The sequence below is a fragment of the Lepus europaeus genome, chromosome 17 (assembly GCF_033115175.1).
Source record: "Lepus europaeus isolate LE1 chromosome 17, mLepTim1.pri, whole genome shotgun sequence".
In the NCBI taxonomy this organism is placed as follows: domain Eukaryota; kingdom Metazoa; phylum Chordata; class Mammalia; order Lagomorpha; family Leporidae; genus Lepus; species Lepus europaeus.
Genome location: NC_084843.1, coordinates 15,862,388 through 15,934,476, shown reverse-complemented (window position 1 = coordinate 15,934,476; position 72,089 = coordinate 15,862,388). Strand labels below are relative to the sequence as shown.

Here is a 72,089-nt window from a genome sequence, read left to right as displayed (position 1 = left end):
TTCCCATTTCCAATCCCAGTTTGGAAATAAAGCAAGATTGGAGGCTCAAGACAAAGTTTCTAAGCTGTGAAATAGGCTGGTGGTCCAAGGCAGAAAGTTAGATTCCTGAGAGCTCTCCGCTCCCATTCTTTTCGATTTGCTTTGTTTCACTTCTTCTTGTAGCAAGCTCCCTTTTCTGTTGCTCTTCTTCTCCCCGCCCCTGCCACCCCCGCCTTGGTGCTGAGAGCTGATTTCTCCCTCAATGTATTGCAGTATTTGCTCTGTGGCTGTAAGTTTCTGGTTTCTTCTAGGCACTCCTCTTGCACAATGAGAACTCATACTCAGGTCTTGGCATTAAAAAGAAATCAAGGTGTCACATCTTTGCTGTTTGCTCAAGGAGGATATAGAATATTTCCCACCTTTTCCAGACCTCATCACACTAACTAGAACCCAGCAGAGTTGCGTTCCCAAAACACCTCGTTTAGCTTTGAAATTTCACAGTGCTTGAGAGAGACAGGCAGGGGCTACAGGAGGGTTTATTTTGCCCTCTGTGAACTCCAGACGTTACTCAGCACAGGTTTGAAACCCCTGAGACTAAAATTAGGATGCTGCTTTCTCTACCCAAGGGCAGGTGCAAACGCATCTGGTCTCTCTGTGTGTGTGTGTGTGTGTAAAATTAACCCTTGTTCTTTACAGAACTCGCGTTGATCTCACTGTATCAGATATCCAGACTCTAAGAGTAATAGAAGCTGAATTTTGTCCTGGCCTGAGTTTGGCCCACCTGGCCCCAGTTCCAGACCCATGGTGACCTCCAGGTTTTCTTCTGAACCTCCAGAAACTTCTTTTGAGACTGAGGAAGGAAGAGTCGGCGGAAGTTGTTGAAAGCAAAAGCTATTTCTGGAGGCTTCTGCAAACTCCATGGGAGGACGAACTAGAAGTCCTCTCCCCACCCAGCTTCCTCTTGAGCACGTGCAGCCCCTTGGCTATTTGGTATCACCCAGAGTCAATGACTTGGACGGTGTCCCGCACAGACTAGGTGTGGAGTTAATCATGATGGACAAACCAATGGCCACACCATTATTTGCAATATCACCCTAGGCTCCGATTCCTAAGGCAGCATCCTTGCAAGCTTATTGTCTCACAGGGGATGTGCCCTCCGAACCTCGGTGTATACAGGGTGTGACTCTCACGGAGGCCCACGAGATGCATTGTCCTCAGCTGTCCAGCCCTGCTCTCTGGGGCAACAGCTTGCCTTTGTCTACGCACTTGACCCTCTCTGAAGTCCTGTTGCCTAGTTGATCTTGTTTGAGTCTCAAAGCAAGAAAGGAGGGTGAGTTCTATTCTAGTTTTATCATTATGGAAACTGGGGTTCTAGTACAGGCCTGAGCTGTGTCTCCCCAAAACCCATAAGCTGAAGTCCTAACCCGTGGCACACAGACCTCACAAGCCGGCTGTATTTGGACATGGGGGTCTTTGAAAAAGCAATTAAGTTACAGTGGGGTTGTTAGGGTGGGTGCTAATGAAATGAGATGAGCCACACACACAGGGGAGACCAGGCACCCCGAGGAGAGAGAGAAACGAAACTTGTGGACCCCTCTGTCCCTGACGTCCAGCCTCCAGCACTGTAAGGGAGCGTGGTATTTTGTGCTAGGTCAGCCCATCTGTGGAATTCTGCTGTGGCAGTGCCAGCAACATAACCCAGACTCTAGGAGGTCATGTCACTCGTAGCAGAGGTCTCGCTCCCAGGAAGGGTGAACTTTAGCCCTCATGCCCCAGTGTGAGAACCTTCATCGAATAAAACATCTCGGGCTGGGGGGGTGGCTGATTCCCACCGGCAGAGGCTGCCCACAGCACTCCTCTAATTCCAGGTCTCCTCGCGGCCAGTGTCCCTGGGCTGCATTGGAAAAGGACTCCGGCTTCTTTTTCTCCACTCCACTGTCCCATCCCCCTCCTCCCCTGGAAACCTAAGCCATCCCTCCTCTGCCCAGCATCTGAAGTTGGAGCCCGGCTGTTTTGTTTTGCATTTGGACAGGGAACCGAAACTTGGGTGTGACCAGTGTTTTGCACTCTGAGCCCATTTCTCCTTTTCCTCCTGGGCTCGGAAGTGGAGGCTGATGGCCTCCAAATGGCCTGGCCCTTCGGGGGAATGTCTCAACGCTGAGCGAACCAGAGTGGCTCAGCCTTTAATGTGACTGGGAATGGGTAGCCGCTGGGAGCCATGCTCTAGTCTGGGCACAACACGCCCCCTACCGAAAGGGCTAGAAAACGCATCTGTCGCTGCTGGAAGTCCCGTGGGGTTGGGGGGTTGGGGGGGTGAGGGGGCAGGAGGTCATGCTGACTTTCCCAGCAGGCAGAGATCAAGCACTACCTGGTTAAAATAGAAACTGCCAGAGGTGACAGTGACACAGTCCACAAGTGCAGCCAGAGGGGCGGTCACACACTGGGCTCGAAAACCAGGCTCCGCCTAAAGACCTGTCCTGGACGACGATGCTGCACCCTACCCCATCCCAGGACCAAATCCCCAAGTGTTCTGAGAGTTCAGGCTCCTGCTTATTAATTTAGATGATACACATGAATTTAGATTCATAAAAAAATAAGTCTTGTATCTTCACAATTACCACCCTTGTAGTTTTCAAGGTCATCATTAGATTGTTATCAATAATTGCACAATTGGCAATGGCTCCAATCATGCCAGCAAAGGCCAACCTCAAATCTGTGGTCTTTGTGCCAAGGGGAGGGGTTGGCACCCCTCCCAGACTGTGACACGGCAGCTTGGGGGATGTGTGACTATGAGATATGTCAGCTGCAAGTGACACAGCCCATACCTCTCTTCTAAGTGACCTTGGAGGTCGGACAAATCTAAATCAACTGCTCCCAGAGCAATTATCACAAAATGAAGCAATGGGACCAGCATGGCAGGTGGTGGCCCATCGTAACAGCCCTCTGAAGAGGACTTGGCTCTGGATCCTAACCCTGTACAATAGAGTCTTGAACAGAAAACCGAACAAAATCATGTTTTCTACTCCCCACGGACAGCAAGTCTGCAAAATTCTAGATGCAGCCCAGTACTATCATCAAAGCTCCAGAAATATACCCAGCTACCGATGCAAATGTTCTCCCACAGCAAGCGGAAATGGCTCCGTGAGAACAAGTCCCTGAATGTCAAGCTAGAAACCCATCCAGCACAGGAGAGAACCAGTGAAGGCAGTTTTCCTTCCTGGAGAGAAAAGCGGTGAGAAGGGAGGTGTGTTCTCAGGCAGGAGGGAAGCCTGGCTCAGCAGCCGCGTGGGCTGCAAGGAGCCCTGGGCCTCCGGGTTAGAGGCACCGTGGAGAGAAAGTCCTGAAAGCAAGGCAAAAAGTGCGTTCTAGAAAGTGAAAGAAAGGCAAAGCAGTGGTGCCAGCTGTGGGAAGTTGGAGGGGCTGCAGCTGCAAGCGGGAAGAAGTAGCTGGCTGGGAGTTGCTCCTAGCTCACTCTCCACTTGGTAGCACCTGTCAAAGTCCTGCCTAGACCCTGAGACAAAGAGGTGAGGCCGCCCAGCCATGAGGGTGTGGCTCTTCCCTGGCCTTTGAGCTCTGCAAAGCCCTGGCTCTCCGCTCCCTCCACCCCCCAGGGCACTGCCCTGTACCATGGGCTGGCATCCTTTGATTCGTAGATGGCTCCCATCCCAACAGCCCTTTCTAGGAGGCCAGAGGAGCTCAAAGTGCTCGGAGAAGGGAATGATGTGTTGGCTTAGTTTGGAAGCCCTGGAACCAGGACAAAGCTGGGTTTTCTCTGTCACTTTCTTTACAAAGCCAAGAACCCAATCCTTTGCTGTAAAGGATCAGGCGGGCGTGTGGCCCCTGGGCAGTCACTTGGTGGGGGCTGCGTGGAGAGAGAATGCTTTGCCAGCATCACAGCTGAAACGAAGGGCCAGTGACTCAACAGTGAGAAAATCACCCGTGAGTCAGAGGTGGGGACCCTCAACCGCTCCCTGAGACAGAGGGCTGCTGACTGACAGGGCTCGGCAGCAGGTGGGAAAGAGAATCCCACCCAGGACAGTTCCTGCCCCGCCAGGAACCCAGCTCCCTGTCACCTGGACACAGTGTTCTTCCAGAACAGGGCGGTCCTCCTCCCATCTCTCTAGCTGAATTATTTTCAGGCCCCACGTCCTGCACTTATGTCACCTGGCCCTGGGGCGGTCTGCCGTCAGTACAGCCACGTGGGATGGTTGGGGTGACTTGGCTCTGAAACCCAGAGCTTCTGCATTGTCTCTGGTTGCCCTCTAGAAATCAGAAGCATTCATTGAATGGTTACAAGTGAGGGGCACGGCCAAGTGCTTGGGCCCTGCACCCACATGGGAGACCAAGAGGAAGTGCCTGGCTCCTGACTTCGGATCGGTGCAGCACGCCAGCTGTAGTGGCCACTTGGGGGGTGAACCAACAGAAAAAGGAAGACCTTTCTCTCTGTCTCTCTCTCACTGTCTTACTCTGCCTGTCAAAGAAAAAAAAAAAAAGTGAGGATAGGGAGGGGAGTCTTGTCATACCTCACAAATGACATTAAATATAGTAAAATTCTAAAGCATAGAGCAAAACCTGCTGGATTTCTACTTGAGGCAGCAGTAACATGACATTAAAGCAGTTCCCTTCCTTTCTGTTTCCAAGATCACAGCTTGATCAGCCCCATCCTGAATCTTCTCCAGATACGGACAACGCCAAGCCAAGCCAGAGCTCAGAAATCCAGTGTGCCCTCCAGCCTAGACTCAGAACCTAGCCTTCTCCAACATGAAAAAGACCCTCTGCTGAGGTCGCTCAAGTTGAGTCGCAAATTTTTAGAGTGCGGGCAACTGTGTTGACTATCCAAAGAGATACTCTGAAATGAAGAAGGCAAAGATTTAGATAGCCCGAGACATGGTTGCCCTCCCTGGAGTGGCGAAGCTGAGACGTGGAGCTGCCAGGAAGGTGCAAAAGACTAAAAGCTCCAAACGCAGGAAAGAGCTCGCAATCCTGCAGGCCTGGCAGGATATAAGGAAAACACTTGCCCAGCGGCAGGCTGAGAGCCTCGTCTGCCACCTAGTGGCACAGAGAGCCTCAATCTAACTCCAATGTTTGAGCAGCTCCTAACCTGCCAGACTTGTATGAATTATCTTTATTTTTTCACTCAAATGTGTTTCTTTAAAAAAAAAAAAAAACCTCCTGGGGCTCAGAAGAGAGAAGAGTGCCCATGAGAGCTGGCTTTGAGTCTTCTGGTGCATTCTGGAGACTTCTCTACCATGGGTATCTCACCTGATCTTCGGCAGCAAGTGACAGCAGCTTCCTTCTTACCAAGGTGATCCACAGCACAGAAATAACACACACCTCTCCTGAGCCAGGCGGAAGCCAGGAGCCAGGCGCTTCTTCCGGTCTCCCACGTGGGTACAGGGGCCCATCCTCCACTGCTTTTCCAGGCACGTTAGTAGGAGCTGGATCAGAAATGGAGCAACCAGGACTTGAACTGGCATGGAATGCTGGCGTTGCAAGCTAAGTGTTTTTAACTCTTCCATACGTACTTGTCCTCCAGGGTGCTCCTGAAATCATTTCACTAACAGAAGGTACACTCTACTCAGGGTATGGTGATGGGAATAGTCAATGAATATTAGTGGGCGTGTGTTCGGCCAAGCAGTTAAGTTCCCAGTTAAGATGCCGGAGTCCCCCATTGGAGTTCCTGGCTCTGATATTCCCCAGCCTCCTGTTTGTGCAGCCCTGGGGGGCAGTGGTGATGGCTCCAGGGACTGAGCTCCTGCCACCCCCACGGGAGGCCAGGCTCAAGCTCCCAGCCCCCAGCTTCGGCCTGGCCCAGTCCCAGCATTACCGGCATTTAGGAAGAGGAGCAGAAGATGCGAGCTTGCCTGCTGGCTCTTTCTCCCTCTCTGTCTCTCAAAAAATGAATGCATAATTATAAGGTAAAAAGATTCCAGAAGATTTGTACTCGTGTCATTTGAGGTTGTTCAAAGATATCTTTCCAGTGTCATTGTTAAAGATGAAGCACAAAGCAGTCAGCAATGGCACCCAGCATGATTACTTCTATAGATCCCTGTTTGAACCTCTCTGTACTTTCTATTCATCTACCCAGACATTTGATCCATGTCAATTAAACTGGATTAGAAGAAAAAACGTCAGTAAGTCATCAACTGTACTTGGTCTTAACATCTTGGGCTTCCAAGGGCAATATTTTCATTTAACAACACGTAACAGAATTTTAAAAATGATAGACTCTGATCCTTTCCTACCGAGCAAACACTGTTGCTCAGGGAGCCCTTACACTGGCTCTTAGCAAATTAAACAACCAAAGCAGTTAATGCAAAACATATTTTATTTTAGCAAAATTTTTGCCAAGGGAACATTACAGTACAGGAACCAACATTTCTAAAAATATCAAAATCTATGTATAGGCATAAGACATATCTGAAAACAGAATCTGGAGCAGTCTAAGACACTGTTGCTTTCTACTGCATATTAATTTGTAATGTCAGCCGGTCCTGTGGCGCAGCGGGTTAAAGCCCTGCCTGCCGCGCCAGCATCCCATATGGGAGCAGGTTCGAGTCCCAGGTGCTCCACCTCCGATCCAGCTCCCTGCTAATGCACCAGGGAAAGCAGCGGAGGATGGCCCAAGTTCTTGGCCCCCTATACCCACATGGGAGACCTGGAAGAAGTTCCTGGCTCCTGGATTCTGATAGGCTCAGCTCTGGCCATTGTGGCCATCTCGGGGGTGAACCTGCAGATGGAAGACCTCTCTCTCTCTGTCTCTACCTCTCTCTATAACTCTGTCTTTCAAATAAATAAAATAAATCTTTTTAAATGTTACATCAAAGCTCCACCTCCTTGCAGACAAAATGTGGCCAAGTATCAGCAGGCAGTCCACTGCCACGAGAGCTATCATCTACTCCTATATCTGAAAAACTGGCAAAGATCAAAAACCTTTCCTGGAGACCCTAGCACGCTGGCAAGGAACACAAGCCACCGTTGTGTACTACAGTCAGCCAGGCACGGCACATTCTTTCTCAGTGACCTGCAGAGTAAATTGCATCTTGGGTTGCACAAATTAATCTGAACTACCCAGGGAAAATGTGACCAGTAGAGAGATCTATTGTGATATTGTTTATATGCCTGTATTAATTTTTCTTCAAAACTGTGTAATTTGGTCTCTCAACTGCTTACACAAATAGTGGTTAAGAGAACACTGAGGGGGCAGGCATTTGGCCTAGCGGTTAAGGTAACAGTTAACCTGCCCACCTTCCACATCCGAAATAACCACTCGGGCTCCTGAATGCCAGCTTCCTGCTAATGCAGATTTGGGGCGACAGCAGGGATGGTTCACGTAATTGGGTCCCTGCCACCCATGTAGGAGACCTTGCTCTAAGCCTCTCCCCAGCTCAGTCCAAACCTTTACAGGAATTTGCAGAGTGAATCGGTGGATGAGGAAGAGCAGAGGCGCTCGTTCTCTCTCTCTCTCTCTCTCTCTCTCTCTCTCTCTCTCTCTTCCTCCCTCCCTCCCTCCCTCCCTCCCTCCCTCTCAAAGATATTTAAAAATAAATGTGCCAGTGCACAGTGTCAGTTTGTGTCCTGGCTGTTCCACTTCCAAGCCAGCTCCCTGATAACGGCCTTGGAAAGCAGTAGAATATGACCTAAGTGCTAGGGCCCCTGCCACTTACATGGGAAACCGGGACGAAACTTCTGGCTCCTGGTTTTGGCCTGGCCCAGCCCTGGCTGTTACTGACATTTTGGAAGTGAACCAGCAGATGGAAGATCTCTCTCCCCCTGTCTCTCCCCTTCTCACTGTCAGAGTTCTCTCTTTCAAATAAATAGTAAATAAACCTTAAATAAATATATAAATATATGAGAACATTGAATAATTTAGACCTCATTCACTTTCTCAGTTAAGTAGTAGATTATCTGTACTCTTTGTGTCTGGCACTGTTAGGGCTCAGGACCAGGAATTTGGTGTCCTGGCTGAGAGCATCAACCCTAGAGCAGATTGCCTGGGTTCAGACCGGATTTCCAGCTAATGAGCTAGCTGCTTATTTGCTGGATGACTTAAAGCACATTGCGTACCCTTACGTAGTTCGGTCATCTCTAAAATGAGATGCTTTTTTCCCCCCAAGAACCAAGTAAGCTACCATGAGTCATCTAAAACAGTCCCTGATTTCTCCTAGGCATCATTAATACAGGTGTGGATTATAGGTATGGATTTCATTAATACAAGCATGGATTAACCAGGTGAAGAGGCATCACCCCCACCCTTACATAAATCATCAGAAGAGACAGACAAGTGTGAGACTACACCTAGTCAATTGTCAGGGAGGCATTTGTTTGCTAGTGATGTCAGACTTAATAATTTTTTTTGATCGAGCTGTTCAAGGTCACGATCAATGCCACCCAAGTTCTGACCTCACATGAGTCTCTCAGAGAGGCCCATGGACCCTGCTGTCATGCGCTCAGTAAATTGGCCCATATTTTCTTGGTTAGTAACAATGTCTTCTCAAACAGCCTGAGATGCCTCTGGTTCTGTTTTACATCACTCTATGCCATTTATTTGAAACCTACCAATTGCTCACCACAATAGTGGGTCTCAACAGGTCTCTGGAATTATCTGAAGTTCCAACACTTTAAAAAAATTTTTTATTTATTTGAAAGAGAGAGAGAGAGAAGGAGAGAGAGAGAGAGAGAGAGAGAGAGAGAGAAGGACAGAGAGATCTTCCATTCACTGGTTCACGCCCCAAATAAGTAGACCAATCTGAAGAAAGGGGCCAGGAGCCGGGCACTTCTTCTGGGTCTCCCACACAGGTGCAGCAGCCCAAGCACTTGGGCCATCCTCCACTGCTTTCCCAGGCACATCAACAGGGAGCTGGATCAGAAGGGGAGCAGCTGGGACTCGAACCAGCAGCCATAAGGGATGCCAGCACTGCAGGCAGCAGCTTTACCCACTACGCCACAGCGCCAGCCCCTTCCACCCCTTTTCCTCATAGTCCTTGGGAAAGCTCTGAGGCTGAGGATGCTTGGACATGTTGGCTGAGGAGTCTCTACAGATGATAGGACTATGTCATAGGAGCCTGGTGCCCACAGGCAAAGGCTGTCAGAGCACTTGGGTGCACGGGAACCTGCAGGGGGTGTGCGTACTCTGTGTACACAAGGAACTGTGTGGAAACCAGCCGAGGGTTCTGGCTTCTGATGAGGCTAAGGAGAGGCTGGCACCGAGCAGGTGCTCTGGGCCGTAGCTGAAGGCTCCCCCGGAAGTCTTCACCCGCACACACGGCTGACACCCTGCCCCACCAGAAGCCTCGGGAAGGTTCTCCAGCCTGCGGTGTGCCTCCATTGCCTGCTACCTGGAGAGCTTGCGAGCATGCTCACTTTTGCGGCGAGAGGCTGAAAGGAACTGTGTGCACCCGAGGCTGTGAGGCGGTGAAGTGGTAATCCACACACGTCTCCTGCAGAGCTTCCTCCATCCATCAGCTTCCACCGGCTGCAGGACCCAAGGGTGCTGCTGTGGGTTGGGCACCGTGCCTGCAGGCCAGGAGAAGGCCAGCAGGGTGCGACCTCAGACAGATCACCTCCTCTGAGGAGCCTCTGTCCTCATTGCATAACCAGGGGCTAGACTAGATCCAGGATTTTCAAATAGCAGCCGCAGTGAGCTGAGGAAACACACCGCTTCCCAGAGCCACACGGTCAACTTAAAACTTGAATTTTTCAGGCCCTCCCTTCTTTCCTTCCTCCCTCCCTCCCTCCTTCCTCTTTCTTTCTTTTTTCTTTCTCTCTCTCTCTCTCTCTCTCTCTCTCTCTCTCTCCCCCTTCCTTCCTTCCTTCCTTCCTTCCTTCCTTCCTTCCTTCCTTCCTTCCACTGTTAAAACATCCTGCCCAGAGCAGGTGTTTGGTGCAATGGTAAGACACTGCTAAAGACACACAAGTCCATACCAGAAAGCCTAGGTTTGAGTCTCAGCTCTGCTGCCAATGCCAGCTTCTTGTAGTGCACTCCCTGGGAAGCATCTGACGATGGCTCGGGTAGCTGGGTCCCTGCCACTCACATGGGAGACTTGGATTGAGTTCCTAGCTAATAGCATCTGTCTGGCCGAGCCCTAGCTGTTGTATCTGGGGAGTGAACCAATAGATGCAAGACTTTTCTCTGCCTTTTCTCCCCCACCAGCCTTTCAAATAAATTAAAATTAATTAATGAATTAATTTCAAAACCCCATCCTATGTTATACAAAATTATGTGACAATGGAGGGGCATTCTTCTTATCCTTAGCCAAATAAAAGTCAGCAGGCTCAGAATTTTGTTGTTGAAACTTGGCTAGTCTCCGGCCCCTGAAAGTTGTATCCCTGGCAGCGGCAGCTCTCTGCTGAAGGCTCTCTCACCTCTGAGATGGGCCTGAAGAGTCGATCTTCCTTTCTTGTCTCTGACTCCACATCAGGCAGAAGATCTACAATGTGCTGGTTTCAGCAGCCCATGTAGCGAATCTGGGCCTGGCACAGATTAGCCTGGCCCCTGCCAACAATGACTCATAAACACATGGGGTGTTGCACATTTTTAAGACAGTTGGTGAACTCCAGTGCAACCACTGGAACTTTTTCATTTTTGAAGATGCATTCACCCATTTGAAAGCCAGATGGAAGAGAGAGATTTTCCATCCACTGCTGCACTCCCCAAATGGCCACAATGGCCAGCACTGGGTCAGGCCAAAGCCAGGAGCCAGGAGCTCATCTGCATCTCCCATGCAGGTACAGGGGGCCCAGGCACTTGGGCCATCTTCCATTGCTTTCCCAGGCCATTAGCAGAGAGCTGGATCAGAAGTGGAGCAGCCGGGATTTGAACCAGCACCCATTTGGGATGCTTGCATCACAAGCAAAGGCTTGACCTACTATGCCACAATGTCGGCCCCTGAAACATTTTTTTAAAGGCAGAACTCTTAAGTCATAGCATAAATATAATCAAATTACGCCAAATAATCCAAATGCAGGCAGGAAACCTAGAACAGGATGGAAAAATATTTCACATGTGTTTTGCTTAGCATACCTTCCGAGTTTCTAGTGACAGCAACAAGTCTAAGTCCCATCAAAACACAAATTGCTTGAGTCAAGAGCAGTGCTTGATTATCTACTTGTGCATTGCTTTGAAAATACCACAGAAACTAAGCAAAATATTGACAGCAAATGCGTCATTAAATGTAAGCGAATGGGTGCCAGCCATGTGGTAAGGGTAGCAGGTGTTGAGATGCCAGCGTTTGTCTACCTTACCTTTTATCCGCACTGCTTATGTGCAAAGTACAGGGTGGCTGAAGTTGATCATTGGACCTCCTGACCAAGGGATGTTACTGGATACAATTCATGTGAATGCCTCCTTGCTATGAGAATTAATAAAAATCCCATGGGGGTCGGCACTGTGGCGCAGCAGGTAAAGCCCTAGCCGGCAGCACTGGCATCCCATATGGGCTCTGGTTTGAGTCCCGGCTGCTCCACTTCCGATCCAGCTCTCTGCTATGGCCTGAGAGAGCAGTAGAAGATGGCCCAAGTCCTTGGGCCTCTGCACCCACATGGGAGACCCAGAAGAAGCTCCTGGCTCCTGGCTTCGGATCAGCTCAGCTCTGGCCATTGCGGTCATTTGGGGAGTCAACCAATGGAATGGAAGACCTCTCTCTCTCTTTCTCTGTGGCTCTACCTCTCTCTGTAACTCTGTCTTTCAAATAAATAAAATAATTCTAAAAATAATAAAAAGAAAAATCCCAATCCCTATAGAGCTTTCCCTTCCTCTTTTCCACGCCTGCGAAAGAGTAAATTATCCCCAGGGTATGAGCAGTAGGGCCAGGCCCTGGGGTCAGAAGCAGTGTGAGAATGTCCATTCGTGTTCTGGAACTCCAGCCACAGGGCTGCTTCCGCTGCTGCCCCTGCACGGTTCCGCACAAGAGGACGAGCTGGATCGACAGTGACTGGTGAAGTGCACAAGGCCCTTCTCCGTCTTGTAGGGCACCAGTTCTCATGACACAGCCGCTGCACCCACAGACCTGTGTGCAGAAATGGACTCGGGCCGCAGGAGCCTCTAGGTCGCTGGGGTCAGACACAGGGGTGGGACTGGAATTGCAGGCTGCATCTTCAAGGGGATGCCGCTCCAAGGAGGGTTGCTCTCTTTTGGAAACACCTTGCCTTCTTCCTCTTCCCACTCAGGAAACTGAACCCAAGGATCTTTTCAGACCACAAATACAAATAAGTGAGGGTACTTCCAAAAGTTTGTGGGAAATGGAATTAAGGTAAGTTCATTTGGGGGCAAAAATATTTTGAAATCTACACATGGATCAGTCTTCAAAAATATCATGAAAAATGTGCACTATTTTTTATTTTTTATACCATTTTTATTACCATGGTTTTCAAAAAATTTTGCCTCCAAATAAATTTGATTTTTCATCCCAATTTCTATAAACTTTCTGAAGCCTCAGACATACTCTCCCCTCCTTTCTTTTACTATGCATTCCTGTGGTGCCAGGCACATGCCATAAATCTTGGAATAAAATTTTAAGTTAACTCTAACAAAAGTTATTTTGGGGAGAGTGAACCAGCAGATGGAAGATCTCTCTCCCTTTGCCTCTCAAATAAACAAATACTTAACACATTTTTTAGAACAGAAGAATATAAAGTAAAACATGAAACATACCGCTCAGGAAAAATTGCTGTTGAGTCTCACACAAGTTACGGATTCATTCAGAATTTCGCCTTTGCACAGGCACATGGGTATGTAATTTTCCGTTACGGCATTTTTTCAGTTCATTGTAAAGGAACAATCTTTATAGTACAGGTATATGTGCATCCCTCAATATTGAAGATACTTTTTAAAAAAAGATTTATTTATTTATTTGAAAGGCAGGGAGTTACAGAGAGGCAGAAGGAGAGAGAGAGAGAGAGAGAGAGAGAGAGAGAGGTCTTCCATCTGCTGGTTCACTGTAGCTGGAGCTGCGCCAATCTAAAGCCAAGAGCCAGGAGCTTCTTCCAGGTCTTCCATTCGGGTGCAGGGGGCCAAGGACTTGGGCCATCTTCCACTGCTTTCCCAGGCCATAGCAGAGAGCTGGATCGGAAGTGGAGCAGCCAGGACTTGAACTGGCGCCTATATGGGATGCCAGCACTGCAGGTGCCAGCTTTTACCTGCTATGCCACAGCGCTGGCCCTGTAGATACTTTTTAAAACCAGAAATTATGCCTTCTCTTTGAACATGTAGCTAAATGATGCGCCCATTCCTCAGAGCCCCGCTGTTGCCAGACTTTTTCATCTCCACCCTATGGGTGAGAAAACTAAAGGCAGGAGAGGTAAAGCAACTTGTCTAAGGTTCAAGTCCAAGGCCCTGCCTGTGGTCTGGTTGCCTTCCACAGAGAGGGGCGGGAAGCAGAGCCTTGGGGACGGTCTCCACCAGAGCAGGGGGCAGACAGGCTCACCCACGGGGAGTTCCAAAGAACACTTCTTGCTGCCCAGACTGTGGAGGAAATACAATGTCACCTGCTAGCTCACTGCGATGCCCCCCACCAAACCTATTCTGAGTTTAGGAGGGAATAAAAGGACTGACTTTCTTGCTCTTCCGATTGAGGTTAGAGAACAGCTAAGTCCAAAGACAATCAGAAGAGGAAGAGCACCGTGCTTGCAAGAGCCTTCTAAGGCACACAAACTCAGGTGTGCCTCTGCTTGGAGCTTGGAATCCATATCAATGCACAGGCAAAAGCTGACCCCTTTTGAAGGATGAGAACTTGTGACTTTGGGGGGCCAGTAGAGGACAGCAAAGGGCACCCCTGGCAAATTCCAACTCAACAGATGGATCCCGGGAAAATGATTGGAGTCTCCACTTCCTGCTTCATTGGGGGTCTGGGTCCCACTCAGAACAGTTAACTAGGAGTCTGTTCTCTCTCCCTTTTAATGCTTGTCTGTGTCCCTTATCATTTCAAAGGAAAACCAAACATTCCGAAAATTCATAAGGGATGCAGTCCACAGTACTTGATTTCTGCCCAGAAAAGCTCACTGCTAGTTTGTATTCTGAGCAAATATCACCTTGGGTGAACTTGTGTGGCACACAGCAGCACCTGGCAGGACAAACCACAGCCATGGATGTGCCTACTTAGGCTGAGAACAGGCACCAGGACCAACAGCAGCAGGCAGCTGCTTAGGAAGTGGCACCCAGAGCCTTCCAGACTTCACCTGTGTTCCCAATTCTTATCTAATTTTATTGGAAAGGCAGAGAGAGGAGAGAGATAGAGATAAAGATAGAGATAGAGATAGACATAGAGATAGAGAGAGATAGAGATAGAGAGGGGAGAGAGAGAGAGAGAGAATCTTCCATCCACTAGTCCACTCCTCAAATACCCACAACAGTCAAGGCTGGAACCCAAGTACTTGAGCTACCAGCTGTTCTCCCGTGCTGTGCATTAATGGGAAGCAGTATCTGAAATGGAGGAGCTGGGACTCCAGCCAGAACTCCAGCTATGGGACGTGCAACAGCGACTTCATTGCTGAACCAAATGCCCACCCTGCTCACCTGTACTTGATCTTTACCCCCATTCTACTTCCTTCCCCACGGAAAAAACCTGGAAAGGTCTCTGCTTTTATTTCCGGAGATTTTAATACTCTAGGCCACACATTGTCTGTTAATGAGCACTTGCAAACAGTGGTTGATCTGTAAACACTTCAGTATACTCCAAGTAATTATTTCCTAACATGGACTTAAAAAAATAAATGTCATGCAAGGCAACGTTAGGGCCCTGTGTGTGGCACAGCCGTGGGCTGCTGCTTGGGATGCCCACACCCACAGGTGCCCAGGGCCGCATTCAGCTCCACTCTCCACTCCAGCACCCTGCTAGGATGCACCCTGGGAGGCAGGTGACGAAGGCTTAGCCATTTGGGTCCGTCACCCACACTGACACATCTGGTTTCAAGTCCTGGCTCCTGGTTTCAGCCTGGCCCAGCCCCAGCTACTGCAGGCATTTGGGAAATGAACCAGTGGATGGGAGACTTTTCTGTCTGCTTTCAAAATAAGTAAAAAATAAAATCTTTTTAATGATTGTTTATTTGAGAGGCAGAGTTACAGAGAGAGGGAGAGACAGAGAGAAGGGTGTTCCATCGGCTGGCTCACTCCCCAGGTGGCCTCAACAGCCAGAGCTGGGCCGGTCCAAAGCCAGGAGCCAGGAGCTTCTTCTGGGTCTCCCACGTGGGTGAAGGGCCTATGTACTCGAGCCATCTTCTACTGCTTTTCATGCCACAGAGGATCAGAAGAGGTGCAGCTGGGACTAGAACCGGTGCCCATAAGGGATGCGGCCACTGCAGGTGCAAGATTAACCTACTGTGCCACAGCGCTGGCCCTTTATATATGGTTTTAGCCTCTGTCTCCTTTATACTGTTACCTGCATACATTTGATTGGATAATCTAATGTTACATGGCAGTCACAGGACACAACACTGCCCATGCGAACAGTTACTGCGGATTTTTACACACATACTGAGCTGGCTGCTGTCTGGCATCATTGCCTTGGACTCACAGGCAGAACCTGAAGTGGTGACATATACGCAGACAGGAACTACAGCTGACGCATTCACGGGCAAGCAGAAAACGACCACATTTCATTCTCAGGACAGGTGCCTCCCTTTTTCTTCTTCTAACCTTGGGAACGCCTCTACCACTTTAATCATGTCAGTTAGCAACAGTGTAGTTAAGACAGAGGCCTCTGCCACACACACACCAGTGCCCACACTGGATACCAGCACCACAGGCGGAGGCTTAGCCTACTACACCACAGCACCAGCCCCAGTAAAATAAATTTTAAAAAATGATTCCAAGGCCGACACCGTGGCTCAACAGGCTAATCCTCTGCCTTGCGGCGCTGGCACACCGGGTTCTAGTCCCGGTCGGGGTGCCAGATTCTGTCCCGGTTGCCCCTCTTCCAGGCCAGCTCTCTGCTATGGCCCAGGAGTGCAGTGCAGGATGGCCTAAGTGCTTGGGCCCTGCACCCCATGGGAGACCAGGAGAAGCACCTGGCTCCTGGCTTTGGATCAGTGCAATGTGCCGGCCACAGCAGCCATTGGAGGGTGAACCAACGGCAAAAGGAAGACCTTTCTCTCTGTCTCTCTCTCTCTCTCTCTCACTGTCCACTCTGCCTGTCAAAAAATAAAATAAAAATAAAATAGATTCCAGAATTCTAAATTCAGAGAGGACAGCAGTAATTCCCTTTCCACTCTACTCTTCCAAGCAACCTCTCCCTAAAATCCTCTCTACCCTCACCCTAAATTAGTTTAAAACACAAGATCCAGGAACAAACTAGCCCAGAGCCCAAAGCACACTCTTTTGGCGTGGACGTGTGGGCAGTGGGGGCAAGAGATGGGATCTGTAGGGGTGCCAGTGGGAGCACAACAGACTGTGACAGGGTTTCTCCCATGGAGGTGGCCAGAACAGCAGAGCTGGGAGTTCAGGGGTGTCTTCCCTGGCCAGGGTTCATAGCCAAGGGCCTGATGAGCAGCATTAGGTAGTGTGGCAGGTTGAACTGGTATTTCTTGTAAGAAGTCAAGCAGGAAGGTGCTGAAAGCATAAACACACTCCGCTTCCTGCCTTTGACTCTTTCGTTATAAAAACAAAAACTACACAGTGAAACGAACCATGCGAAAGCAGGTCCAGTACCTAGTGAGCGTATTTGCTGAGCTCCGTATCAGAAGCCTACTATCAACAGGATTTTTCCCCTGTGGATGTTCTAAACTTTCAGCAGAATCCTTTTTGCACTGAATCAAGAGACCAGAGATTCCTTTTTTAAAAATATATTTATTCAAATAAATATTTTATTTATTTGAAAGGTACAATAGAGGAAGAAACACAAAGAAATCTTTTATTGTTTCAAAATCTTGCATCTGCTGGTTTGATATCTCAATGGTTGCAACAGTCAGGTCTGGGCTAGGCTGAAGCCAGGAGCCAGGAACTCCAACCTAGTCTCTCATATGGGTGCAGGGATCCAAGTACTTGGGCATCTTCCACTGCCTTCCCAGGCACATCTGCAGGAAGCTGTATACTCCCATCCAAGTACTAACCAGGCCCGACCCTGCTTAGCTTCCGACATCAGACGAGATCGGGCGCGTTCAGGATGGTATGGCCGTAGACAAGGAAGCTGTATACTCAGACCGGTACTCTGCACAATGCCAGCCCTGAGATCCCACTCTCGAATTAATCCTATCTCCTCTATTGCATTAAAGGCAGGTAATCTGGCAAAAAGTAGTTAAAAAGACTAGAAATTCCTAAGAAATGAAGGAATAATTCTCAAGATATATTTCTTAGGGGTCGGCGCTGTGGCGCAGAGGGTTAACACCTGGCCAGAAGCGCCAGCATCCCTTGTGGGCGCCGGTTCGAGACCCGGCTGCTCCACTTCCTGTCCAGCTCTCTGCTGTGGCCTGGGAAGGCAGTGGAGGATGGCCCAAGTGTTTGGGCCCCTGCATCCATGTGGGAGACCAGGAAGAGGCTCCTGGCTCCTGGCTTCGGATCGGCACAGCTCTGGCTGTTGCGGCCATCTGGGGAGTGAACCAGCGGATGGAAGACTTCTCTCTCCGCCTCTCCTCTAACTCTCAAATAAATAAATAAATCTTTTAAAAAAGATATATTTCTTAAAATATATGCATCCCTACACTTTTTTTGTGTGTGTGCCTTGGCAATTAACAGAGCATCTTTGTGGAGGGGCAAGGGCATCAAGTCTGGGCACACTGTTCTCAATCATTGCTATGGTTTCCGTATTATTCGGCTCACAAGCTTGTAGACATTTATATCCCGAAGTCCCAAGTTATTGGCCCTAGGAGGGTAGAAACTTGATCCAATGGTGGTGTGTAGGAGGGGAGGTGGGGCGTCCTCATGGGCGTGTCCCCGGAGGGTAATTCCAGTAACAGGGCCCAGACTAACTGTGGCCTGGCTCGCCACGACCCTTCCTCTGTACACACTCTGCCACTGCTCTCTGCTTACCCTCTCAGTGGCCAACGACAGCCTTGGACTTGAATCTCCAGAACTGGGAGCTAAATAAAACTTTTCTCTACATAGTTGCCTCAGTTATTTCATTGTAGTGATGAAAAGGTGATGAAGAGTCATTGGAACTTGGCCTGGCCATTGCACAGAGCAGCACTCCTGATGCCTGCTCCAATGGTATTTTTTTTTTTTTTTAAGATTTTTTATTTATTTATTTCAAAGACAGAGTTAGAGAGAGAGGTAGAGACAGAGAGGTCTTCCATCTGCTGGTTCACTCCCCAGATGGCCGCCAACAATCGGAGCTGCCCCAATCTGAAGCCAGGAGCCAGGAGCTTCTTCCAGGGCTCCCACATGGGTGCAGGGGCCCTAGGGCTTGTGCCATCTTCTACTGCTTTCCCAGGCCATAGCAGGGAGCTGGATCAGAAGTGGAGCAGCCGGGTCTCCAGCCCGCACCAGCGCTTTAGGCCAGGGTGTTAACCCGTTGTACCACAGCACAGGCCCCGGTACATTCTTTAATTCAAAGTGACTTTAGAAAATCAGGTTTCTACATCAGTTTGTTGGAATGACCTTTGCGACCTCACAACTTCAGGGCAAACTGATCAACTGAATGCAGGTAGAACAGAAAGACACTGCTAAGTCTCTTCCAGTTCCAACTGCTATGCTCCTGCTATATGGACCTAAATTGAGAGCCATGACCAACTCCTCTTCCCACTTTTTTTAAATAATCTTCCCCCATATATTTTTTTCTACTCCAAACAAACCCACAGCTGACAGCAAGACTAGTAAGGGTATCAGAAGTTTTCTCAACACTTGCTCTATGTTTATTCCATGGATCCTGATTTCAGGGGATTGTTTCCAATAAAGAACTCATTAAGGACTGACACAGCCACCATATACCAGAACTATTAAGGGAAATGGGAAATCACATCACGTTAGGTCAAACATCGGCCAAACACATGAACTTGAGGCAATGCCTGCCATTTTCCCGTGTAATTGGTTATTATTCAAGTCAGACAACATGAGCCAGTTAGTTCCCTGGTTGTGTGGAAAACCTGAGTAATACATCATTGGCTCATCAAGTTCAATGAGGGATTTTCACACACCTGTTGGCCCAGAGTCCTTCCCAAAGGGCCAAGTTTTGCTATCAATAATTTTAGCAAAAGTTTAAAAATATAACTTATTCATCTAAATCTGCTTACTATGGTTCACTGATTTCTAATCATGATTTTAATAAAATTGGTAGAATCAAGACAAATACAGAAAGCAAAAATTCTCAATCTTATTTCAAGAAAATCAATTAACCTAGGGGACAGTGCTGGGACACAGCAGGCAAAGCTGCTGCCTGTGGTGCCCGCGCCCTATATGGGCACCTGTTCGAGTTCCAGCTGCTCTGTCTCTGATCCAGCTCCCTCCTAACGTGCCTGGGAAAGCAAAGGAGGATGGCCCTAGTGCCCAGGCTCCTGCAACCACATGGGAGTCCCTGAAGAACCTCCTGCCAACTGGCCTCGGTCTGGACCAGCTCTGGCCAGTGCAGCCATTTGGGGAGTGAACCAGCAGACAGAAGACGGATCTCTCTCTCTTTCTGTCCTGTCTCTCCCCTTCTCTGTTAACTCTGCCTTTCAAATAAAATAAACAAATCTTTAAAAAAATTCAATTAGCCTTGCCAACAGTCTGGAGAATCAGTCTGCTTAGCAAGTGGTACATGTAAATAAGTAATTAAAGACAACATAAAAATGCAACTTGGTAAACAGGCATTATCTATTTAATAAGTGTAATATATACATAAATCCTCTTGAAAAGCTTCATTTCATACAGAAACATATTTACAAAATGAACAGTGTAATCAAATTAAAGATTATCTATACAATGCACATATATATAGAGACACATATGTGTGTACTCTGGAAGATAAACAAGTTTCATCATCACAGTCAAAATGGACAGCATATGCATTTTTAAAAAGAATTTCATTCCAGAAGAAAAATACATTTTAAATCTGCAATTAATATTTTTCATTTATTTTCCTGAAAACTTCATGTTTGGATTGTTTTTCTATTATTTTCTTGTTCAGCACTGAAAATTTTCAGGTTTCCAGTGCCACCAACTGGCGCTAGTTAAAAACTAACAATCTTAGTGTCAAAAAAGAATTATTCTGTTTTTCTTTTTCTTAAAAAAAAAGTTACAGTAGAATAGGCTACTAGAGTCAACATTCGTAAGGCATGAATGACATGATTTGTGAGATATCCTTACCAGGGTAGCATATATAACATTTACAACGTTCATGGTTTCCAGTGGTTTTTTTCCCCTTCTACTGGTAAATCTCCATCTACATTTGCATGTAAAAATCATTAGGAAAAAAATCAACACACTGCAAAACAAAGTCCAGAAACACACACGGCAGCATGATTAGGTTTGTCCTTTGAGCACTGAGGAGGCCTTAGTAATTTACAAAATCGTAAAAATCTGTCACCTGATGGTCTTTGGATTGTTGTCTTTTTTCTTAAATCAAAATGAAACATCAAGTTGTGACAAGTTAGGAAATGCGCACAACTACCAAGAAAACAGCAGTGTGTTCTCAGCTTAACATGGATTCAGCTTCCAAAAATTCATGCCAGAGTCAGATTTCTGGCCACCTACTTGCCCAAACAAAGTCACCCTCTTCTCAGCCCAGTTTTAAGGGGCTGGCTGTGAGCTAAAAGAACCAAAGGCCTAGCCCTACTTTTACACCATAAACCCCATGAGAAAGGGAACTGACTGCCCTGTCTGGTCCACTCCCCAATGCAGTAACAATGCCCTGTGTGGTGCCTGGCAGTGGGAGGATTTTAATGTGTGTAGTAAATGGGAAAACAGCATGTGGATAGCCTGAACATTTCATTTCAAGCTAACCTGCTTTTTAAATGGTGATGGAACATAGAGGTAACACTGTAGAAAAAGAAAAAAATCACCAAAAAACCCTGATCACAGTTCAAACTTAAGTCTTCCTTCCAAACTCACCATTTATCGATCTTTAAAACTTAACAGGCTACAAATCTTAAGTGATATGGGGAAAAGGGATTCACAGCCAGCATCCAATTTCAAACTAAAACCTAGTGAAGCACACCCACCCACCCACACACACACACAGTCATTTCTTGTTCAAAGACAGCGAAGGGTCACTAACCAGACTAGCCTTTGATGTGTATAAATGAACAGATGAAGCAATTTCCCCCGGACTTCAGGTTTATCCAGACCACGTCCCCTTCCAGACATCCCATTCCTCTGTTCAACACAGTAACAAGTCAAAGGCCGGCTAAATCCTTACAGCGGGAGCTGTTTGTGCATCAGCACAGAAATCAGTGCGTTGGACACAGGCTCACTTTGCTCAGTCCTGCTCCATATACAAAACGATACAGTAGACACTGAAGAAGAAAAGAAAGCCCTTCCTTCATTATGGAGGGGAAGGACAGCAAAACAGTCACATATGCTTTTTAATAATTGCCTTCCAAAACCGTTTAATTATTAAACTTCTCCAAGAAGATGGTGGCACAAATAATAACACTGGAATGTTTCATCTCTGTCTGTAATGTGTGTGCGCACGTGTGTGTGTATTAAAGTGCATAGGCATAGGACACTGGGGATCTGATCCCTATTTGGTCTCCATTATTCATTTTGTGCCTTGGAGAAACAAAAAAATTATGAATCAGTATCACTTTTAATGATGTTGCCTACTCTGAGTAGTCCTGTGGAGTGTCAGCAATGTCTAGAGACAAATGGGAAAATAATTCAGATTTTTATTGCACTTACCCACTTTTTAAATTTTGATAAATTACTACTGGTTAAAAATAGCAACACATTATACTGAGACTAATACTTTTAACAGCTATTTTAAAAATAAAACATCTTTGAATGTGTGAATATACTTTCATTTTGAAGTGAAAGATATTTATGGACATGACTCAATAAACAGAAAAAATAAGAGACTACATTGATTCATCTAATCCTTAATAAATAACCTTTTTAAACAATGTCAAGTTGGTAAAAAAAATGTTAAAACACATTAAAAGGACATTGCCACCATGAGCCCAACTTCTGGAGCCTATACAAATCTTTAAAGGCTTTTATTATATCACACCAAAGCGTACTTCCTTCAAAGAAAAAAAAAAGAACGTAAAAATTCAGAACAAAAGTGAAGCTTCCTGTAACATTTACACATAAGCCAAAGTATCCTATTACAAAATGGATCTGAACATAACGCAAACTGAAAAATTAAACTCAGAAATTAAAATAGGTGAGAAACGACAGGAGGTGAGAAAAACTTCAATGACAGAGACACTGATACTCCGGCAACATGTAAATGTCCATCTAAATAAATATTGTAAAAATCCAAAAGGTACCAAAATTTGGCTCTAAAATTCCTTTGGTGCCAAATAAAGAATTAGAAACGTTTTATTTGGAGGAATGGTATGCTAACTCCCCTCTGTTAATTATATCCTCAATGAAGAATGGTGCCCACGTGAAATGGTTAACAGTGCCATATGCTGGTTTCTCCTGGGGAACTGGTTCTTCATAATGTCTTTAAACCTTATATTTATCTTTTTATGATGTTTCAAAGAATCATTCGCTTTTCTAATGATTGGATTCATTTCACAATTTAAAATATAACTGAACCGTACGGGAATTTTCTAAATGAACATGTTATTTAAAATCTTAATAAACACTTTTAAAATTCAACTATTAAACAATTCAAATCTGATAAAATGTAGCCATGGCAGATAAGGAAACCTGACACGGACATACAACGCCTGACCACTGCCGGTTACCAATGGCTAGCTTTCCTATTTGATTTGGTCTTCATCAAAGTAAAAATGAGAAGACCCAAGGAGTCATACACATCCTTCAAACACAACCCAGCGCTACCATGGAGGGTCAGAACATGAAACTCCGCCTCATCTTCAGGGTTCTCGGTGCTGGTCAAACAGTCCACTGCCGCTGACTGCTATCTGTCTTTTCAGGCTTGTTTTGTAAGTTGAATCACTTTTGACATTATGGATTTTAAAGGGAAGAAACATGGAGAAGGGGTTTTTCAAAGCCCTTGAGGTAATGTTCAGCACTCTGACAACCAGCAGACTAAGCTGTGTGGATCCAAGGCCAGGCCGCTGTTCTGCACCACCCAGATTTCCAGAAAGCCTGCGCTCACACAGGACACAGAGCAATGCATCCAGACTGTAAAGGGACACTTTTTATACAGATGAAGCAAAACAGACTTGTCACGGGCTGACACATAAAGCAGGAAGAAGTTTCCAACAATACTGGTCAATGGCACCTGCTCCTGTGTGGCTTCTGTCTGCTTATTGAGCAAGAGTTTTGTGTTAAATTTTCTTTGTCTTCTGTTCTAGTTCATGCTGGTGCTTAATAAGGCGTTCTATTTCAGTTCCAAGTGTCTGGAGGTTTTCCTTCAATAATTGAGGGGGAAAGGGAAGAGAAAATAGAAACTACTAAGTATAATAAAAAAGATTCAGTTTAAATTATTCTTGCCTAAAAATATTTTGAAAATGAAGCAGTGATTAGTCCTAAATGCTACGTGAAGCAAGCCAGGCACACAGGTATATTCTGTAAAGTACTCCTACTTCAAAGTGATACTGTTCTACAGAAGCCATAGCAATTTTGAGTACCCAAAATGATTATTAACAATAATTTAAATAATTTTAATTTAATTTAAATAATTTTTAAAAATCCATTGCTAGAGCTGGCACTGCAGCACAGTGAGTTAACAGCCACCATTTCCACACCAGCACCTTGTATCACACAGCTGGTTGTAGTCCCAGCTGCTCCACATCTGATCGAGCTTCCTGTTAGTGCACTTAGGAGGGCAACAGATGATGGCCCCAAGTTCCTGGGTCTGTGCCACCCATGTGGGAGGTCAGAGTAGAGTCCCTGGTCCAGCCCGACTGTTACAGACATCTGGGGAGTAACCCAGTAGATAGACCTTTCTTTTTCAAATAAATAAATAAATAAATTTCAAAAAAAAAAAAAAATCCAGTACTATCAGGGTTCAAGCACAACAAAAACAGAATTGCTGCATCAGACAAAAGCTGCAAAAAATAAAGCAGCAAAAAAGTTAGAAATGCCACAATCTTAAAAAAAATGTTTCAGGGGCAGGCATTTGGCATAGCAGTTATGGTGCCACTTGGAACACCCACGCCTCACACTGAAGTGCCTGGGTTCGATGTCCAGCTCCTCCACTTCTGATCTAGTTTCTTGCTAATGAGAATCCTGGGAGGAAGGCAAGTGATGGCTCAGGTAATTGGGTCCCTACTACCCACATGGGAGACTGAAACTGAGTTCCTAGCTTTGGCCTGGTCTAGTCCTGGCTGCTGCAGGCATTTGGTGCGTTAACCAGCAGATGGAAGGACTCTCTTTCTTTCTTTCAAATTAAAATGAAAGAAAATAACAGGGGCCAGGGCCATGGCTCACTTGGTTAATCCTCCGCCTGCGGCGCCGGCACCCAGGGTTCTAGTCCAGGTTGGGGCGCCGGATACTGTTCTGGTTGCTCCTCTTCCAGTCCAGCTCTCTGCTGTGACCTGGGAATGCAGTGAAGGATGGCCCAAGTGCTTGGGCCCTGCACCCGCATAGGAGCCCAGGAGAAGCACCTGGCTCCTGGCTTCGGATTCGTGCAGCACGATGGCCATAGCAGCCATTTGGAGGGTGAACCAATGGAAGGAAGACCTTTCTCTCTGCGTCTCTCTCTAACTCTTCCTAATAAAAAAAAAAACTAATAAAATTTTTTTAAAAAATTTTGTTTTGCAATTAAGTATAATTACATGTCAAAAGCCATCCACTGCAAAGTAAACAATCCATCTAGGTGTCTGTCCAATATCTAGACTGATATCTTTTTGCTATTTCTTCATCTTTCTTCACTTTTGGGGTGGGTGACTGATAAAGTGGCAGCCAACATCCCGTATCTGAGTGCCTGGGTTCAACTCCCAGCTTTGCTCTCAGTTCCGGCTTCCTGCTAATGCACACCATGGGAGGTAACAGATCATATAGCTCAAAGACTAGGGTCCCTGCAATCCACATGGGAGAGTCAGATTGGAGTTCTGAGCTCCTGTGTTCAGGCTGGCTCTGCCTGTTATGGGCACTTGGCAAGCAAATCAGCAGATGGAGGATCTCTGGCTGTCTCTGTCTCAGTATGTCTCTCTGGCTTTCAAACAAATAAAAATTAATTTAAAAAAGAAATAATCACTTAAGTGCCAGAGCAGACTGTTTACTGGTTGGTTAGGGAATGAGAAATACAAATACCTTTAAAGTAATATTTTTCAGTAATGTATCCTCCAAAACAGCCTGTAATTTTCGGTTGATCTCCAAAGAAAGTTCCAGCGTTAATCCAGTATCAGCTGGATGGGATGTATATAAAGATGCCATGATGCCACCCCGTCTACTTAAATGGACTTTGTTAAAATCAGATGCCTCTGAAGAAAGTGTTCCCGATTCTTCCCGTAAAATGTAACTCTGAATTATTCTGCAAAACAAAACAACACTACTAGTTGTGTACATGCAGAATTAACAACATTTAGAATTGTAAGATCAAACTAACTATAAGCATAAAGATGATTAGTAAAAAATAAACTATTAGGTTAGTAATTAAGTATATAAGAAAGGAATTTTGCTTATTAAGTTTATTTCTTAAGCTATCCCCGTTTTTGGGCATTTGACTCAGGAGCTTAAGTCGCTGCTTGGGACAGCCTCATCCCATTATCAGAGTCCCAGCTCTTCCCCTTCCAATCCTGCTAATCGTATTCTGGAGACAGTTGATGCTGAAGTGCTTGGCTTCCTGCCTGCCACCTTTGTGGGAGACCTGAGTGGAGAGCCTGGCTCCTGGATTCAGCCTGGCCTAGCCCTGGTTGTTGCTGTCATTTGGGGAGTGATCAGTAAATGGAAGCTCACTCTCTCCCCACCTTCCCCACCCCCACCCCTTCAAATAAAATGAAAGTAAGTAAAAATTGAAACTACTCCATTTTTGTTCTGTCATGGTACTTAAAGATATATAAAAACTGCTTTTCTATTTTGTTCCTTATTACTCTAATCAAAATGTTCATATCTGAACAATTATTTTATAGTTCTGACTTGATATTTTCCTTTTAAATTTAAAACCCTCTGTATTTTACTCTCTTGAAAGAAACTTTACCGTACATCTAAATTATTTCAAAATAAAAATTTTAAAGCCATGGGGTGATTCTTACTTAAATGAATAAAGGTATTTGTGAGAAGAATTTGGGCACAGCACAGGGTCTCGAGTCAGTCAGAGCTGTAGGGTGAGGAGTAGCCCTAGATGAGGAGTGATCTGATCTGAGTCCCAGTTAACTGTCCTGCAGAGTCAGAGAAATCCCTCTCTGAGTAGTAGTAAACAATCAGTGAGATGTTTCTAAGCCACAGGTACCAGGCCTTGCACTACCAGGTCTCCAATACCTTAGACCACTATGTCCTACCCAATAAGAAAAAATCCACAATCCCATGAACTTCTCAGCACCAGAGTCATGAAGCTAAAATGAAGTAAGCAAAACACTACCTTTAAAATTCAGGTATTTTAGTTTCTTAAAAGATTTACCATCTATTGAACTCTGTAATACCTTAAGGAAAGATCTGTGTCATCTTTCATCTTTATTCCCCAAACCCAAAACATAACTAGGAACCGTAGAAGACGGGGCACTGAATGGCTATAATTAAGAATTCTTGTCTTGAAAGACAGGTTCCTGATAGGATTTATTTTGAAAACAGTAATTTTACCATGATGGTATTTTGGACAGTTTATATTAGCATAATAATACATACTTTGTCTTTTTCCTAATTTCTTCCACCAGCTGTTTGATGTGGTCCTCCATGAATTCTATCTTTTCATTTTTCCGGGCATGTGCTTTCTGCAGCCTAACTATCCTCTCGATCAACATGGCCTTGTCGACTTCTGGGAAGTTATCCACAGCGACCGATGACCCAGTATTTTCTGGAGATCGATCTTCTGCACTGCTTCGAGCATTAAGGGACCCTGGAGACAAAACAAAAATCAAATTTAGATACTGCAATTAGTCTAGAGTCACTGCTCATCTACTTATTCCAATATGGTGTTCAAATATTCACTCTAAGAGAGACGGACACAGGCACGTCACAGATCACATGTGTCTGAGTTTCTGTTTCTGAATACACTGATGATGGGAGTACCAAAAGCGTCTACTATATCTCTGGGGAAGAGGATGAAGAAGTAGTAGTGGAGAAACAAAGATCTCAAGAAAAAAAGTCCAAGATGAGACCCAAATTACACTATAAGAGAATAGGACAAAAAAAAAAAAAAAGAGGGAAAAAGAGCAGAAGAGAAAGAGAAGACAGAATTAAAGTGTGTGCATATGTGCTGTGCTCTAGAGCCAACCTCTAGGTTGAAATCCTTCTCTCCCATGTTATTTTCCTCTCTGTGCCTTGGTTATACATTTTTTTTTTTTTTTAAATTTTTGGACAGGCAGAGTGGACAGTGAGAGAAAGAGACAAAGAGAAAGGTCTTCCTTTGCCGCTGGTTCACCCTCCAATGGCTGCCACAGCCGGCGCACGGCGCTGATCCGAAGGCAGGAGCCAGGTGCTTCCTCCTGGTCTCCCATGCAGGTGCAGGGCCCAAGCACTTGGGCCATCCTTCACTACACTCCTGGGCCACAGCAGAGAGCTGGCCTGGAAGAGGAGCAACCGGGACTAGAACCCAGAGTGCCAGCGCTGCAAGGCGGAGGATTAGCCCATTGAGCCACAGCGCCGGCCCAAAGATAAATATTTTAAAATTCATTTTATTAAGACAGTAATGTATCTAAGACTGTATAATTAATAAATGGCAAACCTGAAATCTAAACACATGCATAATTTCCAATCCATGTTCTATTATATTTTTTAAAATGACAGTGTTCTTTAAAAACGTGTTTAAATTTTGAGAGGAGAAGAGACAGAGTAAGAGAGCTCCCATCTACTGGTTTACTTCCTGAATGCCCACGATGTCTGGGACTTGAGTAGGCCGAAACTGGGTATCAGGAACTCAATCCAGGTCTCCCACATGAGTGGCTGGGACTCAATTACTTAAGCCATCACCTCTGCCCCCAGGGTCTGCAGCAGCAGAAGGCTGCAGTCAGGAACTGCAGAGAGGCATGAAACCCAGGCACCCAGGGACTCTGATACAGGGGAGGCAGGCTTCTCAACTGGCATCTGTTTTAATACTTCAAAATGAAACAAAACATATCAACACTTTTTAAAACAAAAAAGTGTTATCTTTGTCATTAATGACTAAGTAACAACTGAAGCCATCAGGTTTTTTTTTTTTTTAATTTTTACTTGATATCTAGAGTTAGTCAGTGAGAGAGAGAGAGAAAGATCTTCCTTCCGTTGGTTCACCCCCTAAATGGCTGCTACAGCTGGAGCTACGCCGATCCGAAGCCAGGAGCTTCCTCCTGGTCTCCCATGCGGGTGCAGGGGCCCAAGCACTTGGGCCATCCTCCACTGCCTTCCGGGGCCATAGCAAGAGAGCTGGACTGGAAGAGGAGCAACTGGGACTAGAACCTGGAGCCCATATGGGATGCCGGTGCCACAGGCAGAGGCTTAACCAAGTGAGCCACAGCACCGCCCGCTATTGGGTTTTTTACCTGATGAACTAGAACGACTCCCCATGCTGCTGACTTCTTTATCATAGTTTCCAGTCTCAATCTGTTCTAATTTTCTTCGTGCTATAGGAAAAAAGAAATGTATTACTTGGACAATTAGAAATACCATTTGCTCCATCTCATCTCTGATTTTAATTGATAAAATCATTTAGGCAAAAATGGCAGGGATATCAGAAGTGCTTCGATACATTCTTTTTTAGACAGAAGACTACAAGTGCCATTCATGTAAAATGACATTTAGAAATGTTCAGGTCAAATGCAAAACATAAAAACAACATTATGATAATTAATACTGGCATCACTATGTTACACTGAACTACTGAACTAAACTTTTGGAGTCTTGAAAGATTTAAAATATGCTTCCAGGACCAGAAATTTCCCTTCAATTACATCTATAAAAACAAACTGAATTTTTATAGCAAATACTCGGTTATATTCATATTAAGTAAATGCATAAGTCTTGTATTATATTTTTCCTTATTTTCACACGAAGGATTGGGGATAGCAGACTAGGAGGTTGAAATATGTCTTACTCATCCTTGTATCCCGAGCACACAGAATAGATCCACTATAATTGTATGAATTTTTTCATGAAAGAAATCTGGGTTCCAGTTCTACTTGTCAATTGTTGTACCCAGGTAATTTATAATTCTTTTGGGTCTGTGACCCCAGATATGGGGTTAGGTCTCAGGGAATTTGAAGTTAAAGGTCAGTAAGGTAGGATCCAAGTACCCTAGATGCTATACAAATCAATTTACAAGCATGTGTATGGTGAAAATATGAGAACATTTATTTATATGTTTAATTAAAAAATATATTTTATATTTCTATTTTTCATGTTTTTTACATAAGGTTATTTATAAATAAACATATATAAATTGGAGAATGAACTGTTAAATAGCTTTTACTGATAGTAGCATGTTATCAAAGAAGTTTACACCTTGCTCTCAGCCTTTTGGCTAAGATCAAGTGTAAAGAAGTTTACAACCTGCTGTTCTAAGGAACTTTCTCAATTCTCACATTTTGTGTTTTGTGAATAAATACCATTTAGTATAGAAGACAGACTATTCATGGAACTGTAAATTTAGCAATGTGGTCTATGAACATTAATACATTAAAAAGAAACATAAAGCTCTTATCAATGTGTTAGAACCCAAAATGAAATATATTTTCTCTATAAAAATTTTTAATGATTCAGAGAGCAAACAGATTCCAGGTCTAAGTGTGGAAAGCACCTTTTACCTTGCTGAAGTTGTTTGGTTAGGTCCTTGACACTGGAGGCATGCTTACGTCTCTGAGTTACTAAGTCATCCTTCAGCTCTTCCACCTGGGTACTCAACGCTGTAACTTCTGCCTGCCTACCAGTGAGTTCAGCTCGCAGAGTCTGCACCTCTTCTTTATGCAGTTCTTCCTCCTTTAACAATCGACTTTCCTGAACAGTAATAAAATAAAAAGCACCAAACTTAATACTGTTTTCAGTTTAAACCTTCAGACTGCACGGGCTTTGAGACCAAAGGTCCTACTGTCTTCACTCTATTGGGTGGTATTGACTGAGCTCCTCCAAATCCTTTCATGGCAAGGCGAGGGGATACAGGAGCAACTATGACACTCTGCCCACACAAAATACGTGACACAGGTCCTTGAACTTTTGGGCTGAAGACTCAAATTGTTATTTTTTGTTTGTTTGTTTAAGATTTTATTTATTTATTTGAGAGGCAGAGTTACAGACAGAAAGAAGAGACAGAGAGAAAGATCTTCCATCCACTACTTCACTCCCCAAATGGGCACAACAAGCAGAGCTGGGCTGATCCAAAGCCAGAAGCCAGAAGCCAAAAGCTTCTTCTGGGTCTCCCACGCGGGTGCAGGGGCCCAGGCTTGGGCCATCTTCCACTGCTTTCCCAGGCCATAGCAGAGAGCTGATTGGAAGTGGAGCAGCCAGGACATGAACTGGTGCCCATATGGGATGCTGGCACCACAGGCAGAGGCTTACTACTCCACAGCACCAGCCCCTCAAATTGTTTTTGTGAGAAATTGGAAGACTTCTCTAACTTCAAACTACTAAACCATTTTTAAACTAAATAAAAACTTAAAGTATCTTTTAAAAACATAATGATCGTAGTTACAAAACATAGTTTTCTTCTTCTTTTAAAAGTCTCATTTGCTTTTCTGAAAGGCAGAGTTACAGAGACAGACAAAGATCTTCATCTGCTGGTTCACTCCCCAAATGGCCACAATGGCCAGGACTGGGCCAGGATAAACCAGGGAGCCTGAAACTCCATCTGCGTCTGAGCAGGGGCCCAAGCACTTGGGTCATCCTCTGCTGCTTTCCCAGGTGCATCAGCAGGCAGCAGCTTAACCTTGCTATACTACAATGCTGGTCCTGGTTTTCTTATTTTTAAAAGCAAAATAATTACTTCAAGGAGAAATTTTATTAAAAATAACATCATTTAAAAGGAAAAACTGTCATGTCTTATAGCATTTGCAATTACCAAAAAGTAAGTGCCAATAGGAAAGAGTTTAAACCAAACGTCACTACCTTTTTATGTTGCAAGGAAAGTTTAACTTGCACTTTTAGTATGCTGTGTTACGAGCTAAGTGCACACTGATACTCACCAGAGTGCTGTTGGTCTGTTTCATTTGCTCACATTGGCTCTGTAACTGATTCTCGCTACAGGAAAGCTTATCAAATTGCGACTGCAAGGCGCTGGACTCAGACTGAAGCTGTGCATTCTTACTGGTGAGCCTTTCTGTAAACAGCAGTAGCTCAGATTCTCTCTTCCTACTGCCTTCGATGTCTTTTTGCAGGTCATTAACCACAGAATTAAGACTTTCCACTTCTTCCTTCAAATTTTCAATTTCTTGGTTACCTCTAAAAAACAAAGTTTATATTTAAGAAAAAAAATTACAATACATTAATGGTTTGGGAATTTTCATCTAAGGAAATCCTTTATAAAGGTGTTCATTCATTTTATTTTATTTATTCATTCATCCAAATATTTATTTTATTCATTCATCCAAATCGTTATGAATGCCCAACATACACCAGGAACTAACAGCAAGGAATAAAAGAGAGCAAGATCAACAAGGACGGAAACTTCACAAATGTGATAAAACATTTATGATGAAAACACAGAGCAGGTTGCTTAAACTAGTCTAAGTGAGGCTCAAACCAACACTGAAAGTAGGATAGTAAACAACTCAGGTTTCTGGGCCACTGGGTTTCTACCGTGACAGTTCCTCCCTGCCATTGTAAAGCAGTTTCAGTATGTGAAACAGAAAAGAATGAGTGTGGCTGCTTAGAAAAAAAAAAAAAAAAAAAACAATTTACAAAAAGAGGCAACAGGCTGGATTTGGCTCACGGGCCATCATTTGTTGATCCCTGCCTGACCTACAGGAAAAGCAGAAGATAAAGGATGCTCCCCAGAGAGAAACTGGCGTGTGGTAAAGCTGGGAAGAGGCTAAGAGGAGGACTTCTGGTGAGTGACCACAGATGTTCAGTATGGATGTGGATATGGACTGTTCCAGATCCTGAGCACCTGGCACAGGGTTTGACATACAGGAGATAACCCATGGGCATCTGTTAATTAGCTACAGGTGAAATGCAAGAGTGACGAAGAGGAAGGCATTTAAAAAGCAAGGGACAGGTTGTTAATCTTAGTGCTCAAGCAATTTGAAATCACCAGGCAATCTTTGAGGCAATGGGAAATCACTGAAAAGTTCTGACATTTCCTTTTCAAAAAAGAGTATGACAACTGTAGTGTAGCAAATGGATTAGGGAGAAACCAAGAAGAAAAACCAGTTTATAAGCTGTGGCAGTCTTCCAGATGAGAGCCGATAATGGCTGGACTGTGGCAGTAGAATTCAGCATGTAAAAAGTAAATAGACTCTGACATCTATTTAGATAATAAATAGCATCACTAATACTTTGTAACTGGTTCAATGCATAACGGAAAGGAGGGCAGAGCCCAGCATGGTCCTCAAGTTCTTGCTTTAGACAGTCATATATGGATATTACACTCATCACTTACAAACGTGAGAAATATTTGTAAGAGAGGAATCCACTCTGGACATGCTGAGGTCTGAGGTGTCTTTGATATACTTGTGTGCTTAAGGCTCAGTAAAAAAACAGCTGAAGATGATGACTCAAAGGTCCTGCAGCATGCTACAGGAAGCACTGGGCTCACCGAGGGCTGTAATGCGACTAGAACAGAAGGCAGCTTTCTGACGGCAGCAGCCCACTAAGGAGACAGACAGAGGAAGAGTGGCCAGCAAGGTGGGAGGAACACCTCAACGCCACGTCAAAGGAACAAGTCACATCAAGAAAGACCAGTGGTGCTCAAGGACACCAAAAGGTCAAGGAAGGCTGGCTCTTGCCCAAGACGTGTCTACCACGTTTCAGGAAGCATTGGCAGTTTTCAGTGGAATGTGGGTTAGCAGCAAGAATGAAGTACAGAGGAACAGAACACAGGAAGTGGAAAAAGAAGAATGATACAGATGAATCTGTCAAAAGTCTGGCTAGAAAGGGAAGGAGAAAAATAATCTGCTTAGGGAAGGTCATAGGAGTTTTGAGTTTTTAAAACTACAACTATATTTAGGGGCTGATGTTATGATGTAGTGGGTAAAGGTGTTGTCTGAGATGTTGGCATCCCATATAGGTGCCAGTTTGTGTCTGGGCTGCTCCATTTCCCATTAGCTTCCCTGCTAATGGCCTGGGAAAAGCGACAGAAGATGGCCCAAGTATCTGGGTCTCTGCCTTCCATGTGGGAGACTCAGGAGAAGCTCCTGGCTTTGGCCTGGCACAGCACCAGACATTGCAGCCATCAAGAGTGTGAACCAGTGGATGGAAGATCTCTTTCTCTCCCTCTCTCTGTAACTCTAACTTTCAAATAAATAAATAAAAATCTTTTATAAGGTAACTCTATTTAAAGATAAAAAGAAAAAGTAAAAGAGAGGTCAAAGGGTGAAAAAGGAATATCAAGAAAGGCCCTGAGGGGCCGGCACTGTGGCGCAGCAGGTTAAAGCCCTGGCCTGAAGTGCTGGCGTCCTGTATGGGCACTGGTTCTAATCCCAACTGCTCCACTTCTGATCCAGCTCTCTGCTATGGCCTGGAACAGCAGAAGATGGCCCAAGGCCTTGGGCCCCTGTACCCACGTGGGAGATCCAGAAGAAGCTCCTGGCTCCTGGCTTCGGATCGGCACAGCTCCGGCCATTGCGGCCATCTGGGGAGTGAACCAGGAGATGGAAGACCTCTCTCTCTCTGTAACTCTTTCAAATAAATAAAAATAAATCTAAAAAAAAAAGGCCCTGAGAAGGCCAAAGAGCTGGGGAAACATAGCAGCAGTGTAAAGACTGAAGAATCAGAGAGGAGTAGGGACATTCCTCCGATAATAGAAGCAAAGGAAAGAATGGCTCCAGATGTAGGCAGTTTAAAGGACTGACAGCTTCCGTTTTTTCCGTAAAGAAGTCATCACGTGCCAACAGCAAACAGTGATAGAAGGGGAAGGCTGGGGGTGTGAAGAGGCTGAAAGGTTTGAGACAGATGCAAAGAAGATGGAGGCAGCAGCTCTAGGCACACATGGCAACATTACAGGTACACTGATATTGCTGGCAGAGGTTAGTGACTAGCCATTTACAGCAGCATCAAGCTGGAGGATGGTGAGGATTTCTTAGCTACACTCAGAAACTTAGCTATTGGTGGGGTGTGGAAAAGAAGACACCGTATTTGAATTCAACCCAAATTCACGCTCTGCCGAATATTCAGTTCAATGGTTTCATGAGAAGCCAAAGGATATCATCAACTCTTGATCTCCAAGCTACATTCATGCAAAGGTCTTAGATTTACCTATTTTAAAAAAAATTAAGTCCTGTGCATAAGAAATCTGAAAAGCACAGAATCTGAAAGAACAGAATGGACAAAGAAACTAAATCATTCTGTCTTGTAAGTTTCTACTGTCAACGTTTAGGAAATTTAAACCTTGATTTCTAGAAGTTACGATGGAAATTCAAATAAAGAGAAATTTTAAAAATTTTAAGTAGCAAAATTATAAAAGAATTTGGTTCATTAACAGAGGTTGTTCATTTTATACCTTTGAAGTTGTTCCTGTATCTGATCTGCAACTTTCACTTTGTCCAATAAATTCTGAATTTCTGCTTTTTGTCGATTAATAATTTCCTTGTATTTTGATAATTCATCTTCTGTTCTAAATCGTTCATCTTCTAGACATTTTACCTAACAAATGATCACAACAGAGTTAAATCATAAACAGTATTTTCTTATTCCTTACAAACTTTGTCATATAGTGGCTATATATTAATAACCTAAGCTGAATTTTATGGCATTATTAGTTAATATAAAGAAAAATAAGGGGAAGTTAACATCACTGGAGTTTAGTCTTAGATTTCTTATGATTTAGTTTTGCAAGTTTTAGCATGTCACATATTTTTATTCAATCTCTAGTTCCTCATTTAAAAAAAAAGGCTGCTATCTTGCCAGCCTACCCTAAGGAAATGACATGGAGAACAGGAAAGTCTATGAAAGACTGAAAATTACTAAGGGACCCTAAATTCAAGGTACTGATTTTAAAACCTATTTCTAAATAAATGAGTGACACGCAGTGATAATATATCATATTCATATTAAAAGGGATGCTATTCTTATAATAAAGACTATAAGAACAGAAAAGAATTTACTAGCTTGTTAGAAATTAAAACTATCCATCCAAGACAGGGGTGGGGAACCTTTTTTCTGCCAAAGGCCATCTGGATATTTATAACATCATTCATGAGCCATTCAAAATTATCAGCTTAAAAACTAGCCTGCTACAGATTTGTTGAATTTCAAGTGTCACCTGTGGTCACTTTGGCAGGGCCAGACCAAACGATTTTTTAAGCCCAGGGGCCAGACGTTCCTCACCTGATAAGACTATTACATACATCCAGAAGAAACACAAAGAAAGTCTTCCTATTATTTTCTGACACTTATAGCGCTAAGGTCCAATTATTCTTCCAACTGATTTGCTGTAAAGACTGTCTTCAGGTAAGAGGCCCAAGGATGAATTATAGATAGCAAATGTGCACGAAATAGGAACTTTTGGCCCAGGGCCCAGCAAGGAAGACATTTTCACTTCAACAAAAACAACTGATTATGCTTCTAGAGAACTGCTACTCTACTCCTCTGAGTTCTTGTATTTTGGAAATTTTTGTACATAAATATCCTTCCCCATTACTTTAAACATCAGAATGAACACAAAATTAAAGGCATTTACCCCTCCTCTGGAGTCACAACTAAAGATTTAACTACCTTTGTTCTCAGTGTTCGTAGCTCATCCATACCCTCCTTAAATGTCCTCTTCAAATCTTCTAGTTCCTTTATTTTGGCATGATGCATCTTTAAAAAAGTTCAAAACAAACCACATGTCACAATCCACTAAACTTGCCTTAAAATCAGATGGTAATAAATACTCATTATTTCTCTTTATTACACTATCTAGGATATTTGTGTAATAAATACAAAGAGCAAAACTACTTACCTCTAGCTGGTCAGATTTTTCTTGCATTTGTTTTTCAAGTTCTCCTTTTGTGACTCTAAGTTTTGCATCAAGCTCATTTGATTTGATTTCTTCTGATTCCTAATGAAAAAGAAACGAAAAACACGACAATTTCTAAAGTTTTACACTGAGAAAGGTAAAGAAAGCTTTGCAATTAAATTCACTAATGTGAAATATAGAGCTTACGTATGAAAATTAAAAAGACTGGGGGCTGGGTGTTTGGCACAGTAGTTAAGATGCTGCCTGGAATGCCTGCATCCTACATTGCAGTGCCTGGGCTTGAGTCCTGGCTCTACTTCCACTTCCGGCTCCCCTCTACTGCATCCTGGGAGACAGCAGGTGACAGCTAGAGCCCAGATGTTGCAACCATTCGGGGGAAAAAAATCTGTAGATGGAATCTGTCTCTCTCTGTCACTGACTTTCAAATAAACATAAATAAGTAAATATACAAATGCAAAAATAAAATTTAAGATGGTATTTTATCAATTCTCCATGAATAAGAATAGTACACTTAAGATATATAATGTAATACCTACAGAATAGTTTTTAAAATTATACATTTCCCTGCAACTGTCTGGTATTTTTCTAGGTTTTTTGTTTTTGTTTTTTTGCAAACTTTTCTAGTTAGAGCCATTTAGGTTGTAGCTATTTTAATATAGGAAATAGCCTTCATCCTCTATTTCAAATATTGCAGATATACAAATTTAATGAAACAATGGTATTGTTTGAAAATTTAATACCTGATACGTTTTTATCATATCCTGACAGTTCTGTCGTATCTGATCTGCTTCCTCCTTTGCTTGTGTTAACTTTGTTGTTGTTTCTTTGAGTTTATCTTTGGTTTCCTGTATGGAGAAAAAGACAAGACATAAAGTTGGCCACAGTGATGTGAAGAATGTTAAGTTTTTGCCCTAGGACTGCCACTGAGGAGTCCTATATTCTAGCAACATTATTTTATGTCTACAAAAAAATGAAAATGGTCTACATACTTAACTAATCACTAAATAAAGTTAAATTTATAAGAGCTTTCAATAAATTACTAGAAGTTACAAACCTGACAAAAAGCATAAAACAGTTCTTTGAGCACCCACATAAAAGACAATCCTTTGATTTATGGCTGTGGTGTATAATAAAAACTAACTTTTCATAGACTGATGCTGCTGTTTCTGTTCTTCTCTCCTAAATGGGCAATTCTGAAGACTTTGAGGCACTACTTTCATCAAACCCAATTACTTTTGCTCGTTCCTACTCTCCAGCTACCTGCTTCAGTCCTAACCACGCCCAACTCCCTGAATATCCTTCCTCTGAGCCAGTTTTCTCCTCATCCATCCTCCTTCTTTATTGTTCTTTGACTGTCTTTCTACCACTGGGTGATTTTCCAAGACAGAACCCTTGTCCTTCAATTCTTTTTCCATAATTCTTCTTCAGAGAACCAATGCAGTGCTCTGGTTTGGGCTAGCATGTGGATTTCAGAGCAGAGTTCAGGGAGCAGAGTTCAGGGAGCTCCTACTAGCTTCCCTTCAGAAGGGAACAGATGCTGCCTCCTTAACTTTGCAGTTTTAATCTATAGACACCCCAAATTCTAAGAACTGCTATACCACACTTACATGCTATTCTGTAAGTTATCTGACTCCCCAGTTAAACACACAGTTTCTCAGCAACAACTAGCTCTACACTTGTCATGTATTAATCATTTGATTAAGACTTGTTGAATTGGGGCCAGTGCTGTGACTAGTAGATTTAGCCTCTGCCTGCAGTGCCAGCATTCCATACAGTTGCTGGTTTAAGTCCCAGCTGCTCTTCTTCAGATCCAGCTCTCTGCTAAGGGCCTGGGAAAGCAGTGGAAGATGGCTCAAGTGCTTGGGCCCCTGCACCTGTGTGGGAGACCTGGCGGAGGCTCCTGGCTCCTGGCTCTAGATTGGTTCAGTGGTAGCCATTTGGGGAGTAAACCAGCAGATGGAATGGGAGACCTCTCTTCTCTGTCTCTCCCTCCCTCCATCTGTAACTCTGCCTCTTAAATAAATAAATCTTTAAAAAAAAAAAAAAAAGACTTGTTGAATTAATGGAGGAATAACTAATACAAGCCTTCTGCTCTAGGTAGGTTGGTCTCCTCGAACACTACTCATCTCCCACCCTTCCTTCTTGCTGTTCCTCACATGGAGTGCCTTCCTCTGATCTCTTGAACCATTTTATCCATGCTTTGCACACTTTCTTACACTTTTTAAAAATGAATCTGTCGGGGCCGGCGCTATGCCATAGCGGGTAAAGCCATACAGTGCCGGCATCCCATATGGGCACCAGTTCAAGTTCTGGTTGCTCCACTTCCGATCCAGCTCTCTGCTATGGCCTGGGAAAGCAGTGGAAGATGGTCCAAGTCCTTGGGCCCCTGTACTCATGTAGGAGGCCCAGAAGAAGCTCCCAGGCTCCTGGCTTTGGACAGGCGCAGCTGCAGCCATTGCGGCCATCTAGGGAGTGAACCAATGGATAGAAGACCTCGCTCTCTCTGCCTCTGCTCTCTGTAGCTCTGTCTTTCAAATAAATAGAAATAAATCTTTAAAAAAATGAATCTACCATTACTAGTTATATACTTTCAGTTGCTAATCTTTAATAGTAATTGACTTGCACTGAAACCAGTATCACTTTCAAAATATAAGCAATAACTTAGATACTTTTTCAAATACTGATTTTTTTAAACTATACAACTCCGTGAGAAGAGAAAAAGATGAAATTTACTTTTTTTTTCCCCCTCAACTATCATATTATCAATAACTAAAACAGCTTGGCACATAGTAGGTACTCAAAAATAGCAACTGAGGGACTCCTATATCCCAAAGAAATATTTATTAAATAAAAGGAATGTCTGAATAAAGGAAAACTGAGAATCACATTAAATGTTAAGGTGCCAACTGGCTTCATTTATTCCTACACTCAGTATTCACTGAGCACCTACCATGTACCAGGCATTCTCCTTTGCTCTCAGGAAATAGTTGTGCAAGAAAGCAGACAAAATCTTTACCCTCATAAAGCTGATGTTCTAGTGATGGAGATAAATACTTGATAATAATATTCTTAGCACCAGATACTTTTTAGCATTCCCAAGGTCTATTTCAATTTTTATAACTTATATATTCTCCTCCTTCCATTGATGATGTTTAATTCTATATTCCAAAAAATGCCTAAAGGCAGCAGCAAACTCAGGTGTTATAAATAATGAATGAAAAAATTCAATGCTGTCTTTTATATAGAAATCATACAAGGAAATCTCTTTTGAGGAGTCACTAAATATTCAAGTCCAAGCAATTCTGGAAATGTTGCTAAAGTAAGCTCCATTCCTCATTAACCGTCAAATGCACTTGCTCTTAATACGTCTAATTATTGATCCCAAGCACTGCAGTACTTACCTTGTGAGAATCCATTTCAGCTTTTAATTTGTTTTGTGCCCACTTCACTTTAATGATGTGAGAGTTGATTTCTTCCTTTAATTTGTCTACTTCTCTGATGAGTCTAGTCATTTCCCCTTCCTAAAATGGTATCACCAGGTCAGATTTTTTGCTTAACCAATCAACTAATTATTTCTGTATATTTTATACTCCTTCAAAGTAATCACCACAATAATACTGTAATTCAAGGGCTGGTACACTAAGGCCCATAGGCCGTAAAACGGATTTAAAGTTCAAATGATAAGAGAGCAGTAAAACCTAAATCCAACGAGCAGACAGGAAGGATGATTAACATTCGTATTTTAACCACCTGAATGTGCTGTGCACGTAAGCACGCTTTTATGATTCTTTAACTGTGTGGCATTAAGATGAACTAAATTAGTTTTACCCAAAGTTCTGAGAACAAAGATAATCCTCCTGAAATAATAACTGAAAAAATAGCATTCACCACCAAGAAATGACAACTGGAAATACAATCTTGTCATGCAGCTGCTAGGTACAGAGCAACAGTTCTGAACAGGTAGGTCAGCAATTCAATCTCCATAGCCAAAATCAAAAGAGGACATGGTTTTCTGCAAGAAATACACACTGTTCTTTGGTAAGTTCTACATTAAGATTTTGATCAAATAACAGTCTGGCTCTAAAGCTAATCACAATTGAAACTACTATGTGCATACTTCACCAAAATATAATCTTCATTTGAGACTCTGATTATTCTATTATACAGAGTTTTTAAAGAGATATATTAAGGAAAAATAATCCAATAAACATGGGCCCATTACTCATCTTTTCCCCAGCAAACCTTTAATCTGGCAGGCAGGTAAACACTAATGCTCTTAAAAGACAAAACTATAACAATTTCTTGCTCGAGCGTTTTAACAGTGCTACATTATGAGTATTTAATTATACAGGAAAAGCAAAGAGAACAAATATCAAATAAGGCATGAGTTATACCTTTGTTTCATACAGCTGGTGCAACCGGCCTTTCTCCTGAGAAAGCTGTTTAATTTTGTTAGTGTTCTTCTCAAATTCCTTATTTGCATCTCTAAGTTTTCTTTCAAGTATCTCTTTTTCCTTTCGAAGGTCTAAAGATTCCTTCTCACCTCTTACATACTTCATTACCATTGCTTCTTTTTCTTGGCGTGCCTCTTCACATTTCTTGTTGGCCTTTGAAAAAAATATCACCCAGCATTTATACAAATTATTTCTCAAACGAAAATACAAAAAAAATTTTTTCTAAAATATTATGAATGCATTTTTTGATCGTTGCACAACACTCCCAGGATTTGTGCCATGAAATTTTTAAGTGAAAGAAAATACTCAAAATTATAGAAAAATGATACATCACTAGCATTTACTCTTATTCTTTTCCTATTCATTTAACTTCAGCTAATATGTTTGCTATTTTCCATTTACTCCTCCAGATCTGACTTCCCATCTTTTTCTGTCCCATCATGTGCCGTATCTCAGATCACCATGGACCGTAACAACAAATCCCTTTGCACTCAAACTTGCAATTGGGTTCAGCTAACAGAAGGCACAAGGTAGAAACTCAGGAATGTAGGCAGAGAGAGATGTGGCTGACTGCTCGCACCAATGCCCTCTGTTAGACGATTCTGGGGCACACTCCTTACTTTATGAGTGGGGACCCTCTGTTCTGCTAAGGGCTATTTGGATATTTTTAAAATTTATTTATTTGAGAGGCAGAGTTACAGAAAAAGAGGGAGAAACAGAGAAATCTTCCATGCGTTGGTTCACTCCCCAGATGGCCTCAACAACCAGAGCTGTGCTGAAGCCAGGAGCCAGGAGCTTCTTCTGAGTCTCCCATGTGGGTGCAGGGGCCCAAGCACTTGGGCCATCTTCCACTGCTTTCCCAGGCCATAGCAGAGAGCCTGATTGGAAGTGGAGCAGCTGGGACTTGAAACTGGCGCCCACATGGGATGCTAGTGCCACAACCACTATACCACAGTGCCAGCCCCTATTTGGAGATTTATGACATCATTCATGGACCATACAAAAGTATCAACTTAAAAATTAGTCTGCTACAGAAATGACTGACTTTCGAGTCCTGTCTGTGGTTGCCTTGGCTGGACCAGACCAGCTGATTTCATGGGCCTTACATGGCCTGCGGGCTTGATGTTCCCCATCTCTGTGCCTGCTCCCTCTCCTTGTTCCTTTAGGCTGAAGGGTGATGAAGCTCCTCCAGCAGCCCTAAGATCGTGCATCTTCCCTTTTTGGGATCTTGAAAGCTCACCCACATCACTATGAAGGGTCCTTTTATTAAATTCCTCTAGAATCACTAGTAAGTGTATCATTTGTTTTCTGCCAAGAGCTTGATTGTGTGGCAATTTCTAAAATCTAAAACCTTAATTCCCACCCCCAAAGTATCCACATCCTAATTAATGAACATTTGATTTTCTATTATGAAAAGCTTTGTAAAGTATTTTATACTTACTTACTCCTTAATTGAATTGTGAAGTTCACATGCTTATTCAAAATTTTCTGTTAGTATAAGCTGGTATTCCATATTCTGAAATTTCACACAATGAAAAAATTTCTACAGACAGCCTGTGTTAGTAGTCTATCGTAACGAAATATCTAATATTTACTTATAAAGAAATTTGGGGTTGGCCCTGTGGCGTAGTAGGTAAAGCTGCCGCCTGCAGTGCTGGCATCCTATGTGGGCGCCAGTTTCAAGTCCCAGCTGCTCCACTTCCAATCCAGCTCTCTGCTATGGCCTGGGAAAGCAGTGGAAGATGGCCCAAGTGCTTGGGCCCTGCATCCACATGGGAGACTCAGAAGAAGCTCCTGGCTCCTGGCTTCAGCACAGCTCTGGTTGTTGAGGCAATCTGGGGAGTGAACCAGTGGATGGAAGACCTTTCTCTCTCTGCCTCTGCCTTTCTGTAACTCTGCCTTTCAAATAAATAAATAAATCTTAAAAAAAAAAAAAAGAAAGAAAGAAAGAAATTTACTTGGTTCACAATTCTAGTGGCTGGAGGGTCCAAATAGCCTGATACTGGCAGTGTGGCAAAGGTCCCTGTCTCTCTCAAAACATAGTGGAAAGGGAAATGGCCACCAACAGGACCAGGCAGGTGGAGTGGCCTCCCTTCATAACAAAGCCCTGTCACAAGCACTCACTCCTCCAGACCAATATTAATCCCTTCCAAAGATGGCTCCACTTGACCTATTTCCCTTCCACAACACCCTGCCTCTTAGTTTCACCACCTCTCAACATCCTACCAAGAACCAAGCTTTAACCTTTGGGGGATGTGCTCAAAAGCCATATTCAAATGGTTAAATAAATTTATAATTTGCAAGTGTAACAGAACACAAAATACACTTTATAAAAGAGGGAACCCCAGACTTCAGGGATTTTCAAGTATCTAGTGATAAAATATCAACTGATAATCCAACAGAATTGAAGAGAGTAACTATCAGAATAGAGTGATGGGGCGGGCATGCGGCACATCGGGTAAGTTGCCACTTTGGACACCTCCTTTCCATACCAGAGTGCCTGGTTTGAGTTCTGCTAAGCTACTTCAGATACAGCTTCCAGCTAATGGGCACACTGGGGGGCAGCAGATTATGGCTCCAGTACTTGGGTCCCTGCCACCCATGTGGGAGACCCAGAATGAGTTTGGATTGTCCCAGGCCAGGCTAATGTGAGTATCTGGGGAATGTACCAGTGGTTGAAAGATGTCTTTCCATCTCTCTCTCTCTCTCTCCCTCTCTCTGACTTTAAATAAGAAAGGAAAAGAAAGAAGTATAAAAAAATACAGAGGATATAGCAAGAACTCCTGTGCTGTTCTAAAGTGACAATAATATTGCACAAAGTTCTAGTACTGTTGTTAAGTACATTTAGTCGACATTCAGAATGCTACACATAGACATATTTTTTAATCATTTGGGCTTTGTTTCCACTTAAATAGCCCCACACTGGATTAATGATGTCACGGACTCCTGAGGGCTTGAAAATGTGCTTGTGGACAAGGAATGAGAAAATTATACTCAAACTGGCTAATAAAACTAGTTAGATTTTAGATAGATAAAAAACTGGACTGAGAAAAAGTCAATTAATGGTTCAATATCAATTTCAAAAGAAACATGGCTTCATGGTAACTTGATGTTCAGGTAACACATTAGGTTTGAGAACACAAAGAACAAATCACAGCTCTGGAAGAGCTTACCACCTAGTGAGAAAGACATAAACAGACACTGTAATATAATATGATCTATGCGCTTTGAAAAGTCCTTTGAAAACACAAAAATACATTCCCTGGGAGGAACTGACAGGAAGGATAAATGGTGCTAAACTTGAGCCAGATGTTAAAAGTTAAAAAGGATTCATGGGGGCCAGCGCTGTGGCGCAGTGGGTTAAAGTCCAGGCCTGAAATGCCAGCATCCCACATGGGCGCCCGTTCTAGTCTCACCTGCTCCTCTTCCAATCCAGCTCACTGGTATGGCCTGGGAAGGCAGTAGAGGATGGCTTGGGCCATCCTTGGGCCCCTGTACCCATGTGGGAGACCCGGAGGAAGCTCCTGGCTTTGGATTGGCGCAGCTCTGGCTGTTGCGGCCATCTGGGGAGTGAACCAGCAGATGGAAGAACTCTCTGTCTCTACCTCTCTCTGTAACTCTTTCAAATAAATAAAGTAAATAAAAAAATAAAATCTTAAAAAAAATGATTCATGAGAATTCAAGGAGTGAGTCAAAGAAAGGAACTCAAGGTAGAGTGAATACAACGTGCAAATACTTAAAATCATGAAGCAGCACGACATATTTTATGGATATCAGGTCATTTTACAGGGTTTAATTTGGTGTTTAGTTGGATCGGGCAGGAAACAGTCACAAAAACAAAAAGAGGTGGAGACTGATCCCTAAAGGAAAAAAATCCTCCTGTCATACTGATCAGTTTAGATTTCACTCTAGAGACCATGGGAAGTCAAAGATGGACTCACAAATCAGACCTCTTACTACACGCTTCAGTGAGATAACCAGCGGCAACATGAAAGCGTCACTGAAGCTGAGACAGAAAGCAGGAAAATTAGAAGAATGACAACTAGAACAGACAAGAGGAGATACTGTGAAGGCCTGGACTAAAGCCGAGAACATTTACACCAGGTAACAGCCCTGTCATTCAAAGAGACGTTCATGGAGCAGTGGCAAAGAATCACCTAGGGTGTTTGTTAAAAGCTCACATCCAGCCGGCACTACGGCTCAATAGGCTAATTCTCCGCCTTGCGGCACCAGCACATCGAGTTCTAGTCCCAGTCGGGGCACCGGATTCTGTCCCGGTTGCCCCTCTTCCAGGCCAGCTCTCTGCTGTGGCCCAGGAAGGCAGTGGAGGATGGCCCAAGTGCTTGGGCCCTGCACCCGCATAGGAGACCAGGAGAAGCACCTGGCTCCTGGCTTCGGATCAGCGCAGTGCACCGGCCGCAGCGCCACTGGAGGGTGAACCAACGGCAAAGGAAGACCTTTCTCTCTGTATCTCTCTCTCTCACTGTCCATTCTGCCTGTCAAAAAAAATAAAAAAATAAAAGGTCACATCCTTGGGTCCTCCCCCAGCTAATGGCCACACCTATCTCAAAGGCTCATTGGGAGTATTCAACAAATAATCCAGTAACTGTTATTCAAGCTGTTGTACACAGTCCATTTATAGCACAGAAAAAGATGATGAGTCACTTATGGTCTAGACTTATTTTAAGATGTTTATCATTGACTTAAAGATCAAGAAAGCATGAATCAGATAATCAACAGATTCAATAACTTGGTAAAACTAAGATAAAAGATACACTTCTTGAATTACGGCAGTTAAAACCTCCTCATTCAGTACACAAAACTTTAGATGAAATGCAGTAAATGTTTTTTAATATGCGGTTTGTCTTACAAGTATGAGAAATTCCCCAGGGTTAAAAAAATCTAAGACAAAGAAATCCAGAATGGTATGCCAAAGATGAAACTCTCATCACCCTGTAGACATTTTTCAATTCTAGACCATGAAAGGGTACAAATGGGAGGACTTGTCATAAAGTCGCCAAGAATTTATAAAACAGCTTTATTCTCGTGTTTGAGGCTCACACTCAATCCAATTATTCAGTACATGAAACAGGGAAGTCTCAAGCCAGCAAATGAAATTGTGGGTGTTATCAGTGTGTGTGCATGAACATACAAACGTACTGGGAATCTCTTTTGAAATAAAACTTGCTAGGTTTGGTGACTTTAGGTAAAAGGTGTTTTACTCTTTTTTTTTTTTTTTTTTTTTTTTGACAGGCAGAGTGGACAGTGAGATAGAGAGACAGAGAGAAAGGTCTTCCTCTGCCGTTGGTTCACTCTCCAATGTCCGTCGCAGCCGGCGCACCGCGCTGATCCGAAGGCAGGAGCCAGGTGCTTCTCCTGGTCTCCCATGGGGTGCTGGGCCAAAGCACTTGGGCCATCCTCCACTGCACTCCCTGGCCACAGCAGAGAGCTGGCCTGGAAGAGGGGCAACCGGGACAGAATCCGGTGCCCCGACTGGGACTAGAACCCGGTGTGCTGGCGCCGCAAGGCAGAGGATTAGCCTATTGAGCCGCGGCACCGGCCGTTTTACTCTTCTTTCATCTTCTCTACAGATTTAAAATTTTCAAGAAGTTAGAATGAGAAATCACGGGAGGGGAGGAGGAATGAAGATCTACAAATAATTAAATGGAATAGTCTTCAAAATCTACTTCAATAATATTAACCTTTTAGGGTTATTGTTAAGATTAAAGAAGTTAAAATCTATGAAGTAGTCTGAATGTGGCCTGACACACAGCTGAAGCTGAGTACATTAGCTACTATCATATCATCTACACCCTTCATCATTACGGAGGAAATACACACAGTACTGAGTATAGCAGGTGGCAGTTTCTGTTTTTTAAAAAATGGCTGGAGAGAAAAAGGGAATATACACATGCTCTTATATGAAACAAACATTGCAGGAAAGATATATAAGTCACTGGCACCAGAGGTTTACCTCTGAGAAAGAGGGAAATGTTTGAAGGTGACTTTGTTACTGCTTGAATTATGCACAAATAACTACACTTTTGCTTTTGTTTTAAATATATAATAAACTCCAGAGAACTAAAAAAATTAGCTCAGTAGGTTATTCTAATGATCAGCCATGGCTGGGTCCATGAAAGTCAGTAATTTCTTAAGTTCATAGCCTCCATACTTCCCTTCAATTAGTAAAAATGGTTGAGAACTGATCGCATGAGGTTTTTTTTTTTTTGACAGGCAGAGTGGACAGTGAGAGAGAGAGAGACAGAGAGAAAGGTCTTCCTTTTTGCCGTTGGTTCACCCTCCAATGGCCACTGCGGCCGGCGCATCGTGCTGATCCGAAGGCAGGAGCCAGGTGCTTCTCCTGGTCTCCCATGCGGGTGCAGGACCCAAGCACTTGGGCCACCCTCCACTGCACTCCCGGGCCACAGCAGAGAGCTGGCCTGGAAGAGGGGCAACCGGGACAGAATCCGGCGCCCCAACCGGGACTAGACCCGGTGTGCTGGCGCTGCAAGGCAGAGGATTAGCCTGTTGAGCCACGGCACCGGCCTCCGCATGAGTTTTAAATATGACATTTCTCATGAAAAGATCAACAGTTTATAAAGGCTCACAGAAATGAAGTCTGAGAATAGTCTGTTTCTTAAAGTTCTTTTAGCACACCACACCAGTGTGGTAGGAGATTCAGAGCAGAGAGGATGGGATCCACCTTCCGGTGTAATCCCTTCTGAGGACCAACTGCTGGTTAAGCATTGGCTAGGTTTTGTGGATACGGAAATGAATTCAACAAAAGTGTCATTCTTAAGGAGTTCAAGCAAGAAATAATATAGAAGTATTACCTAAAATAGCTTCTTCTGAGATCATATGTACCAACTCAAAAAGATTCCTAAGGTGTATTTTGTTGGAAAAACAAGGTTACAAAAAAAGATGCACACACAGTAAGTTGCAATCGAGCAGGGAGAAAGTCTACACATGCTGCTGTAGCTCGGATATGGTTTAAGTGTTTCCCCAGAAGTTCAAGTGCTGGAAGCAGGGGCTCCAGAGAGGCAGTACTGAGGCTTAGTGCAAGGTAATTAGTTTCCAGGGCGGGGCTGGCACTCGCAGAAGAGATTAAAGCAGGTGTCATGCGACTATATGAGTTTCCAGGAGAATGAGTTGTTAGAAGTGAGCCTGGCACCTCTTCTGAATTCCTCTTCCACCCATGCACCACTGGCCTCTCTCTTGCTTATGTTCCCACCATGATGTCTTCCGCCATGTTGTGATGTAGCAGATGCCAGCACGCATCACCAAAATATCAGTAATAAGCTATGGAACAAAAAAACTGAATATAAAGAGACTGGAGGAAGGGAAAAGGCAGCCAAGAGGGACTTCTCCCCTGCCAATATACTTCCTAAATTTGTTAATTTTAAAATGATTGGCATATCTTACTTTAGCATTTTTTCAAGGCTAATTTTCATAATAAATAGAATTTATTATTCTTAATATATCTCTGGAGTTCAAAATAGTCTAACAGTACTTTCATTCTAATATATGAGAAAGAGCCACCACAGTGTCAAGTTAATGACAATGACATGAAAAATACCTGTTCCATCCGTTGGGCCATCTCTTTGTGTAACTGTTGAATTGCATTTTTAGCTGCAGTATCTTGAGCTATTAGTTTATCTTTGGAAGCTTTAACTTCTTTATTTAGTTCCTCTATTCTTGATTCTAACTGTAAAGAAAAGTATTTCCTGGTTATTTATAGCCATACCAAACAGATCAACAATACCTAAGTAAATAAACACAACATAAATAAGCCTAAGGAACCTAGTGACTATACTTCAACCACTAAAATCAAAACTAACTACCATTCTCTCTCACTGGGTAACTGTTTCTTTTTTCTTTTTTAAGATTTATTTATTTATTTGAGGGACAGAGTTACAGGCAGAGAGATCTTCCATCTGCTGGTTCATTCCTCAAATAGTCACAATGGCTGGAGCTGGGCTGATCCGAAGCCAGAAGCTTCTTCTGGGTTTCCCATGTGGGTGCAGAGACCCAAGCACTTGGGCCATCCTCCACTGCTTTCCCAGGGAGCCAGATCAGAAGTGGAGTAGCCAACTTGAACCAGTGCCTATATGGAATGCCAGCACCACAGGCAAAGGCTTAACCTACTACACGTTGGCACCGGTCCCTGGATAACCATTTCTGTAACTCACTGGAATTCAGTCAGTATACATCTGAAGACATTCTGATAAGTGAAAGTGTATATGATAAGCTCTTAGTGCATCCATTCATTAAGGAATAACTTAAAGAAATAAAGTAAAATATAATAAAAGAAACTTTAATGTAACATTAGAAAATATTCACTTATTACAAAAGTAAGCAGCAGAGAAACAGAATTAGAGATATGAGATACATAAAAAAAAGTAAAATGAGAGACATAAATCCAACCATCAATGTCATTATATGAAAAGAGTAAATAATAATATCAAAAGGTAGAAAATGACAGAATAAACAGAATCCAACTATGTCCTATTTTTAGGAATCACTTCAGGTTCAAAGACACAAATAGGATAGAAAAAGATATAGCACAGCACAGCAATCATAAGAAAATTAGAGTGCCTATACTAGTATCAGACAAAATAGGTTGAGATGAAGAACGTTCCGGCGACAGGGCTGACTTTGTGTAATGGTGAGTTAAGACACTGCTTGCCACACCAGCATATCTTATCTGTTCGAGTCCCAGCTGCTCAATCCACTTACCATTCAGCTTCCTGCTAAGAGGCCTGGGAAGGCAGCAGAGGATGGCCATAGTCCCTGGGCACTTTTCATTCATGTGGGAGAACAGGATGGCCTTTCTGACTCTTGACTAGAGCCTGGCCTGGACCTGGCTGTTGCAACAATTTGGGGAGTGAACCAGCAGATGGAAAAATTTCTTTCTCCATCTCTCTGTCACTCAGCCTTTCAAATAAATAAATAAAGCTTACAACAAAATGTTACTAGAGGGGCCAGCTTTGTGGTGCAGTGCGTGAAGCCATCACTCAGAACACTGACATCCCACATCAGAGTGTCTATTCAAGTTCTGGCTGCTCTGCTTCAAATCCAGCTCCCTGCTAATAAGCCTTGCAATGCACCAGATCACTGCCCAAACACCTGGGTCCATGCTACCCATGTGAGAGACCTGAAAGGTGTTCTGGCCTCCTGGGCTTTGGCTTGGCCCAGCCCCAACTGTTGCAACCATTTGGGAAATAGATGGAAAATACCACTCTCTCTGCCCCTCCCTTTCTCTTTCTGTCACTTTTTCAAATAAATCTTTCAAAAAATGTTACGGAAGATGGACATTTCATCATTACAAAAAGATCAATTCAGCAAAAATAGTTACCAAGTATAAATACACAGATACCTAACAACATAGCAGCAAAATACATGCAACAAAAACTGATAGAAATGAAGGGGGAAATAGACAAACCAGAAGATTTTTATACCCTACTTTCAACAATGGATAGAACTATTCAGGAGATTACAAGGAAATACTCGAACAGCACCATACCATAAGGCAACTGTATCTAATATATCTTGTATAACACTCTGCCCAACAGCATATATTCTCATGAAGTGTACACACGGTATTTTCCAAGACAGAACATATGCTAGGTTATAAACAAACCTAAAAAATTAAAGATGGGACTCCTAGAAAGTAAGTTCTCCAACTACGCTAGAATGAAATTAGAGCTCAGGAACATAAAGAAATTTGGAAAATCTACAAATCTGTGAGAATTAAACAGCACAGTCCTAAATAACCAATGGGAAAAATCACAAGAGAAACTGGAAACTAACAAGTAATGAATGAAAAAGAAGATCTAACATGCCTAACATCTAGCAATCTAGCATATCAAGCACCTAAAGCAATGTTTAGAGAGAGAATTACAACTACAAACTAAAAGAAGAAAGAGCTCACAACAATAACTGCATTTTAATCTGAGGACCTTGGAAAATGAGCAAACTAAACCTAAAGCCAACAGAATGAAGAAATTAAAGAAACAGAATAGAAAAACAAGAGACACTTGACAAAAATAAAGAGCTGATTCTCTGAAAATAACAAAACTAACAAATCTTTACCTACATAGAGAAAGAAAGAAGACTTAAATAACTACAATCAAAATGAGAGAGACACATGACTAGTGAACTTAGAGAAAGCAAAATGATAATGAACACTATGAATGATTTAACTGAGATAAAATGGACAATTTCTAGACAGACACAAAATAGCAAAACAGAATCAAGAAGAAACAGAAGATCTGAATAGACTTATGAAAAGCAAGGAGGTTGAATTAGTAATTAAAACAAAATCTGTTAACAAAAATCTAGTCACAAAGAAAAATTCAAGTCCAGGGGGCTATATAGGTAAATGCTACCAAATATTTAAAGAATTAATTCCAATTCTTCACAAACATCCTGTCTCCGTGAAAAGAAGGAATGCTTCCAACTTCATTCTATTCACTCCTCGGTATATACCAAAGAGAGAAATGAGAGCACAAGTCCACACAAAAATTTGCACATGAATGTTCACAGAAACATTACTCACAAAAGTAAGACAGTAGAAACAACCCAAATGTCCATCATTTGGTGAAAAGATAAACAGAGTTGCTATCTATATGGCAGGATATTATTTAATCGCTAAAAAGAGATACTGACACATACTATAACTTGAATAAAATTAAAACATTATGTTAAGTGTACACATGTGTTTCATTTGCATGAAATGCCCAAAATAGGCAAATATAGACAGAGGGTCTGTCACTTCTTAGGTGTTGGGAGTACAGAGTAACATTTGAAGGGAATGAAGAGTGACTACTAATGGGTGCAGAGTTACCTAAACATTACCTTATAGTACATATGTACTAAATGCACAAACAAAATTATCTAGAGCAAAATCATCCAATAGAAATGCAAACCATGTTTATATTTTGTGGTAGTCACAATTGAAAAAGGTGAAATAGTTTATTAAATCCAATAGACCAGAAATATTTTTAATATGTAATCAACATAAAGAACTGTTGTGTTTTCGTACTAAGTCTTCTAGAATTAGGTATGTATTTTCCATTTGCAGCACCTGTCGATTCAGTCTTGCTACCTTCCAAGTGTTCAATAGTTACATGAGGCTAGTGGTTCCTACACTGGACAGCGTATGTCTAGAGAGAAAATTAAGAGAAAATTCTGCTATCCTAGTGTTCTGTCTAGAAGTCTAAAGTTCTCTCTCTTTGCCTCTCTTCCTTTCTCTATGTATCTCTAAATTTCAAATAAACAAATGTTTAAAAAAAAAAAAAAGGTGAATCCATCTTCTCTTCAATCATCTCAGGAAGGGAAGAGGTCTGCTTCCATCTCTCCTGTTCATGAAATGTCTGGTCATTAGCGTGACCAGCCCATCAAAACACGAATTCAGTATTTCATTAAGGCTCCTTCACACTTCAACCGAAGACTGACTTACACGTGATGGCACTGGAGCACATGAAAAGCAGGATTAAATACTGTACATAAAATCTGACAAGCACAGTCACCTTCCAATTATGGAAAGGTACATTAAATACATGGAGGCATAAGTAAGTGAAAACTTGGTTTAATTTATTATTACCAATTATTTAGTGTTATCTTTATTATGTTACCGTCTGTGAAAGATGAGAATCCTTCTAATTCAGTCCACAAAAGAGTGAAAGCACAGAAAGATGAAGAGCAGCTCAGCTGCCTGTCTCAACGTTCAGTGTGCTGTTCCTTGCATCATTAAAAACGAGAGAAAAGAAAAGGATGGGGTAGGGAAGCCAGGCAGCCGACACATCTCATGTACGAAAGTCACCTTCATGGCAAATTGATCTTAAAAACTGCTCTGGGGCCGGTGCTATGGCGCAGAGGGTTAAAGCCCCAGTCTGCAGTGCCGGCATCCCATAGGGGCGCCGGTTCAAGCCCCAGCTGCTCAATTTCCCATCTAGTTCTCTGCTATGGCCTGGGAAAGCAGTGGAAGATGGCCCAAGTCTATGGGCCCCTGCACCCTTGTGGGAGACCCAGAAGAAGCTCCTGGCTCTTGGCTTCAGATCGGCGCAGCTCCAGCCATTGCGGCCATTTGGGGAGTGAACCAGCAGATGGACGCCCCCCCCCCCCTCCCCGTGCCTCTCTGTAACTCTACCTCTCAAATAAATAAATCTTAAAAAAAAAAAAAAAAAAACTGCTCTAAATTTGTTACAAAAATACTTAGAACCACACTAAACAGTAAACTTAAAGATATTCTAATGCCAGACTTTAAGGTATCTGTTACTTCTTGCCTTCACTGGCAGAAACAGTCTAGCTGACTGTGAAATCAAATAGTGTTTTTGGTATTTTGAACATAATAGATTATGTTATATTATAACATACTAGAAGTTCCACAGATCATAAAAACATAAATTTACAAAATGAAAATAACTCAGGCTATGATTCTCACTTGGTAAAAGAGAAATACTAAGCAATTCTCTGCATTTAAGTATGATTACCTTATAGAATTTCAGTGTATACCAATTTTCATAAATCAAAGCATGGTCTTGTAAAGCTTTCTGGTTTTTGAGTAGTTGTAGGTCAGGAAATCTTTTTTGTTTTCTCCTGTCTTTTCATGGTGTGATAGTTCACTTTTTATTATAGCATTACCCATTGCCTGGATGTACCATAGTTTATTTATCCATTCACCTACAGAAGGAGATCTCGGCAGTTTCCGAGTTTTGACAGTGATGAATAAAACTGCTATAAACACCCATGTGCAGGTTTTGTGTAGATATTCTCTTTTTTTATTTTTTACTCTCTTACTTTCTTATTTTTTTTTTTAATTATCTTTTCTATGTGTACAGATATTTTCAACTCCTCTGGGAAAATACCAAGCAGCACAATTGCTAGGACATGTGCTGGTGGCTGGTACAGAAGAGATGCCATTTCCAGTGATCAAAGATACGATCCACAGATGCATGAATGCTGCATGGTAGCTTCAATGAGCAAACTGAGGGAAATCCGGGGGTCAGTGTCCTTGATGACCTGTTATATGCAGCAGGAGGCCTGATGGAGCCTCTTATCTCAACCGTGTTGAAGGGTATGACCCCAGAGCAAACCAGTGGAGCAGTGATGTGGCCCCTACAAGCACCTGCAGGCTAAGTGTTGCTGTGGCAGTACTTGGAGGCTTTCTTTATGCTACAGGTGGCCAGGATGGTGTGTCTTGCCTCAACATTGTTGAGAGGTGATTTTTTTTAAAGTCATTTTCAATTTTTTTTTTTTGAAGGGCATCTAGGACAGTTTTAAGAAAACTATAGCTAACAGTAAGGGATCCACTATTTGGTGAATTTACCATAGGCTTCAGAAAAAGTTTTCAGTTGCTCTTAAAGTCTAGAAAGACTAAAAATATTTTGAAGATTTCTGGCTTTTACCTGTTTAATTGTGCTCATATGTTGCTTCTCTGTTTCTGTCCTTTTTTTTAATTCTTCTCTGAGATTATCTTTTTCCGAACAAATATCTAAGATGAGCTCCTGGTGCTTCTTATTTTCTTTAATTAACCTAAATATAAAGAGGGCAGTATAAGCAAAACATAATTAATAATGGAGATAAAATGAGATGTGGAATTTAATCTTTTCACAGATTAGGGTGTAGATACCTGGGATTATGAGAAATTCAAATTCCTAGGTAATTGTTTTATTGTGATACATATTTTGCAAAACATTCTCTAGTCAATCAGGCTACTGATTTTTTTCCTAGAAATGTGTGTATTTCAAATCAAGAAATACATAATCAAGTAAAGAAAAACCACATCCCTTCAAGTCTTAGGGGTTTGTAATCTCAATTATGCACTACATTGTTTCGGCATTGGAACCCTTCAGATAAGCGGTTCTGACCAAGGGCTGTTTTGGTTGTTAAGAGGGGTAGGGGTTGCTGCTGGCACCTAGTGGTGAAGGCCAGAGTTGCCACTGAACATCCTGCCACTGAGACAGTCCCAAGAGCCACAAAGAATCATCTGGCTCAAAACAGCAATAGTGCTAAAGCTGAGAAATCTCATTCTAGAGTTTGAGACTATTTTAATGATGCTCGAATCATTATAGAAGTGTAGTCAATGTAAAACAAAAAGTTTAAGCAGCAATTTCATTTTTAGTCTCCTAGAAGAAGTGAAATAAGATGACCTGAAAAGTACTCAGAACTGTAAGATGCCTATGAAAGTTAACAGCTAGTAATTTAGGATTATTAATAGCAACAGCTTTTACCTAATAGTTATTACACACTATTTGCTAACTTTGGCTGAAAAGCATTATTTCACCTAATATTCAAAATAAGTCTATGAAATTATCATTACTTCTATTTACTAATTTTTAGAAACCAAGCATAATTAATGCCTAGAATGTGTTCCAGGTCACACAGCTAGTAAGTGGCTGAAATGAGTTTTGGGTCCAAGCCTAATTCCAAAGCCCAGACCTTTCCACTTGGGAGGCCACTCATTCACTCAACAGATGCTTACTGGTAGCTACTACGTACTTTCTATTCTACATATGGGGCATATGTTAGCCAACAGCTCCTGCTCTCCTGGGGCTTACGTTTCAAGGGAGAAAAAATATGTATGTATAGAATTAGTCCTATTAAGAAAAACAGATCAGTGCAAGCAGACAGAATGACGTAAGCTGAAATCTTAGATGACACTTAGGCCTCTCTGGGGAGGGGAGAGCTGAGCACAGGAACGCAGGGAGGAAGCATCACACACATCCGCCAAAGAGGCAAACATAAAACCAAGCTTATTCGAGCATTTTATAGCACAGTAGTCTCACTTAGACCATTTATATGATTGAAGTGTACATTCAATGTGTTACAGAAAATTACTTGAAATACAAGAATTCTGGCTACAGGGAGGGGAAGTGAAGAGCATTTATTTATTATTTATATGTCAAATGCACACCCTATGCTCTGCCAACTGTTTTAAGAGGGCTGGCTGGGAACTTGGACAATATGGAGCTGTGTTAGAAAACAGAAGAAAAGAAACAGTAGAGTGATGGCTGCCAGGGCTCAGGGTAAATGGGGAAACAGTACTCAAACAGTACAGACTTCAGTATGAGCAAGTTCTGGGGATCAAAGTACATCATGGTGATGACAGTTACGGATGGCATCTCATATACTTGAAATCTGCTGAGAACAGTCCTCACATGTTCATATACCCCCCCCCACACACACACATACACACACACCCCACAAAACTATGGGAGATGATGAAGGTGTTAACCTAACTGTGGTAATCATTTCACAATTTATATCAATCATCACATTGTGCACCTTAAAAATAAATATATACAATTTTGTCAATTTGATCTCAGTAAGCCTGAGGAAAAAATAGGGAAATAGCTGTGTAAACACAAAAACATTTGGAAGCAGATGGATTCATGAAAATTTCAAAGGAGGTGAAAGTTTTCTTCACAGAAAATTAAATAAAGGGAAAACAAAAAAAAAAAATAGTTTTAGAGCTGATCTGAATCAAAAAAGCATTTTATTTGGAATTAAAAATACGTGGGGCCCGGCACTGTGGCGTAGCGAGTTAAGCCGCAGCCTGCAATGCCAGCATCCCTTATGGGCACCGGGTTGAAATCCAGCTACTCCACTTCTGATCCAGCTCTCTGCTATGGCCTGGGAAAGCAGAAGATGGCCCAAGTCCTTGGGCCCCTGCACCCACATGGGAGGCCGGGAGGAAGCTCCTGGCTCCAGATCATCGCAGCTCTGGTCATTGCGGCCATCTGGTGAGTGAACCAGCGGATGAGAGACTTCCCTCCCTCCCTCCCTCTGTCTCTCCTCTCTCCATGTAACTATTTCAAATAAATAATCTTTTAAAAAAATAATATGTGTATAACAAAAGATTAACAGATTTAAAATAAGAATATCTGACATCTATATAATGCCTTAATGTCCAAAACAGCCCATTAGGTAAGTATCATCCTCTTAATATGGATGGAAAAAAATCTCTGACTCAGCTAAACTGATGGGGCCAGTGTAGTATAGCTTCCAAGGACGCAGCAGTAACAATCTTCCAAATCCAGATTCCAGAACTGTGCTTATCAACTCTGCCATGCTAATCACATTCTGACAGAATGGGGCAAAAAAAAAAAAAAAGATCAATCTTTTACTGTTTTGGTTACGTTTTTAAATAAATTTAACAAGTTGTGACTAGTCCATTTCTAGTAACTGCGACTGAGAAATCTCTGAAGCCAAACTAAAGATTATAACTACGCATCACTAGCATCTGACCTTGAACAATCACTTACCCTAATCTCTCTGTGCTTCAGGGACCTCATCTACCAAACTGGGATAATAACAGCACACACTTCATAGAAGTGTTGTAAAGAGCCCATGAGTTAACTTACATAATATGGCAGTCACATAATTAACTGCTATTATTCGTATTAAATAGCATAATTTACAAGATCTAACAAAAGCAGGAAGAGGCATCAGCGATCATTCAAGGGCAAGGTCTACAAGAAAAGGCACACAGGCATCAGGAAAATGAGGAGGGTACCCTAACAAGCAACAGCAGCAGAGCAGCAATGGCTCAATTATACAAAAGCATATGGTTTATTCACACCACAGCAATATTCCAGTAAAGATATGAATAGGAGTAGGCACTAGTTTTGTGGTCGTTTAACAACAAGGGTGCTGGTGTCCTGAAGAGATATCTGTACACACATGTTCATAAGAGCATTATCCACAACAGCCAAAAGGTAGAAGGAGCCCAAGTATCCACTGACAGATGAATAAGCAAATAATATGTGGTCTATACTTATATATACAATGGACTATACTTCCACCTGAAAGAAGTTCAGACAAGTTTCGATATATGGGTAAACCTTGAGGCCACCATGTTAAGTGAAATAAGCCAATCACAAGAGATTAAGTACTATTTGGTTTCATTAGATGAGTTACCGAAAGTGTCAAGCAGAACAGAGTAGTACTTAGATGCCAGCAACTGGAGACAGGAAGAATATGGAGCTGTTGTTTAATGGACAGAGAATTTCAGATGTGCAAAGTCAAAATGTCCTGCAGACTGTTTGCACAACACTGTGAATGAGCTGAACATTATTAACTGTACACTTAAAAGGGGTTAAGGCAGTAAGTTTTATGTTATATGTACTGTATCACAATTTTTAAAAGGGGAGGCTGGATAGTAAACCAATGAAGAGTGAACTGGTCCAGCAAATACAGATTCACTGAGCAGGACAATCTGGAACAGTGAAGACTAGAAGCAAGGAAAAGTCAGTTTCATATTCAGCAGTATTTGGTACATTTTCTTCGGTCAGTCCACTATGTGAACTTCCTCCCTCTTTCCTCTACAAACACATGCCTCTAATTCAAACACTTTTAAAAGTATGATGTTTTAAAAACAGAATCAGCCTGTATTTTAGTGGAGCCTAGTATACTTTATTTTCCTTTCTTAAATGTTAAAAAACAGTACCTTAATCAATCATCATATAACTATATAAATCTAGAATAAAAAGGCAGGACAATATGGTATTAGGAAAAGACTGAATGAAAGCAAACTATTATTAAAACAGAATTCTACAAATCCAAGAGAAGTCTAAAACAACTATGTTCTTGTGTTAGATGAAAGGAGAGAAGGTTAAAATAACTATGTTCTCATTTATTGAGTGATAACCAATTTCTCATCCTCTAAATTTTAATTTTTTGAAACAATGAATTCACAGTAGGGACTTTAAGAAAAAAATTTTAAACATTATTCTCATTTTCTTGTGAACTTTTTCTATTTTTGACAATATTGTACTCATAAATTCTTCAAAAAAATGAGAAATCTGACATTTGTAAAAATTTCTAGCTCACTAATGAATTTAAACTATTTACTATAATATTTATTTCTTTAGATTTAGATTTACAAACAGTCTTAACTAGAAAAACTTGATATTTGCTAAATTATTCAGTAATGCTATTATATGTCCACCTCTGCTGTGGAATTTGAAGTGGCCAAGATGATACTTTCCTTTAAAGAATTCAATCTTTAACCCCGATGGGGGAAACAAGAATCTAAAGGAATAAAAAACTTACTTTTTAATGGTATGTTCTTGCTGCAAATACTTATCTTGCACACACTTTTCAAACAGAACCAATGCATGTTCTCCCTTATTCATTCCATTTGGCACTCGGTGGCGTTCCTCTGCCAAGTCTGTAGATAAGAGTTCAGACTCTATTTCTTCCAACAAATCCTCTGAGGTCGAAACATTCTTTATTTCTGAAATAAGCTTCTTGGTGCAGTCTGTATCATAAGGACTTTCTGAATAAGTCTTTTCTTTAGCAACTTCTGTAAACGTAGATGATCTTAACTCAGCCAGTATTTGTGTAACTGTCTGTTCTGTTTCACTTGTTTTTGAAAGTTGCTCTGCAGAATCTCCACTAGGAAAATTAACCGTTTGTTCAGAATTTTCAGCACATATGTTTCTTTTAGCACAAGAATTCTCACCTCCACCATGATCCAGAATATCATTTTCCTGTGCTTCAATCTGACTATTGTGTTCGTTGGACTGACATAATGTTTCATCACACTTTAATGACAATACTTTGGACTCATTTTCTAACTTACAGCTTTCATCACCAGAAAATGAGATGCATGAGTCTTCCGTTAATTCAGATGCTGTCCCAGGATTTTTATCAGAGGAAATGGAGGCTACGTGCTCTGTCTCTGCCATGCTGATTGGTAACTCACTCTGCATTTCTTCAAATCTGCTCCTGATCTTCGTTTTACATCTGAGAAAGTAAAACATTAAAATCAAACAATTTCTAAGTGAAGACATCATACATTCACGTATTTGCACACAACCTGTGATGTGGAACCAAAACTCCTAATAATTACTCCATAACCTTTCCTTGCAGAAAAAAGAGTGAAAAGGCCAGTCTACCCATGTCGGTTGCAACTGGGAGGGCTACTAAGTCTGTCTTTCCTTCTTCACTTCACATAACTCCACTAATTATTTTCTAGCACAGTCAATCATCCCATGAGATGTTAGCTAAAGATCAATATTATTGATCGCAAGATTAGTGCCGAAGAATGATCAGAATTCCTTTAACTTTCTGAGTGGAAAAAAACTACCCCCAAGAAATCTGTAAGGAAACAGTACAGAAATAAGACAACAATGAAAGCACTAGAAGAGAAATTGCAAAGCAAGAAAAAAATAAATACACAATGGGGCCAGTGTGGCAGCATAATCTGATAAGCAGCTGCTTGCAACACTCCCACCAGCATCCCATTCTTAGAGCGCTGGGATGAGTCTAGCTGCTGTGCTTCCAATAGAGCTTCCTGCTAATGTGCCTAAGAAGGCAGCACAAGACAGCCCAACTACTTGGGCCCCTGACACTTACGTGGGAGATCAGGGTGTAGTTCTTGCCTCCTGTCTTCAGCCTGGCTTAGACCTGGCTATTGCAGCCATTTGGGGAATGAACCAGTAGACAGATCGATTGATCGCTCTCATGCTCTCTCTGTTACTCTGCCTTTCAAATAAATAAATCTTTTTGAAAGAAATGCACATTAATGATAATTAAAAATTTGCTGGGAAGGAAAACTAAACAGTAACACGACATGGCTACTTATAACCCAGAGACTTAGACTTGAGCTGAAAAGAAGTCACAGTGTGATGGATCCCTGCTAGGAGTTATTTTTTTCCTCCAGGCAGTGCCATGGTGATTTTCAAACATTCTCAATACAAATAAGTGTTCAGGGCAAATAAGATGAAGCCCGCCAGGCACTATGCCAATAAAAACAACAATAAAAGGGTCTGGCACTGTGGCATAGTAGGTTAAGCCTCTGCCTGTGGTGCCAGCATCCCATATGGGTGCCAGTTCATGTCCTGGCTGCTCCACTTCTGATCAAGTTCCCTGCTAATGTCCTGAGACAGCAGTGGAGGATGGCCCAAGTGCATGGGCCCTTGTACCCATGTGTGAGACCCAGAAGAAGCTTCAGGCTCTGGGTCAGCCCAGCTCGGGCAGCTGCAACCATTTGGGGAATAAACCAGTGGAAGGAAGATCTCTCAGTCTCTGTCTCTCCCTCTCTGTAATTCTGCTTTAAATAAAATAAATAAATCTTTTTAAAAAAATATTTATTCATTTGGAAGGCAAAGTTATACAGAGGTAGAGGCAGAGAAAGAGGGAGAAAGAGAGAGAAAGAGAGGTCTCCCATGTGCTGGTTCACTCCCCAGATGGACGCACTGGCTGGAGCTGCATCGACCTGAAGCCAGGAGTTAGGAGATTCCTCCAGGTCTCCCACACAGGTACAGGGGCCCAAGGACTTGGGCCATCTTCTACTGCTTTCTCAGGCCATAGCAGAGAGCTGGATCGGAAATGGAGCAGCCAGGACTTGAACTGGTGTCCATATGGGATGTTGGCATCTGCAGGCAGTGGCTTTACCCGCTACACCACAGCACCAGCCCCATAAATAAATCTTTTAAAAAAAAAATTAAAAATTGGTGCCGGCACTGTGGCGTAATGGGTAAAGCCGCCACCTGCAGTGCCGGCATCCCATTTGGGCGCTGGTTTGAGTTCTGATTGCTCCACTTCTGAGCCAGCTCTCTACTATGGCCTGAGAAGACAGTGGAAGATGGCCCAGGTCCTTGGGCCCCTGCATCCATGTGGGAGACCCGGAAGAAGCTCCTGAGCTTCGGATCAGTGCTGCTCGGGTCATTGCAGCCAATTGGGGAGTGAACCAACGGATGGAAGACCCCTCTCTCTCTCTGTGTGTGTAATTCTTTCAAATAAATAAATAAATTTAATTAAATGAAAAATAAAGAATCAATTCCATCAAGTTACTTTTTTATGATGCTTATGAAAGTTAGTCTAAGCTATTTTATGAAAATTACTGAACTTTACAAATTACCCTATAGGCACAGACAGTTAGCCTACTGGTTAGGGTAATGGTGTATCACATCAGAGAGTCTGGGTTCCACATCCACAGTTTCAGCAATCATCAACTTCTGTCAGGTATCAACAAACACAGGCAGGATAGAGGAGTTACCGAAGCCATATGAGATCAGATTAAAAAGTGGGCAAGTGATAGTTTGATAGACGCTAACAGAGAAACAATCCAGATGAGAGGTATACTTATGAAAGCTGAAACATGAAACTCATTTTTTTTTGTTTTGTTTTTTTTTTTTTAATTTTTGACAGGCAGAGTGGAGAGTGAGAGAGAGAGACAGAGAGAAAGGTCTTCCTTTTTGCCGTTGGTTCACCCTCCAATGGCCACTGCGGCTGGCACGGTGCGGCCGGCGCACCGCACTGATCCGATGGCAGGAGCCAGGTGCTTCTCCTGGTCTCCCATGGGGTGCAGGGCCCAAGCACTTGGGCCATCCTCCACTGCACTCCCTGGCCACAGCAGAGAGCTGGCCTGGAAGAGGGGCAACCGGGATAGGATCGGTGCCCCGACCGGGACTAGAACCTGGTGTGCCGGCGCCGCAAGGCGGAGGATTAGCCTAGTGAGCCAGGGCGCCGGCCAAAACTCAAAGTTTTTAATAACAAAGAAAAATATGTTAACATCAGACTGTGATGGAGGTGGTGACCATCATGTAACCTGCCATCCTGTAACCACTTAGCTTGTGAACTGGGTTTTCTGATGCTCAAATGAACACTGACTGGAGGCCAAAGCAAAAACAGAGGAGTTAGCAAAGGTCTACATTATATATGCAACAAACCCATCACCAAAGATTAAACAACTACACAGCAGCGGAGGTGGGGGAGAAGAACAAGATGAGCTTCATTTTGTCCATGATTAACTAAGAGAAAAAACAGTCAGCTGAGTCCTGCCATAGGCCTCCAGCTGGCAGTGTGATGCAGACCAATCTGGATGCTGTCCAGAGTTTTTTCTTTTGGTGGTGGGAAGGGACGGGGCAATCATCAAAGCTACTGAGAAAGGACGAGCCTCATAGTAGCCTCATAGTAGACTAATCGGGGAGGATGTAAAACTAGGCATTTGTTTATAAAAGGGCTTGTACAAATCAAGTGCATACCCAAATATATAAATAAATGTCGCTTTAAAAAAATGATACAGGGTCCGGCACGGTGGCATAGCAGGTAAAGCCACCACCTGTAGGACTGGCATCCCATATGGGCACTGGTTCAAGTTCTGGATGCTCCACTTTTGATCCAGCTCTGTTATGGCCTGAGAAAGCAGTGGAAGATGACCCAAGTCCTTGGGTCCTTGCTCCCATGTGGGAGACCTGGAGGAAGTTCCTGGCTCCTTGCTTCGGCTGCTGTAGCCATTTGTGGGGTGAACTATGGGATGAAAACCTCTCAGTCTCTACCTCTTTCTGTAATTCTGACTTTCAATGGGCTCCTGCCACCCATTCTGGCTCTGGCTATGACCTTGCCCAGTCCCCGCTGTTTCTGGCATTTGGGGAGAGAACCAGTACATGGGAACTCTCAGATTAACAAACATTTTTAAAAATTAAAAAAAAAAAAAAAAAAGATTATTTGAACTTTTTAGCAACCTTTACTAATTAGGAGAAACATCTATTTGAAACAGTACAGTCAGAAAATTCTTTTGAATTCCACCACTTCTATTTTTCAGAGCTGTTTCTCACACAGTACCTCAGGACCAATTCATACTTCAAAGTGGACTCCATGAGTGAGAACTGGTTTCGTTCTTACTGGAGCTCATCAGCTGTAGGCAACTGGTCAAGAAACACTTTGACTTGCCTGGATGCCAGCTACTATCCATCTTGGATTTCTTTTCTTACTGCATGACTTCACATTTCTACAAAATTATTTCCATGTAGGAATCATATAGGTGAAAACAATTTTAAACAGCTTTTTGTTCTTGCTCTTGTTTTTCCACTAATTGACATTATAAACAAAAAAACAAAAAAACTTAGGCTGCAAATACAAATGGATCCAATCCACAGATATTTGGTAACAGGTTATTAAATAAACAAGTACCATACAAAAGTAACAAATCAAAAATACATTTCCAGGGCCGGTGCTGTGGTGTACTGGGTAAAGTCACTGCCTGCAATGCCGGCATCCCCTATGGATGCCAGTTCAAGTCCCAGCTGCTTCACTTCCTATCCAGCTCTCCGCTATGGCCTAGGAAAGCAGTAGAAGATGGCCCAAGTCCTTGGACCCCTGCACCTGCATGGGAAACCTGGAAGAAGTTCCTGGCTCCTGATCTGCTCAGCTCCGGCCATTATGCCCATCTGGGGAGTGAATCAGTGGATGGAAGACCTCTCTCTGTCTCTGCCTCTCTGTAACTCTGCCTTTCAAATAAAATAAATCTTAAAAAAATACATTTCCAAAGTAGGCATTCATTCATTCATTCATTTGCTCACCAAGTAGGTTTTAGCATCTATTATGCAGACACTGTTCTTGGTGTGGAGAACAGTCATGAATAAAAACAGACAACCCTCATGGTGAGACCTGAGGTAGGCAGATCAATATATGCTGCCCATAAACATTAAAGCACCAGAAATTATATTTATTTTAATATTACAGCATCTTAATTTTTAGGTTTGCCAGTGTTCAACAGAAACACCTGGGAAACAAGTGTTTTGTTGCAGTTAGGCTGCAACTTAGGATAGCTGCACCTCCTACTTATGCACACCCTGGGGGGCAGCAGGTGATGGTTCAAGTTCTTCCCTCTCTGACACCCATTTGGGAGACCCAGACTGAGTTCTGAGTTTTGGTCTTCAGCCTGGCTCAGCCCTGACTTCTATGGGCATTTGGGAAATGAACCAGCAGATGGAAGATCTCTCTCCTTGTCTTTCTTTCAAATAAAATGAAATTAATTAAATGTTTTTAAAAAAGAAAAAAAAAAACACCTTAGTTCAGTATAAATACTATCTGTAACAAACTACAAGTTTAAAAATTATAAACTGTGGCCGGCGCCGCGGCTCACTAGGCTAATCCTCCGCCTTGCGGCGCCGGCACACCGCGTTCTAGTCCCGGTCGGGGCACCGATCCTGTCCCGGTTGCCCCTCTTCCAGGCCAGCTCTCTGCTGTGGCCAGGGAGTGCAGTGGAGGATGGCCCAAGTGCTTGGGCCCTGCACCCCATGGGAGACCAGGAGAAGCACCTGGCTCCTGCCACCGGATCAGCGCAGTGCGCCGGCTGCACCGCGCCAGCCGCGGCGGCCATTGGAGGGTGAACCAACGGCAAAAGGAAGACCTTTCTCTCTGTCTCTCTCTCACTGTCCACTCTGCCTGTCAAAAAAAAAAAAACTATAAACTGTACCATTGAAGTCCCAAATAATACCAGTTGTATAATTCTCAAACATGCATCAAGGTAGGCAAGCTGAGACTGGGAGCTCATGCCTGTTCTTCAGCGCAACGGTCTACTATCCACTGTAGAAATGAAGTACATCACGAGTCTGCTGCACTTCGGATCCAGCTCCCTGCTAATGTGCCTGAGAAAGCAACAGGTGATGGCCAGTGGTGCTTGAGTCCCTGGCACTCGTGTGGGAGACTCGAATGGAGTTCCAGGCTCCTGAGCTTCAGTCTGGCCCAGCCCCAACCAGTGAGGCCATTCGGACAGAAACCCAGCAGACGGAAGATCTCTCTGTCTCTCCCTCTCTGTAACTCTGCCTTTCAAATAAATAAATCTTTTAAAAAAGAAAAAGAAGAAACGTAACTATATCAAAAAATTTTCTACTTATTCCCCAAATAAACTTTGAAAGGAGCATAAACAAACAAAAATAAAAACCTAGTCTTTCTGGCCAGTTCTAATAAATGAGAAACAAAAAGCAAAATAAAAAAGCATCTATAACGTCCATTACCATCTGTTCACAACCCCAAAAAACTGTTTTTTTCATAAATTATATCAACTTCAAAAGACACTTTCCTGGGTAAAAGCTTTTTAAAAATGAAATAGAATGAAAAAGAACCTGTTTAAGAAGCATGAATATCTTTTTTCACACAATGAAAATGCTTGACATTGAAATTTCATATAAAGTACATTTATGTAGATCAAAATCTATTTTTTTAACTGAATCACATTTTGGGTAAAATTTAATGCTCACGTGTTGAGTTTTCTTTAAGGGAAACACAGCACTAGAATAAAAAAGCTGCCTCCAGTTTACTAGTTTGAGAAGTTCCTTCTATGAGTCAAGGTCAATTATCCCTGCGGGGTTTCCTTAGCTTTGCACCTGTAATTTCGGACAGGGTGGATTTTATGGTTTGTGCATTATAAAATGCACAAAAATGCTAATTGAATAATAAAAAAAAAGACTCAGGCAATAAATGTAGCAGGACACCAAAACCACACCAAAACAGTACCAAATCCTGTGACAGGATAATAGAAGAGAAACTATGGTCCATCAAGATTCCAGGAAGGGGGCAGCAGGTAAGGCCGCCACCTGCAGTGCAGGCATTCTACATGGGTGCCAGTTTGAGTCCTGGCTGCTCCACTTCTCTTTTTTTTTTTTTTGACAGGCAGAGTGGACAGTGAGAGAGAGACAGAGAGAAAGGTCTTCCTTTGCCGTTGGCTCACCCTCCAATGGCCGCCGCACCGCGCTGATCCGATGGCAGGAGCCAGGTGCTTCTCCTGGTCTCCCATGGGGTGCAGGGCCCAAGCACTTGGGCCATCCTCCACTGCACTCCCTGGCCACAGCAGAGAGCTGGCCTGGAAGAGGGGCAACCGGGATAGGATCGGTGCCCCGACCGGGACTAGAACCCGGTGTGGCGGCGCTGCAAGGCGGAGGATTAGCCTAGTGAGCCGCAGCGCCGGCCTGTTCCACTTCTAACCCAGCTCCCTACTAATGTGCCTGAGAAAGCAGCAGAAGATGGCCAAGTCCTTGGGACCCTGCACCACATGGGAGACCTGGATGAAGCTCATGGCTCCTGGCTTCAGCCTGGCCCAGATGGGGCTGCTGTAGCCATTTAGGGAGTGAACCAGCAGCAGATTGAAACTCTCTCTCTGAGCCTCTCCTCCTCTGCAACTCTGATTTTCAAATAAATAAATAAATATTTAAAAAAATAAAAATATTCCAGGAAAAAGAGAGTCAGTGGCCACATATCACATTATCAATATCCTATATGTCATACTACCAGTTTGTTATCTTACATGAATGCAATTTTATATATCTCTAATACTTTTTAAAATATTAAAGGAGTTATTAATACGGAAATCTTAATTTGAAGCTTGTACAGATGTTACCATTTGCATTTTAATGAGTCCGAGAAAACACAAGAAGTATTTTCAATTAATTTTCCTTCCAAATCTAACAAGTGAAAGAAGGAAAAAAAATCTTGACCTGTAGTTTGCTTTTCAAAAAAGGCTAATAACTTAAGATTAAATACATAGGTTGTGACTCTGCTTTATATTAGTTTTTTTGTTTGTTTGTTTTACTTCTATTTTAAAGGTGTGCTTTGCAACTGGCCGAAATCTAGGACCCCAGAGCACTGGAGGACGCTGAATTACCAATATGAGGCTATCCGAGTCATGGCACCAATGTTATATCTTAATGTTAGCTGTTGCAAAACACACCGGACACCGAAGTAAGGGAAAGGGTTTATTGGGGAACACCCTACAGACTGGAGTGAAGGGGCGGTGAAGCAAAAAGAGAAGGAGACTGTAAGAGAGAGAGACAGAGAGGAGCGAGAAGAGAGACGAGGAGAGAAGCCAAGAGAGGCCAAGAGAGCAGGGAGCAGAGCCAAGAGACTATATTAGTTTTGATGTTTAATTCTGAAGTCACATTTGGCCTGGGTTTATTTCATTTGGTAAGATGTAGTAAGAAAAAGTTAAATTATTTATTAGTACTTACTACAGACTATCAATTCATGTATCTTAACAAATGTTACTAAGAAATATACCCCCAATACAGTCAATACTACGCTGGGGCTGATTTCCATTGAATCTACTTCCCCTTCACCTCGGAATCTTTTTTTTTTTTAAAGATTTATTTATTTGAAAGGCAGAGTGACGGAGAAAGGGATAGGTTAGAAAGGAGAGAGAGAAATGGATAGATAGATCAATCTTCTAAGCACTGAGTCACTCCCCAAATGCCCACAAGTCAAGGTTGGGCCAGGCCAAAGCCAGGAGCCTGGAACTCCATCCTGGTCTTCCGCATGGGTGGCAGGGACCCAAGTACCTGAGCCAACTCTCGGCTACCTTCCCACTCACATTAGCAGGAAGCTGGATCAGAAACTGAGAAGGAAAGGGGCTCCAACATGGGATGCTGTCATTACAAGTGGTGGCCAAGCACCACAATGCCTGCTCCTTACTTTGTTTATACTTTTTAGCCCAAATACAAATTGTAAGTCTCAGTAGCTGAGAAAGTTCAAAGAAGTCTAAAAGAATGTAAGATTAAAGGGTCATTTGTAGATGGAAATGCTTGTCATCCCCACTACCCCTAAAAGGAAAACGCAATGTAACATTGAGCTATATCAAGCCCAGTGAAGTTCAAGAACCGACTCCTAGGTATTTAAAGGAAAAGAGATGAAAGAAATAATCCTAGAACTTCAGGTTAAGGGTCTTTTAACACAAAACAGCGAGACGAATTTGAAACCAGTACAGATTTCTATTTATTCTTCAAAGGGAAGGTTGGCTTTCTAAATCTCCAAATAGAGCCGCTTTGTCATCCTACCCTCTCCTCCATCAAGAGGTAAGTACTGGACTGCTTTACCTTTCCTCCATGATGTCAGCATCTGGCTGTAAGTCGACATAAACTGAACACACTAAACAGTCAGCAGCCACGCTGTCACTGCGCAGCATCAAAGGGCAACTCTTGCGTTAATAGGGGGAGGAACAGGAAGGTTAGGGTGCTCATAGAGTGCTACACACTGGCCACTCCTCTGGGTTAGGCCATACACAAAGACTGAAACACCAGTGACAGTCCACGGAATCTCCACTGTTGAAAGAATAATTAAGTTTACATGCACTCATCCTGAACCAGAGGAGGCCTGCAAACAAAACTAATATAAACACACTCGCATCTCCCAGGCGATCCAGCAATTCGACTTTAAAAAGGAGTTTTAATTCTTAATACTGCAAGATTTGTAAGCTACCCAGTATTTTCTATGAATTTAAAATAACACAATAAGACTAACAAGAAAAGAAAAAGAATTGGGCCAATCATCGCTGCATTTTGTGTAATGGTGGATTGAAAAAAAACAAAAGCAGCTGCACAAGGGCCCGTGTACTTTATCCACAAAGACAGTACAGATTCGCATCACTGTTTCTTGAACCTTAATCGTCCCCACAAGATAAACACTTCACAAATAGGAAGGTGGTGTTAGTAGCTGCAAAGGCCACACCCACAACCAGCATACCTACACACTTCACGGATTGATTTTTTCTTAAATGGATACCAGCACATCTCTTGAAACACTGTTCCACTGACTTACTCAACAATTTCCTTAGGAAAACACTCAGTCTACTTCTTAGCAAGGAAGAGAAAAACTAGGTGTCAAAGGAACACGATACACAAGCAAACAGAACTGCCAAGTGCCTGCGACTGGACTGCGTGTATGTACTCCGCTGCCTGGTCCCCAGGTAACAAGACTACCCAGGATTCGAATCCAGATGTTGCGACTGAAAATCCAGGCCTTCCGGCCCCAAGCAGAAGCAAAATGTGAATATTAGCCAGAGCTGCTAAATGGCTAACCGCTGAGCGACAATCACACCTGCACTGCTCCCCAGGCTGGCTACCTGGGCACGTGTGGAAGGGGGTTTTACCACTTCACACGTTCGACGGAGGCATATTTGGAATTCCTTCCTCCCCAGCCAAGCTTTATGGAATGCTTTGACGTCCTTGGAAGAAAGGCAACATAAAAACAAAGAACAGTATTCTCTCTCACCCACAACCCCAAACATCACTTCTAGTAACTTGAAAATCACAGTAACTCCAAGTGTTGAGAAAAGGGCTAAAAAGTCACCGAAACAGTAAACACACACACAGACACAAAGAGTCAGCGTGGACACGAAAGGCCACACAGGCGACTGAGTCTCTCCTAAGGATCCGCAGCACCGGGCTGGGCTCGCACTTGCAGCGCAGGTGATCGGCTCGCGAGGCACAGCCCCCGGGGTCCCTGCCGACCCGCCTCGGTCGCCCCTGCCCCGGGCCCGGGACTCAGCCAGGGGACTGCGGGCCCCGTCCCCGGGCGCTCGCCTCTCCCGCCCGCGAGAGCAGCCAGCGGCCGGCTCGCCCCCGCCCCGGGACCGAGGCTCGCAGCCCCGCGGCGCGGCCACCAACACAGCCCCGTCCGCTCCGGGCGCCCCGCAGGCACTCACCCCTCCTCTCCAAGCCTCAGGCCGCACCCTAGCGAGGCCGCTGGAGCTCCAGCTCAGAGACCAACTTCTCCATCGCGGGGCAGAGTGGGAGGGAAGCAGAGCGGCGAGGACCAGGGCGGGACACCTCTCTCTCTCTCGGCGCCACAGCTCCCCCAAGCCCCCGCGGAGCTGACACATCAACAAAGATGGCGGCGACGCCGGAGCCGGCCGGGGTACAGCTGAGGGGGCGGGGCTCCCCGAGGGAGCCAATCAGCGCCGCGCGGCCGGCGTGACGCGGCGCACCTTGAGGTCCGGGGTAACCTGCCTGCAGTGGGCGGAGCCGGCGCAGCACCGCCCCCGGCCTCGCGGCCCCGGGAGGCCCCGCCCCGGGCGGTCTCGCAGGGGCACCCACGCGCTGCCGACCTGCGCTCGCCTGGCGTTGGTCCTGTCGCGCCTCTCACGCCCTTCCCGCATCCAGGCAGGTTGTTGCCTCCCGTGGAGGCGCGTCTCACCCTTTGGCCGGTCCTCGTTCGAGTCAGGGACATAAAGCAATAAAAGAATTCCCGACCGCGGCTTCTCGGCGCTGGTGCACCTGACGTGGGCGGAGTCTCAGGAGCGGCGTTACCTGCGCTCTTCTTCCCTGGAGAGGCTTCTGGGGTTTCCGTACCTCCGCGTTCGGATCTCCAGGGTGGCCCCCACGGCCATTGCTTAACAATGGGCTGCGGGGGCGTTCGCCTCTCCCGGCAGGGTGCCCACTGTGCCCAGGGTGGGCACGGAGACCGTGGCCCAGCCGGGTCCGGCGCGGGACGCCACTGAAACGGCGTTCTTTGCTTTAGGACTTCTCATTCATAAGTCCTGAGAGGAAATACTTAATTCAGGCGAGTCTTGAATGCAAGACTTTGGAAAGTAGAAGTATCTGCCGCTCCATTGAGCTGCTTTGAGACTGCTGGAGAAAAAAAAGAAAAGAAAAGAAACCCTGACTATAAATATGTGATTTGTTCCTCTTTCTTTTGCAACAGGAAATGGCACCTCCTTCCTCAAATAAAGGGACTGCATTAAGATACATTGTTGCAAAGTGTCTATGCTAACAAAGAAATGATTGGACTTTGAAAAACAAATCTACCCAACATTCCTAGTGAGGTATATTATTCCGGGGGGGAGGGGGAGTCAAAGAAGCCTTGAGCTGTATTCATATTGTCAGCAATAACATTGGTATTATTATTTCTGAAATTTCTGAATTCTAGCACTGGTATAAAGCATATAAATGTCTCTGGGAACCAAGTTTTTCACTATAAGAAAAAAGTAGAAATAGAAAATCATAGAAATTAAATAAAAATTCTGCAATCCTAAATTTGAATTTAGGAATATATTAAGCATGAACTCAGGGGCTGGTGCCATGGCACACTAGGTTAATCCTCCACCTGCAGCGGCGACATCCCATATGGGCACCGGGTTCTAGTCTCAGTTGCTCCTCTTTCAGTCCAGCTCTCTGCTGTGGCCCGGGAAGGCAGTGGAGGATGGCCCAAGTGATTGGGCCCTGCACCCGCATGGGAGACCAGGAGGAAGCACCTGGCTCCTGGCTTCTATCGGCGCAGCTCTGGCCGTTGCGGCCATTTGGAGAGTGAACCAGCGGAGGGAAGACCTTTCTGTCTCTCTCGATACTGTCTATAACTGTACCTATCAAATAAAAAAAAGTATGAACTCAGGGCATTTTAAATTTTTTAATTTAAAAAAAACCTGTCTACTGAAAAGATCTAGAATAATCAGCCTAACTACATATTTCTATTCTCCAAACTGTGATCTCTAAATGCTATTTCCTGTTAAAAGTTACCTGGACTTTGATGGTCAAAAGTGACTGCAATTCTAGGGTAAGAAAGGTAGAGATAGCCTTGGACATGTTGATTGTACCAGAAGCAAGGAAAAAGCAAAGTGAAGATGATAGCAGTAGTGCCCAAAAGACTTAGAAAGGAATTCAAGTGTGCTCCAACTGGACGGAAGCAGAATAATTTTAATGTTCAAAAATAACAACAGCAATTGATTGAGACACATTAACTACATAAAAAAAAAACTGCGTGCATTGATTTTTTTAAAATGTTATTGACCATCTTGGGAAGATATCAAGAAATATCACACATTGAAAACTGATAATACTTAAAAAAAAAAATGAAGCATTTGGCCAGACTGAACGTCAATCACATGGTGGATGAGAAAGTTCTCTTGTAGAATTTTGTGTAATAAACATACAAATAAAGAGAGACTATTATCGTTTTGCAAACTGTAATGAAATAATAGATACAGGTAATG

General features: G+C 43.2%; 1 protein-coding gene across 1 annotated transcript; it reads right to left on the bottom strand.

The window, feature by feature from the left end:
• Positions 1 to 19,683: 19,683 nt before the first annotated feature.
• Positions 19,684 to 70,004, bottom strand: CCDC186 (coiled-coil domain containing 186). Its single transcript, XM_062214209.1, has 16 exons — positions 69,807 to 70,004; positions 58,655 to 59,350; positions 54,007 to 54,133; positions 48,174 to 48,302; positions 40,538 to 40,750; positions 39,545 to 39,664; positions 36,884 to 36,988; positions 36,126 to 36,224; positions 35,897 to 35,983; positions 34,683 to 34,825; positions 31,210 to 31,465; positions 29,839 to 30,028; positions 28,579 to 28,659; positions 26,747 to 26,957; positions 25,217 to 25,436; positions 19,684 to 23,370 (listed from the first exon to the last, which is right to left on the bottom strand). The coding sequence occupies exons 2-16, from the start codon at positions 59,314 to 59,316 to the stop codon at positions 23,287 to 23,289; spliced, it is 2,727 nt and encodes a 908-aa protein (XP_062070193.1). The 5' UTR covers positions 59,317 to 59,350; positions 69,807 to 70,004; the 3' UTR covers positions 19,684 to 23,286.
• Positions 70,005 to 72,089: the final 2,085 nt, after the last annotated feature.

Bases quoted from the DNA above. Each gene is read 5' to 3' on its own strand.
- CCDC186 (XM_062214209.1), bottom strand. From the start codon at position 59,316: ATGCAGAGTGAGTTACCAATCAGCATGGCAGAGACAGAGCACGTAGCC. The intron at 39,665-40,537 runs GTATAACTCATG...ATACCATTTTAG, and splicing joins ACCAGCTGTATGAAACAAAG to GAAGGGGAAATGACTAGACT. The intron at 36,989-39,544 runs GTAAGTACTGCA...TTCTCCATACAG, and splicing joins CTGAAATGGATTCTCACAAG to GAAACCAAAGATAAACTCAA.